This window comes from Juglans regia, chromosome 7 (genome assembly GCF_001411555.2).
Source record: "Juglans regia cultivar Chandler chromosome 7, Walnut 2.0, whole genome shotgun sequence".
NCBI lineage: Eukaryota > Viridiplantae > Streptophyta > Magnoliopsida > Fagales > Juglandaceae > Juglans > Juglans regia.
In genome coordinates this window covers 4,062,899-4,133,101 of record NC_049907.1, presented here as the reverse complement: position 1 = coordinate 4,133,101, position 70,203 = coordinate 4,062,899, and the positions used below count along the sequence as shown (strand labels likewise).

The 70,203-nt window shown below is 35.3% G+C and overlaps 9 protein-coding genes across 9 annotated transcripts in view; 3 read left to right on the top strand and 6 right to left on the bottom strand.

The window, feature by feature from the left end:
* LOC108995255 (probable LRR receptor-like serine/threonine-protein kinase At3g47570) overlaps positions 1-16,379 on the bottom strand; it is a 16,425-nt gene extending 46 nt beyond the window's left edge. The window contains exons 1-6 of the mRNA XM_035692596.1: positions 16,313-16,379; positions 15,410-15,540; positions 5,619-8,502; positions 2,981-3,333; positions 927-1,169; positions 1-293 (exon numbers count right to left, since the gene is read on the bottom strand). The exon at positions 1-293 is cut by the window's left edge and continues 46 nt beyond it. Of these exons, the coding sequence (XP_035548489.1) occupies positions 1-293; positions 927-1,169; positions 2,981-3,333; positions 5,619-8,502; positions 15,410-15,540; positions 16,313-16,379 (3,971 nt within the window). The remainder of the gene's footprint in view (positions 294-926; positions 1,170-2,980; positions 3,334-5,618; positions 8,503-15,409; positions 15,541-16,312) is intronic.
* Positions 16,380-24,282: 7,903 nt separating this feature from the next.
* Positions 24,283-25,071, bottom strand: LOC108995312 (protein RADIALIS-like 3). The gene is made up of 2 exons (XM_018970850.2): positions 24,665-25,071; positions 24,283-24,471 (listed from the first exon to the last, which is right to left on the bottom strand). The coding sequence occupies exon 1, from the start codon at positions 24,949-24,951 to the stop codon at positions 24,667-24,669; it is 285 nt and encodes a 94-aa protein (XP_018826395.1). The 5' UTR covers positions 24,952-25,071; the 3' UTR covers positions 24,283-24,471; positions 24,665-24,666.
* A 4,108-nt stretch (positions 25,072-29,179) lies between these two features.
* Positions 29,180-36,310, top strand: LOC108995379 (pyridine nucleotide-disulfide oxidoreductase domain-containing protein 2). The gene is made up of 16 exons (XM_018970953.2): positions 29,180-29,583; positions 29,717-29,878; positions 30,201-30,380; positions 30,572-30,629; positions 30,916-30,966; positions 31,128-31,210; positions 31,739-31,826; positions 32,554-32,595; positions 32,683-32,757; positions 32,909-32,977; positions 33,629-33,744; positions 34,369-34,481; positions 35,030-35,109; positions 35,301-35,421; positions 35,752-35,818; positions 35,962-36,310. Exons 1-16 carry the CDS (start codon positions 29,336-29,338, stop codon positions 36,095-36,097), a joined length of 1,689 nt encoding a protein of 562 aa, XP_018826498.1. The 5' UTR covers positions 29,180-29,335; the 3' UTR covers positions 36,098-36,310.
* A 681-nt stretch (positions 36,311-36,991) lies between these two features.
* Positions 36,992-39,916, bottom strand: LOC108995339 (AP-3 complex subunit sigma). Its single transcript, XM_018970889.2, has 7 exons — positions 39,782-39,916; positions 39,634-39,676; positions 39,351-39,412; positions 38,908-39,004; positions 38,192-38,262; positions 37,434-37,525; positions 36,992-37,293 (listed from the first exon to the last, which is right to left on the bottom strand). Exons 1-7 carry the CDS (start codon positions 39,848-39,850, stop codon positions 37,227-37,229), a joined length of 501 nt encoding a protein of 166 aa, XP_018826434.1. The 5' UTR covers positions 39,851-39,916; the 3' UTR covers positions 36,992-37,226.
* A 77-nt stretch (positions 39,917-39,993) lies between these two features.
* Positions 39,994-41,284, top strand: LOC108995338 (protein N-lysine methyltransferase METTL21A-like). Its single transcript, XM_018970888.2, has one exon. It carries the CDS (start codon positions 40,176-40,178, stop codon positions 41,007-41,009), a length of 834 nt encoding a protein of 277 aa, XP_018826433.1. The 5' UTR covers positions 39,994-40,175; the 3' UTR covers positions 41,010-41,284.
* On the bottom strand, positions 41,152-50,044 carry LOC108995337 (vacuolar sorting protein 39). Its single transcript, XM_018970887.2, has 12 exons — positions 49,504-50,044; positions 49,021-49,232; positions 48,406-48,537; positions 48,171-48,314; positions 47,359-47,471; positions 46,289-46,721; positions 45,532-45,861; positions 44,727-44,948; positions 44,245-44,487; positions 42,785-43,237; positions 42,119-42,217; positions 41,152-41,855 (listed from the first exon to the last, which is right to left on the bottom strand). The coding sequence occupies exons 1-12, from the start codon at positions 49,943-49,945 to the stop codon at positions 41,655-41,657; spliced, it is 3,024 nt and encodes a 1,007-aa protein (XP_018826432.1). The 5' UTR covers positions 49,946-50,044; the 3' UTR covers positions 41,152-41,654.
* An 8,000-nt stretch (positions 50,045-58,044) lies between these two features.
* Positions 58,045-61,155, bottom strand: LOC108995296. The gene is made up of 5 exons (XM_018970830.1): positions 61,115-61,155; positions 59,698-59,867; positions 58,721-59,018; positions 58,474-58,622; positions 58,045-58,184 (listed from the first exon to the last, which is right to left on the bottom strand). The coding sequence occupies exons 1-5, from the start codon at positions 61,153-61,155 to the stop codon at positions 58,045-58,047; spliced, it is 798 nt and encodes a 265-aa protein (XP_018826375.1).
* Positions 61,156-62,089: 934 nt separating this feature from the next.
* Positions 62,090-64,347, top strand: LOC108995375 (protein AE7-like 1). The gene is made up of 5 exons (XM_018970948.2): positions 62,090-62,295; positions 62,451-62,556; positions 62,720-62,819; positions 63,515-63,560; positions 64,017-64,347. The coding sequence occupies exons 1-5, from the start codon at positions 62,184-62,186 to the stop codon at positions 64,115-64,117; spliced, it is 465 nt and encodes a 154-aa protein (XP_018826493.1). The 5' UTR covers positions 62,090-62,183; the 3' UTR covers positions 64,118-64,347.
* Positions 64,348-64,908: 561 nt separating this feature from the next.
* Positions 64,909-68,986, bottom strand: LOC108995385 (phosphatidylinositol transfer protein 3). Its single transcript, XM_018970957.2, has 6 exons — positions 68,710-68,986; positions 67,405-67,492; positions 67,036-67,212; positions 66,326-66,424; positions 65,989-66,234; positions 64,909-65,366 (listed from the first exon to the last, which is right to left on the bottom strand). Exons 2-6 carry the CDS (start codon positions 67,468-67,470, stop codon positions 65,100-65,102), a joined length of 855 nt encoding a protein of 284 aa, XP_018826502.1. The 5' UTR covers positions 67,471-67,492; positions 68,710-68,986; the 3' UTR covers positions 64,909-65,099.
* Positions 68,987-70,203: the final 1,217 nt, after the last annotated feature.

Genomic DNA, 70,203 nt, shown 5'->3' with positions numbered 1-70,203 from the left:
GGGTTTACATAATCTATATCTAGAATTTCATAACCCAGTGAGACAGCTTCCTTAGCTAGTTGATGTGCTACCATATTTGTCTCCCTCTCTACATGTTTAATATCCCATTTAATATCTACCAAAGCAGCTTTAGCATCCTCCACCAAGCAGCTAAGTATCCCATTTTGATCTTTCTTATTTCTCATAGTTTTGACAACTGGGATTGAGTTGCCTTCAAGAATCACATTCTGCAATTCCAACCTTTTACAAAGCATGGATGCTATAACCATACCCCTTGGTTCTGCAATAGCTGCCTGAGAACAAAAAAAGAGTGGCTGCATTAGAGAAGCTAAAATATCACCATCATTGTCCCGAATCACCACTCCAATTCCAACTTTATGCTCTGCCTCTCTAATAGCAACATCCCAGTTCAGTTTAAGCCGATTTGGTGGTGGAACTTCCCATGTTGTAATGACCTAGTGATGACTTACTCTTTGAGATCCACCTTGCTCCCCTTATGCTTGTATAAAGTCTTGCTGAGCCTGCTGAGCTCTGTTGACTAAAATTGTTGGTGGTATAAAACATCCTTCAAAAATCCATTGATTTCTCCTATTCCACACAGCCTTTGCTATTGCTGCAAAAGTACAGATTTCATCTTGGTCTATTCTTTGTAGCATAGAAAGAAAAATGGATCCAAAATCCTCCTCTAAAATTGTAGCTTTTTGTATCTTCATGTTTCCTACACTCCATACATCTTGTGCAGATGGGCATGACCAGAGTATATGAGCTGGGGTTTCACTTTCATTCTGACATATGGGGCATAAAGGATCTGTTGTTATCTTCGTTTTGTACATATTAACTTTTGTAGGCAAAACATCCTTGATAGCCCGCCACATAAAGACTTTAACAGAATTTCTTGTTTTTAACTTCCATATTTGTTTCCATACCTCACTTTGATTCCCATTTGATGATGATTCCCCCATCTTACTTCTTTGTTGCTGATTATACAAGTGATATGCGCTTCTAACAAAGAATTCACCGTTTGATGTACCTTTCCACACCAATTTATCTTCACTAGCAATCTGTGAAACAGGTATATTCAAAATCTCATTTGCCTCTTCCTCATTGAAAGCCTCTTTTAGAAGTTGCATATTCCACCATCCACTTTGTTGATCAATTAAATCTGCCACCTATGCATTTTCTGATAAAACTTTCATTGGTAATTGAATTTTGCAAAGGCCAGGTCTGGGAATCCATTTATCCTTCCACACTTTTATTTTTTTTCCATCTACCACTCTCCATATGCACCCTTCCTTGACTAAATCAATTGCAAAGAATATGCTTCTTCAAGTAAAAGATGGTCTTGACCCGAGTTTAGCCTGTAGTATAGAGGAATTAGGAAAATAGTTTGCCTGCAAAATCTTTGCTGCCAGTGATGATGGAATCATTAGAATTCGCCATACTTGTTTAGCTAGAAGAGCTAACTTGAAACTTGCCAAATTCCTTAATCCCATACCTCCTTCTGCTTTGCTCATACACAGGCTGTCCCATTTCTTCCAGTGAATTTTTGAAGCTTTTTCTTGAGATCCCCACCAAAACTTTGCCATCAAAGCATTCAATTTTTTGCACAAAACCTTTGGTAGGGAAAACACACTCATAGAGGGTAAAATCCATCAATTTTCGCATAGGTAAAGTCCAACCATAGAGGGTCATTTTAGCTCGATTTTAGGGTAGATGAATTTTTATGGCATGGGTGTGGTCTGTGTGGATGCATTAGATTTTGACAAATTGAGAATCTCATCCCTCAGTAGCTAATCCTTGTTTATCTTGGCTAGATACTGTCACATGTATGTAACAGTGACAATAGGTGCAAATCCATAATGGGCTTAGGTTGGGTGATAAGAGTTTAATAGTTGGGCTCAACCCGTGGGTTAGGTGCTGGCCTGTGGCCATCTCGTTGATGTGCATGTTATTGTTGATTGGGCCATGGCCCACTTTTTGCTATGATAAACATGTTAGGTTTATGTTATCTTTCTTTTGTTTTAGTAAGTTAGCCCTTAGCTCATGAGTTAGAAGAGGTCTGTGAGTATATGTAGAGAACGCCCCTCTTGTAATGGCAAGTAGAAACTAATACAAAGCATTTCTATCTTCTTCTTCCTTCTGAAATTCTTGGAGGTTTTCTCACCCTTGAAGTGGGATATTTCATTTGATTTACCATCAATCTATTGGGCATGTTACAGATACAAATTGTATATGTTGGATGCGGAGATATCTTCTTAGTCAAAAAGTATCTTGAATAGATAATGGTTCTATTTTTTTTTTTTTTTTTCCTCTCCAAATTGTGCATGTAACAACACAATCCCTAAAAATTTCCCAATAAAAGTATATACTTTAATAAACTTTGAATAAAAGAACTATTTTCTCTCAAGTCAGTGTCCTCTCTCTCTCTCTCTCTTACATGGAAATCATGAGAAATTTATCAATAGTCATTCTCATTCAATTTGGTTGCTTTGCTTTGCTTTCTTCTCTAAAACCCTTTACGAATTCAATTCCATTTCATTGTTTGGTTCTCTAGGAATTTTGGAATTCAACAAGAAGTAGAAGGTAGCGTAAAGATTATTACTTTCAAATTTCAATCCATGTGAGGAGGGTCCTCCTGGTTAAGGAATTTCACAAGCAACTTTGTATTTTCAATGTAAAAAAGTTACTTTTTTTGTCATAAATATACTTTGCTTCTTATTTATTTGGTAATCAAGAGTAACAAAAACATAATATAAACAGAAGAATGTTGGTTGAGCACCTTCTAGGAGGGGTGGTAAAGGAAATGAACTCAAATGAAAACTGTATCGAGATGGAAGAAGAGTAGAGTCTCAAGCCATTTCTTCAAGCATGAATGTTGACACAAACATATTACATACATACCACTCAGAAGTACTTCACAATATTAAAAAGACATAAAACATGTGAAACAATTTAATTAAGGTCAAGTATGTCTAGTAACCCTGTTCCTATTCTCAAAAAAAGTTGACTTGATTTTATTAAGCTTGACCAACACGTCTTTGATATCCATTCTTGTATCTGGTAATTCTTCAGAACACCTCAAGCCTAATTCCATGATTGAAGAAAGAATACTTTGCAAGGCAATGGTGTCTCTTCCATCTTCTATTTTTAGTAAACCTTCATCCACAACTTCCATCATTCTATCTGGAATGGATGCATTTACCAACTGCCTCAAAGTAAAGTTCCCAGAGAACATGTCGTCGGTGGGTTTCTTCCTTGTGATCATCTCCAACAATGTTATGCCATAGCTGTAGACATCGGTTTTGATGGATACCTTTCCTTCAAATCCATATTCTAAAAATACTCACAAATTGTCAACAAGGCATTAAGTTAGCAACTTGTGACTTATTAAAATGACGCAATTATTAAGTACTAATAATTCACATGGCCATCCAAAAACTACGTACAAGTAAAATAGCCCTTTTGGTGGCCCATATATATCCTGGCTCATGAAATAGCGGGATTGGACCAATTTGTTGACTGCATTTCCCTATTTTTTGCCCTTTCTACTATAGATACTATTTTGTAGTCTTTGTCAGGTTCCTTTCCCTTCCCTTTCTAGACTGACTATATATATTTTTTTAATATGTTACCAGAAAATAAAGAATAGTGACTACAATTACAAGCCTAAAATTGAAAGTAATTACTATAATATACAAGGAATTCATTTATTAGCCTTGATTGGAAGATGCATATAACACAATTTACTTTGACGCAAGTATTTCTTTTCAATGTTTGTAGAATATAAATTGACACAATAATGATACTGTAAAAGTTACGTTTGGCATATTTGCTAAATCCAATTGAGTTATTATTGTTTTGAAAAGAGTTTGCTTTAATTCAAATTGAATAAAACTTTTTAAGTCATTGTGAGTTTGCAAACTCCCACAACTTGCACAGAGATCTTGCTAAAAATCTCGTGAGAGGTTCGGTCATGCAAGGACTATATTTTGCTTATCACTAGACATGCACAGCTAGGTTACATGGTCAAGCGAACTTACTCGCTAGAACCATGAGACGTCCTAGCTAGTAGTCGAGCAAACTTTCCTAACTTTATTTAAAACAGGTTTATGAATCAGAATTACTTGTCCTCCATGATTTTTTGAGGGTCTTAGGCATTATTTTCATAAATACATATTTTTTTATGAAAGAACACCTTGTGACATATTAAGCATTAAAAGCAAATTAATTAGCTGTTTTCTCTCCTTACGCACACACCATCACCTTCTTAATCTTTTGATCATCATGTTCTTAAAGAATCAGTGAGTTCATTAGTGTGTTAGGGGTGTAAGAAAAAACCAAAATATCGACCAAACTGACCGGACATGACAGAATCAGTGAGCTCATTAATCGGTTCGGTCCAGTTCAATACCGATTAATTGGTCGGTTTCGGTTCTTAAGAGCCGAAACCAATTAAAAGCCAGTTCGGTACTTATTTTTAAGATTTGGAAACTAAATTCAACCAAACCGAACTGAAGTATATATATTTCATTTTTTATATTATATATTTTAATTTTTTTTAATTTTTATGCTATATATTATAAATATTATAAAATTAATATAAGATGAAATTTTAGTCTTATTGTTTATGCTTCCTTGATATAAACTTACTCTTAAATATAAATATTAAGTTTCTAACATGTTATTATTTATCCTTATATATTAATTTACATACTTACATATATAATATGATATAAGTATAAGAGTATATATAATATGTAATTGTAATTTTTTAAGCTAAGTAGTTGGTAATTAATTATTCTGTAACTTTTTTCATATACTTTGCAGTTGGACCTTTTACTTCAGTGGTTGTATTTGCAATTATTTTAGTCTATTTTTTTTTTTAATTTGTGTTTATTTGGTTAATTAGTTATATGCATGGTGTTTCTGAAAATAAGATTTTGGACTCTATCATATTTTGGGTTAAAAAAAAATCATTTGGGTTAGAAAAACCAACTAGGCCAACGAAAAAAACCAAAACTGAATTACACTTGTAAACCAAACAAAATTGGACAGAAATCGAAAAAATCGAAAATTTAGATTTATTAGCTGAATAGGTCTATATCGATTCTTAGAATTCCAAAACCGACTTAGACACCCCTACCAGTGAATTCATTGTTAGTGCGTTAAAGTTGCAGTAGACCAAATGAGGTTTGTTCACGAAGGAATTTATAGAAGGCCAGCATGGTAGTTCTCAAGTTGCCAGAACAGAGCCATTCACATGGTGGCCAAAGTGAGCCGCAATTCACAACTCAATGATTGGGCCATGTATTTTTTGTTAATGTTCATAGACAAAAAAATTAACATAGCACATTTTTTCTAATAAAGAATTCCACATGATTATTTCTCAGTAAAAAAGTTGCACAATGCTAAACTGAAGTACTAAAAAGTCTCACCTTGTTAGATTTGTTAGACCCAAGTCGTATGAATTTGTTAGTTCATATTCATATGAGTTTATGGACTATAAGACTAGCTAAGATGAGGAAAGTTGTCATGCATGTTGTTACCAAAAATTTGTAAGATCAGCAAACTATTATTTAGCCTTTTGACAATTAGGGTAAACTCATGTACGTACGTACCTGGTGCGATGTAGCCAATGGTACCAAGAGTTTTGGTGTGTGTTGCGTCTTTATTTTCGGCTAAAATCTTTGCAATGCCAAAATCACCAACATGTGCAACCATGTTCTCATCCAAAAGGATATTTGTAGGCTTCAAATCACAATGCAATATAGATTCTGATTGGCCGTGGTGGAGATAGTCTAAGGCTGATGCAACATCAACCAAAATATTTATTCTTTGTAGAAGATCCAAGCAATAGTTATAAGAGTATAACCATCTTTCAAGGTTGCCCTTCGACATGTATTCCAGCACCAATGCTCTAAACTCGGGATTAGTGCATGTAGTTATGACCTTAACAAGATTTCTATGTCGAATTGTCCGTAACACTTTGCATTCTGCATCAAAACTTTTGAAAGCACCCGACAGTTGCAAACTTAGAACTTTTACTGCAACAATTGTCCTGTCAAAAAGTATTCCTTTGTACACGGAGCCAAAACCTCCAACTCCAAGCAAGTTGCTTTCACAAAAGTTGTTTGTCCCTTGGCAAAGCTCTTGATATGATATCATTCTATGTTCCAGTGCAGGCAATGGATTAAGTGAAGTGGGCATCTCCATATTACGTTTCCGACATCTTCTCAAGAAATAAACCAACATTATGAAAGCTATAATTGCCACAGTCGTAGGAAGAATACATTTGAGCAAAATATCTTTCATCTTTGATCGTTGGTTGGTAGGAGTCGTTGGACAAGGTGGAACTCTAAAAATTCGATTCCCACAAAGTGCACTATTTCCTGAAAATGATTCCGCCGTGAAGTTCACAAAAGGACCACCGGATGGAATCTCTCCTACAAGCTTGTTGAAAGATAAATTCAAGTATTTGAGATATGGAAGTGCCTCAAGGGATTTAGGAATTGCACCAGAAAGATTGTTGTAAGAAAGATTTAAGATATCTAATCCTTTTAAGTTCCCAAAAGATTGTGGAATGCCTCCTTGAAAGGAGTTGTTTGAAAAGTCAAGATACCTCAAGCTTTCAAATGCTCCAATGATGCTTGGAATTTCTCCAGTAATTTGATTTCTTGATAAATCCAGATATTCAAGAGTGTCCAATTTCTTCATATTCGAAGACAAATATTCACCAAGGGAATTCAATGACAGATCCAATAAAGAAAGATTTTCAAGGCTCCATATATTTGATGGTATTGATGATTCAAGTTTATTAGAACTCAAGTTTAGCTTTACTAGAAGATTGAGGTTTGAAATGCAATTTGGGATGAATCCAGAGATTCTGTTGTTTGAGAGATCCAACTCTCCCAAATTTCTTAATTGGCATAACTCTTCTCGAATCAATCCTTCAATCTTGTTATTGTAAAGATGCAATCTTTGTAATCTTTCCAAACCACCAAATGTGAAAGGGATATTTCCAATCAAATTGTTATCTCCCAAATCAAGCCAGATCAGGCCTTTCAAAAATCCCATTCCCATAGGAATATGACCCCTTATTTGACAATTGTCTGCAACAAAGATTTGAAAGGAAGTAGAAAAGTTTTGAATGGAACCTGGAATTATTATATCCAATGGATTATAGCTTAAGTATAAACTTGTCAAAAATCTACAATTGGATAAAGATGAAATGAAATTGGTCTCTTGATCTCTAGCCTCCCAGCCTATTAGCTGATTTGAACCCAAAAAAAGATGTTGGAGGTACTTCAAGTTTCCCAGACTTTTGGGAATTGGTCCAGAGAATAAGTTTCCAGCAAGGTCTACTTTGATGAGCTTGGAACAATTTGAAAGATAGGATGGGATATGGCCACTAAGTTTGTTTCTACTGAGTATAATTTCTTCAAGATTAGGGCAAGATTGCCCCATATGATCTGGTGATGGAAGATATCCAGAGAGGGAATTATGCTCAAAAGAGATACGTTGTAAAGAAGAAAGGTTGAAAATTTTTTGAGGTACTTCCCCTTTGAAGTTATTACTTCCCAAAACCAAAACAATTAGCTTCTGAAGATTCCACAAATCAGTGGGAATGCTTCCTTGGATGTGGTTATCCTCAATTCCAAATGTATGCAATGTTGACAAATTGCTTATGGTATGAGGTATGATACCAGTGAAGTTGTTACCCCCAAGAGCTAGCAATTCAAGCTTTTGTAAACTGTCAATTAGAGCTTTTGAAATACTCCCATCGAATTTATTGTATGACAAACCTAAACGTTCAAGCTCCTGACAATTATTAAATTGCGAATGAAGTTGACCACCAAATTTGTTACTCGAGAGATGAAGTATCCGAAGATTAGGACAGCGGCCACAAAGATCATTCGGAAGAGCTCCCGATATGTGATTAGCTGTAACAGCAAAAATGTTTAGAGAAGATATGTTAAAGATGACTGGAGGAAATGGACCAATGAGACTATTACGCTGCAAATTCAAGAACACCAACATTGACAAATTGCCAAATGAAGATGGAATTGCGCCAATAAGACGGTTCGAATCAAAACTTACCTTGCGAAGCTTTCGACAATTATGAATGGAAGGAGGGATGCTTCCTTCCAATTGATTGAATGACAAGATGAGTATTCTCAAGCGATGTAGACGACTGATCTCATGCGGAATAAAACCAAAGAAGCTGTTGTCAAAAAGATGAAGTGAGACTAGGAAGGAGAGGTTACCAATATGAGGAGAAATGGTGCCATGGAGACCCATGTAGGAAAGGTCTAAAGCGGTGACTCTTTGCCTACGTCGACTGCAGGAGACCCCAATCCAATTGCAGATCGAGTTTGGTGCATACCAGTTAGTAGCCAAGAGGGTTTCATTTGGACTAGAACTGATACGAGATTTGAAGGCAATGAGAGCAGATTGGTCAGTAAAATTGTTAAAAGATTGGATCAATTGAAACATGCATGAGTACTGCACAAACAGAAAACTCAATAGCATTAGAGGGAACATATTTCCTATGAGCACCATGAGTGCAGGAGATAGAACTAGGAGGAGAATGTTTAGGAAGAAGCGTGAAATGATGACAGTAGCTAGTGAGTATAATTACGGGTGTTAAGCAACTAATATAAGGGAAGTGAAGTCAACCATTTCTCATTCAAGTCAATATAGGTCCGGTTATTAGCTATCATTTGTCGTTATTAGGTTGGTCCGTCAATGTCTTTTAAACATATTAACTGGGTTTTGATTTTGTATCCTACAAAACCCCTTCTTCTAAAATGCAGAATTAAGGAAACGGTTGGATATAGAAATACTTTTAATTTATTTTATCTTATCTTATTTTATCTTATTATTATAATTTTTTTAAATTTTCATATAAAATATAATAAATAATTTAATTTTTTTAAATTTTAAAATAATAATAATATTAAAAAATAATATTCTAATAAGATTTTATTCAACTCATTTAAAACTATCTCATATCATCTCACTATCCAAATAAACCCTAAATTTTCCAAAATAGTTAATACTTCGACAGAATGTTAAAGAATTAGATTTATCCATATTTCTTTTTTCATTTTGGTCTCAAAATATAAAATAAATAAACGTCGAAAATGAGCAAATTTGATTTCAAAAATTCTACGACAAAACGCGCGTTAATTATTCTCCCTTCTTGATGCACAAATTTCTTTACATTGAAAATACTTGTTAATTTTTTTTTTCTTTTTATCATTTTTTAATTAGAGAAGTGATATATTTACAAAAAATCTTATAAAAAATAAACTTATGCGACTCAATGTAAAATTCATATCTATTTTGTTATAAAGAAACTTCACAATTTAATATACCACAGTTTGAACCAATTTATAAATTTATTTTTATAAAAAAAAAATTAGATCGAGCATTTTTTATAAAGCATTAAACATAACATAATTTGTCATGTTTCACATTTCGTGAACATGGCGTACCACTTAGGTTAGATTATTTAGAATCTCAAAACGAAATTGAAGATATAATTAAGTAATTAAATCTATCATATATTAAAGTGGTGATTTAACAGTATAGTATCATATAGTAGAGGTACTGAGTTCAAATCCTAGTTCATGTCAGCTACTGCATTGTTTAATTTAACAAAATATTTCACATGTTTGTTAACTTATTTGTTTATAGTAGTCTATTAATCCATAAGTGGGAAGAGTGTTAACGTATAAATAAAATAATTAAATTTAGCTTTACCGATCATGAAGTCAACAGTGATAACCTTAATTCAATGTAGATTCAAATGGGGTTACGAAGTATGTAAGGTTGTTTTAAAATCTTCTGATCCTAATTATTTTTATTTGAAAAATGATAGTCATATACAACATTTTATACGATTTTTTATACAACTATATTTTAAATAAGAGGTATTTTTGCAAAATAGTTTACAAAAGTAATATCACTTTATATGAATACTCTCATTTTAAAACATAAATATAAAAGAAATTGTAAAAATAAATAATATTGTACGGGTCTTACTATTTTTTATTTAATTTTTTATGAGAAAATCTATTTAGAAGTCTTCTTTTGTACCCACTCAGTATACCACTGATGCGAAAGCAGCTATGCTAAAAAATTATTGATATTTTTTTTTTATAATTATAATGATTCTCACTATAACTGATATGCTAACACATCGATTTATGTGTAGCAAAGATTTTTTTTATTTATTAAAAATATGAATAGTTGAATGTGGCTTGTTACTCCAATTTCATGATCTGCAAAAGCATCGATTACCAAGCTAGCTAACCACATGGGAATGTTTGGAAATAGTTTTGGTTTCTTATCATCCCGTCTTATTTCGTCTTATTTCATTTTCAAACATCATTAAAATAAAAGTTTTCAAACTAATTATTACAATTTTTTCAAATTTTTCATTACAAATTTTTCAAACTTTCAAACAAAAAAAAAATAAATTGAAACCTTTTCAAATCACAAAATAAAAACTATATTAAAAAATTATATTCTAATAATAATTTAATTTTATAATATTTTTTATTCAATTTTTTCTCTCTTATTTTCCAAAACTCTATAAAATCTTAGAGAAAATATACCTACAACCGTAAATTGTGTAACCACCGCGTAATCGCTTTGAAAAAAATGAATAAAACATGGGATCCACATGAAAAAAATTAATTTTTTAATAGTGGACCCCACTCTTTTTCAAAGCGATTACGGGGCGCGCGGTTACGCACTTCACGGTTGTATGTAGAATTACTCTTCTCAAATATCCCTTTAATTGAAAATTCCGGATTCAGCTTCTGAAATTTTGGTAAACGTCATTCAAATGATCCACGGGCTACGGTAAAATAAAATTATGTGCGCCGGTGAAAACAGACACTAAGGTTGCGTTTGGATGTTAAAGTGAGTTGAATTGAATTGAGTTGAAATGATAAAATATTGTTAGAATATTATTTTTTAATATTATTATTATTTTAGAATTTGAAAAAGTTGAATTGTTTATTATATTTTATGTTGAAATTTGAAAAAGTTGTAATGATGAGTTGAGATGAGTTGAGAGATATTTGTCATCCAAACGAAGCTTAATTCACTCGAAAAAGTAAATTACGGGATTAGAATTTGGAGCCATGACGTAGTCGTGGGGAATTAGATGACTGAGGCTTGAATTTCAATTTGGGAAGGATCAAGAGATTCTATTGTTTGAGAGTCTCAACACTCCCTAAGTTCCTTAATTGACATATTTCTTAAATGAATCCGTAAAATCACCACCTATCCTAAAAGTTTAAAATGATGAAAAGAGATAGATTTTATTATTTATTTTATATCTTAACATTTCCTCTCAATAGATGGCCAACATGTAGAATATTTAATTAAATGGTATAAAATGTAGAGTCAAGATTCAAACTCAGAACCTCTGTTCTAATACTATGTAAAATCATCGTTTGTTCCAAAAATTTAAACTAATGAAAATAGATAGATTTTATTATTTATTTTATATCTTAACAGAATCCTTCAATTTTATTACTATCAAGACAAAGTCTTTGTAATCTTTCCAAACCCCAAATTGTACGTGAATGGTATATGTCCACTCAAATGAAGCCTTTCACTTTTCAAAGAACCCATTCCCACATAAATATGACCCTTTATTTGGCTATTAACTGCAACAAATTAGGTTTGGAAGGAAACTTTTCGGTTTCCAACGGATTCTAGAATTGCCATATCCAATGCCGTGTACCGTAGGACAAGATGAGATGATAGCCAAACAAGATCATCTCACTTTCCAAGCAAGTGGTTATACTAACAGTAATAAATACTGCAGATTTCACTCCATTTATATAGTTATATCCCACTAACTCAAAAATCCCAATTCATGTACCAAACAAGGTTTTTTTTTTCTTTCTAGATATAATATAAATTTCGAAGAACCAATGCCTATAGAATTTTATGTCCTCTCACCAAACCAAGTTCATAACATTCATCATCAATCTGTTGGATTCATTGAAGTCAGAACTCAAAAGGTCTGGTTTGATATGATTTCCTATTTTAATATGCATTACTGCATCCTTATCTGACGGGCTGGATATTTAAGATATCCCCATTTTCTAGTATGCTGATCATGGCATCGTTTCCAGTACCCAAACGTCTACGTCAAAAGGCTTCAATTCCCTCTGCTTTCAAATGGCTTGCTTCTGTTTGAATTTCTCTCCTGGAAAATGTGGCGTCAAGAACACGAGAATGCATGCAGTACTGAATATAAAATCATAAAAAACGGCTAATTTCTTCTTGCCGTAGCAAAGCCTGCAAATTGTTTCAAATGAGAGATTTTTTTGTCAAATTTAAGATTAGGCAGGACATGATGCATATAGACAGCAAGTTGCAAGCAGTAGTGGATTACAAGTCACGTCGACCCATTAAACCTATGATAATCAAACTAGTCATCTAAAACAAGAAACTGTACGTCTGTGATTGAGAAAACGGTGCGATCGATTCTTCTTAATACCAAACAGATAAATGAGGCTAAGTTTCTCAGTACAGAAGATCAGGAGAAAGTGGACATGAGGAATTGCAAAGAGATACGGGTCTAAAATCAGAGGATACTATACAACTCATAGAAAGATGTTTTCAAATTCTTGTCAAAACTTAAAAGAATCTCAAATGGGAAAGATACGGGCCCAAATCTGTGATTTTACTCTCTCACTTGAGGTCTAGCTTAAGTTCTTACTCGAACTTAAGGGAAATCTTCCATATAATTCTGGTACTCGATCCAACGTTTACCAAAGGATATGCTTTGTCCTCTTTAGGATAGAGAATTAAAATGAGGCCATTCAATTTATGCACATTATTTCATATTAATTCTCTTCATATGGCTTCCTGTATTAATAACGAATTAACAGCCAGTTAATAGCTAGGGTTAATGTATGATAGGTATATCTAGCTAGGTTGTCAACCCCGGCCCTCTCAAAGTGGGAACTCTCGTTCTTGTAGGAGTTGAAAGTAGTCAGAAATATTTTTTTCATGATAAATGATAGTTCCAGTTGTGAATGTGCAAGTACCGTACAATCACTTTGAAAAAAGTGAATAAATATGGGACCTACATGAAAAAATAATAATTTTTTAATAGTAGACTCTACTCTTTTTCAAAGCGACTGTACGGCGCTTGCGAACTCCAAGACTGCATAGAGCATTACTCTATTATTTGTCCCAAAAGGTTAAGTAAATGATCAGAAGTGTTAGATTTAATAATTTGTATTATATTAATCATGGAACTTAATTGTAAGTAAGAAATGCACATATAGATTTGTATCTTTTTTTAAGGTTTTGTAAATTTCAATGATTTAAGTAGCTCATGTACGTATAGGTGGTGACAATACTGTTTATCAGTCCGATATTTATTATATGATGATGATTAAAACCAGCCATCCCGACTCAACCCGGTGAAATTAGCTAGGGGTCGTCCAAACTTGGGGATCACGTTTACAGCAGTCGTTCCAGTTGGCAATCCTCAAGTACCGCCTAAGACCCTAGCCAGCTTATACCACGTACATGAGAAGCGTGTTTGGCTAATTGATAATACGACTAGAGCAATCAATGCTAGGCCGAGTAAGGCGAACTTTGATTGTGAAAGAACAAATATCCAAAGCATACATATATATATATATATATATATTTGATGGATCTCCTTGAAATGGTACATGATTTAGGACATAAGAACTCTTACATGCATTTAGAAGGAAAAAAATATATATAGTACTAGTCAATGGTACTACTAATGGCTCGCTAAATTAATCACGAAAAACCAAGGCCTTAATTAGAAATTTTTGTGCTCTCACCAAATTAAGTTCTTAACATTCATCATGGTATGTTGGATTCATTCAAGTTAATTAGAAGGTCTGGACTGATATCATGATTACCTATTTTATACTACAAGAAATTTTAGTTTTAGGGATAAATTTATTTTGTCCCTAAAAGTAATTATTAGAGACGAAAAATAAATTTCGTCTCAAACAAATGATGACTTTTTAAAAACGTTCAAATGGCTTAAAAGACATTCGAACCATATCTTCTGTGACGAATTAGGTCGTTTCAAAATGTTAAAACCGTTCGAATGGTCAAAAATACGTTCAAACCAGGAATTAATGTTCGTTCGAATGTTATATAATTGGTTTGAATGGTAATATAGGCGGGGAAGTAATTTCTTTTGGTGGAGAAAGTTTAAATCTATTCAAACATAAAATTGGTTTGTTCAAACAGTAAAGATTTGGTGGTAAACGTTGGCAGGAAGGTTGCAAGCTCGTTCAAGCACAACATTTATGCATTCAAACGAAACACTTGGTGGGAAATTAAATTAAAATTGGCAGAGATTTTTTTAAACCTTGTTTGAACGGAACATAAAATCTTTACGAATTCATGATAACTTAATTTTAAGTAATTAATGAAAAAATATTTTAGTATTTTTTTATGTTAAATAAATATTACTTATAGTGTCGTTTTTTACATAAATTGCATCCCAAAAATATAATGTATGGTGGGAATATAATGTATGACTATTTGAATATTTAAATTAATTATACAAAATACAAATAGTCATGATTGTCAATACAAAAAAGCATATTTAATGCTAATAAAATATATACACTACTGGGCCATATCGTGTAGCACCGCCTCAACTCCAGCAATACGTGCCTTAATATCAATCGCTCAAGACATGAGCTTCGACTCAATCTCTGGGAGGGCCACCCAGACTACATCAATGATCTCTAATGTCTGTGCGTGCATCTTTGCGCTCACAGTATCTGCAATCTCCTCACGAGTAGCATTGTGTGATGACCCTGTGTAGATGCCTCACCAGATACGCCCTGTGCACTTCCTTGAGTGTCGACCGCCTCTATAGTGGGTGCACGAATACGAAATATGGAGTGTCTAGTGCTACGAGACAAGGTGGTCGAGTTGATTGGTCCAATCGGCTCCCGAAGATGCTCAAAGTCATCTAGCCTGACTCCTTTTTCTAAAAGCAATCGTGTGAGCATGACTCTAAATGGAAATATATTTGTTACAAATTTTTTTTGATAAGTCTGAATATTATATATACCAAAGGAGTAACCAAGTACACTAAATAAAATAATACTCTATCTGTCATAATATAGATTGTCTCTGATCGAATCCTAGCGAATATATATCCCGTTAGGTCTATAGGCACCCCGCGAGCAACCCGTAACATAAATCGTGCCAGGTCCATGCTCACATCAGTCTCGTGTAGTCGATGATCGATGTTGTTAGCTATTTTAATGTTCATGATCTTAAAAAAACTAGATAAGTCCACATGTTTGATGCTCTGTCCATCATAGGAAGGAGCATCTGGACCCACAACCAACTAACGAACCTCATGATCAGCTAAGCCATCGATCTCATCAGGCATCACAGTATCCTCTTCCTCTGCAGTCTCCCCATCGCCTGCAGGTGTAGACTCTCTAGGCACCACGTTAGGATATGCAGTGGGCAATCGAGGGATACCTAGAAAATCAGCAACTGCATCAACTGAAAAGCGTACTGTGATGCCTCAAACGAAGAAAGTGTATGTGTCATCCTCCTACCTGGCACAACCAAGTTCTCTATAGAACTCAAATACAATATTGATGTAGGAAACTATCTTGTTCGTCCCTTCGTCCTTCTGATTGATGATCGATGTCCAACCACGATCAAGAAAGACAGATGCGAGAGAATTTCTCTCCCACATTAGGGCTGTACAGAAACCGACATCACCGGCTGCCACAAACGCAAACCGACTGGCCGCGTCAGGAACCGGCCGGAACCGGTGGAGAACCGGTCGGCGTGCGGTGGAAATTTCAAGAAACCGATGTTCAGCGGTTCGGTCTCGGTTTGAAGCTGGACCAGACCGCTAAACCGACCGATATAATAAAATCCTTTTTTTTTTAATATACCCTTATCAAAACGGCATCGTTCCACTTAAGTTTAAGTTGAACGGCGCCGTTTTAGTTAATAAGTACTGCAACAGATACTGGAAACGACGCCGTTTGGCATTAAACCAAACGTCGTCGTTTTATTAAGGACGTAAGAAAGAAATAATAAGTCTGAAACGACGCCGTTCCACTTAAACTTAAGTGAAACGGCGTCGTTTCATTAAGAGTATTCTTCTTCTTCCCCGATCTTCTTCTTCCCGAACTCTCATCTGTAACTCTCTCTCTATCTCTCTCATCTGTAACTCTCTCTCTCTCCTATGCATCTCTCCCTCTCTCATTCTCTCTCATAATTATCTCACTAGAACCGTCAAAGAACCGACGCCGACCAAGAACCGGCGGAGAACTGTCTTTGATCGGTGCCCTTCTCGCCATCGACCGTTTACGGTCGGTACCTCATCCATTTTTCCAGATGTCGGTCGGTGTCGGTTTTGCCCAAAAACCGCGCCAACGACATCGGTTTTCACCCCTATCCCACATAAGATTCCTAAAATCATCTATTTTCATCTGCCTCTCTAACAAAATAGTCATCTCTCAGACTTCTTCGCTAAATGATTGCCCTGATGCAACCCCTTTTTTTTTCCCGAGAAGCCATTGAAATGACGCTAAATTTATGATATAAAATTAAGGACAATGATTACAAAATATCAAAATTATAATTAGATCAAGGTTATTATATCTATAAAAAAAAAAGTATGTACCATTTGAATGCTTAACAACATGTTCCAACGGTATATAGTGTGTTCGACTGATCATAAATATACGCTCGAACGCTCACTGATTGCCATTCAAACCGTCTAATTGTGGTTCGAATGAAAACTATTCGTATACCGTTCGAACGTCTTATGCACGTTCGAATGACAATTCTAGTTCAAAATCGTCAATGGCTAAGTCAACTCAACCATTGCCAAAACCGTAATATATGATTTAAAAACGTCGTTTTTCCTCCCACAATAACAATGAGAGGTCGGGATGACCTATATTCATCTCTTCCTCCATTTCTAGCCAACTACGATTTTGAAATGGGGTTTTTTTCAAAATCCCATTTTCAACCCTTTTAAAACATATTTTAGGAGAAATTAATCGGTAAAAACGATTGGGAGAGGACATACTTGTTGCGGGTTAGAGAGTGGTGATGGACGGTGGCTTCGACGGTAGCGTTTGGCAGCTGGAAGCACTAGAGCAACAGAGGGGCTGAAATGGGTTTGGTGTGTTCTAACGGCGCTAGGTCTGGACACGATGCCTAATATTTATTTATTTCCGTTCGAACGATTAGTAATTCCGTTCAAACTCATTCCAAAAATATATAATTCGTTCGAACGCTTACGAATACCATTCCAACGGGAAAAAATATTGTGTTGGTTATTATTATATTTGTTATATAATATAGTATATATACTTATACTACTTATATAATAATACTCATACTTAATTATTATATACTTATATTTATACTAATACTTATATACTACTTATATATACTTATATACTACAATATATTATACTTATATATACAACTATATAATTATATACTACTATAATATATAGTTATACTTACATATATAGTTATATATATTTGTTCACTTATATTATAGTTAGATATACAACTATATCTACTTATAGAGTATATACTTATCCTAATATCATATAATATACTTAAATATAATATACTTAAATATAATATACTTATATATTTAATGTACTTTTATAATATACTCTTATATAATATACTTATAATACTTATATGGGTGTACTATATAAGTATATAGTCTTGTACACTACTATATCCTTATTTTCTACTATACATTTAGACTTATATATATATATTCTTAACTTATATTATACCTATTAACTTATATATATTGAACACATAAAGATTAAGTGTTCTATATACCTATACTTTTATATATATAGTAATAAAATTATATATATATAATAAAATTAGATATATATATATATATATCACGTTCGAACTGTCTATTATTACTGTTCAAACTGGTTAATTACATGTTTGAAAGGAAACTTATAGCGTTCAAACGTATATAATATGTTGGTGCCATTCCTAAGCTGTGGCAGAATCAATTTGCGCCATATTACACTTTCAATTATCTGTTTGAACAACTATAATGGACGTTCTAATGGATGTGTGCTGAATTGATCAGGCAAGAAATTTTTTCCGCTTCCCTGTATTTGGGTTTGAACGATTAATAAATTACGTTCGAACGGGAAAATAAGAAATAAGATGTCCAAAAGCATAAACGTGCTGGCCATTTATGTTGATTCCTCTTGAGATTGAGAGAGCACGAGAGAGAACGAAAGTGAGAGATCAGACCTTGAAGTGTTCGGCCAAAATCAACCACTGATTGCTCTTTAAATTGATATGTTCTTTTACTTTAATATTCTATTTTCATGTGATTGTTTTATTAAAAAAACTCAAATTTATGTTCTCTTAAACTCAAATTAGTTATTTTCTCTTCTGTTTTTGAACAAAAGATTAAGGTTAGAAGAATGTATTTATATTTGGATGTGAGAAAAATATAAATATATTTGTGTTTGGATGTGAGAATATGAAAATATATTTGTGTTTATACAATGTTTGTGAAATATGTATCTTGGTAGTAGGTGTTTATCTAATGAATGTGTTCTCTAAAATTGTGTTTGGTTCTGTTTTGTGTCTGGATTCTCGGTTGCAACCGTTCAAACACAATGATTTCTCATTCGAACGCGTTATTATGTTCGAACAGATCTTGAAGTGTTCAAACAGGTGTGCTCCTGTGTTGTAATACTCAAATTCAAATTTAATGGTTTGGAGATAATTTATTAAAAACTATAAAGTATAATTAAAAAATAAGTAAATTATAATTATAATTAATACTTTAAAAAATAAGAAACATAAGATTTATGTATAACTTAAATTAGAATTAATACTTAATAGTTAATGGGGTTAAAAGCTAAAAGGTATAATTAAAAAATAAGTAAATTTAAATTATAATTAATACTTTAAAAATAAGAAACATATGAATTAGAGAGTGATTAAATAATTGGAGTTGGTTTACTAGTGGCTTAGTTTACTATTTAGGAGCTAGATGGATTTCAGCGTTATTTTTATATGCATGTAATTGAACCTTAGACCCGTTCGAGAGTTGTGGCCAAACATTCTCTTGGGTACAACTCTGGAATTGTCCAAAGTGGACAGTTTGTGATTCTATCATCTATATGGCATATATATTCAATTTAAACTCTGTGTTAGTCAATCAAAATTTTGGTTCAATGTTTCCTTACATTCTTTGGGTATGTCGTTCGTAAGTTGTTCGGCCCATGAATAGGGTCGACGACTTATCGTGACTAACATATTTAGAGAATTGTAGGGAAATGTTGTCGAAATTTTGACTAACATTAGAGTTAAAACTGAGTGTATATGCAATATAGATGATAATCTCTCGAATAAGATTGGACTAACTACCTTATCAATACTAAAAGCAGTATCTACTAAAAGACTCTTGTAAATGTTTATCCCATGAATTAGATTATTTTGATAGACAGATGACGAGTAACGAAAATACAAGGGAGAAGAGTTGGATGTTGTTAGGAGATAGATTTGGACGAGACTACAAGGAGTATGCACAAGGGATGACGTTTTTTATAGAGTTTGCTTACTTAAGTGTTGACAGTCGAGGATTTATAAGATGTCCGTGTAAGAAGTGCAAAAATTTTAGTTCTTATAATTTGGTGGTAGTGGAGGATCATTTATTTGTAAGTAAATGGAATCGATTCTAAATACTCACATTAGGTTTTACTTGGCGAACCATTTCCTAAAGGACTTAGATTTAGCAATCAGTCCAATCAAATAGAGGAGGGTAACGACATCGACATTCATGTGGATGCTTCTGATGACAGTGATGATAATGGAGAGGATATGACTGAGATGTTAGGCGATCTAGGTGTAGGAATATTTGGGGCGAGAGATGGAGAATGAACATTTGCACAATCATTTGAGGGAAATTGAAACTTTCGAAGACTATGGGAGGATGCATAACGAGAGTTGTACGAGGGGTGCACCCGTCATAACAAGTTGTCTTTCACGGTGAAGTTGCTTCATTTTAAGTCTATTTATCGTATTTCTACCAAGGCCATTGACATGTTGCTAGAATTATTTAAAGAGGCTCTCCCTCAGGATGACGTAGTACCCCGTAATTTTTATGAATCGAAGCAATTGAAACGAGGGTTAGGATTTGATTATAATATCATCCACGCTTGTAAAAATGATTGTGTTATCTTCTGGCAGCAATATGCAGAATTTGATTCATGTCCTGTGTGTCATGAGTCAAGATGGACATCCGATAAGCATAATGTACCCCAAAAAGTGTTAAGACATTTTTCGTTGATTCCTCAAGTTCAAAGATTGTTTACATCCTGATTGACTACTAAAGATAGCCCTGCCATTACCCTCGTTTCTGATCCTCTTACTACAGACAACTATGCCACTTGGTCTCATGCCATGTGTTGTGCCCTTCGTGCGAAAAATAAAATTGGTTTCATCAATGGTTCCCTCTTGCAACCTATTGATTCCATGGACCCTTTACTCGATCTATGGGAAAGGTGTAATGACATGGTTATTTCATGGATACAGAACTCTGTAAGTCCCTCTATTAAATCTAGTGTTGTTTTTGTGGATGATGCTAAGGAAATTTGGCAACATCTTTAGGACCGTTTCTCTCAACAAAATGGCCCACGAATTTTCCAACTCAAGAAAGCATTAGCTGGCCTTCTTCAGGAACATGATTCAGTAAGTATATATTATGGTGAGTTGAAGACTCTCTGGGATGAACTCTCCATCTATGACCCTATTCATGTTTGTAGTTGTGGCACCATGAAAACACATTTGGATCGATACCAGAGAGACTGTGTTCTTCAATTTCTAATGGGCTTACATGACTCCTACTCTCCTATTTGAGACCAGATTATGTTGATGGACCTCATTCCCCCTCTCACAAAATTCTTCTCCCTCATTCAGCAACAAGAAAGGCACCACCAAATAATCTCCACTGTCCCTTCCACTGAAACCATGGCACTGGCCATTAAGAAACATTTTTCCCCTTCAAGATTTTCCAAAACAAATCCTTCTGCCAAAGAGGAAAGGCCCTATTGCAGCCACTGCAAAATCTTTGGCCATTGATTGGAAAACGGCTTCAAACTTGGCAATGCAACTGCCCCCATTTGTTCACATTTTAATTTAACTGGCCATACAATCGACAAGTGCTACAAGTTGAATGGTTACCAACCTGGTCACAAGTTTCATGCCAAGCAGCAGACTCCTGGTTTTCTTACTAATCAGGCCACTCATTCTAATGCTACTGAATCTGAAATTGTTAGTGATGATAGGATTGGTTTGACCAAGCTTTAATACCAGTAGCTTTTGTCTTTAATTCAACCTCAGGATTCTTCAATTGCAGCAAATGTTCTTCACTCTGGCACTCAACCTCAACCCTCTCACTCTCCTGTCCATTCTTCCAAAATGTCTTGTATATATACATCTTTCTCTACACACACACAGAGTTCCCTGCATAACTCTTCTTCCAGTTGGATAATTGACACAGGTGCCACAGACCATATGGTCTGTAGCACTTCTCTTTTCACTTCAATTACCTCAGTTGTTGCTTACTCAATCAAGATTCCCAATGGAAGCTCAACCTCGATAACACATGTTAGTACCCTTCATTTGACAAGTACTATCATTTTGAGGGATGTTCTTTGTGTCCCTGCATTCTCATTTAATTTAATTTCAACAACCAAGTTAACACATTTTCTAACTTGTTGTTTGCTTTTTTTCTCAAATTGTTGTTTCATTCAGGACCTGCCTTCTTGGATATTGATTGGGAAGGGTGAGCTAAGACATGGCCTATATTACTTGGTCTGCACAGACATCTCTCCTTCAACCCTTGCACAATCCCTCTCAGATTATACTCACAACACTCACACAGATCTTATTTCTTCAACTTCTGTTGTTAACTCTGTTGCTCATGCTGATCTATGGCATTGTCGCCTGGGTCATTTATCTATTTCTAGATTAAAGTTGATTTTTGATCCTATTGTAAGCAAGCACACATATTCCATTAATGAAAAACCTTGTCATATTTGTTCATTAGCAAAATTCCATTGATTACCCTTTCCTAACAATGTTTATCTTTCATCAAGAATATTTGAACTAATCCATTGTGATTTATGGGGACCTAGTCCCACTATTGCACATGATGGTTCTAAATATTTTTTGACAATAGTGGATAACTTCTCTCGTACCACTTGGCTTTATTTACTTTCTACCAAAACTGAAACTAGAGCATGTATCAAGTCCTTTTATAATTTGGTGGAAACACAATTTAGACTCAAAATTAAAACCCTGAAAAGTGATAATGGTGTTGAGTTTTGCATGACAGATTTTTTTAATGACAAAGGCATTATTCATCACAAAAGCTATGTGGAAACCCCTCAACAAAATGGCGTTGTTGAGAGGAAACACCAGCACTTGCTTAATGTAGCTCGTGCCCTTAGTTTCCAAGCTAATTTGCCTTTAGAATATTGGAGTGACTATCTTTTGACAGCCATGTATATCATCAACAAACTTCCAACCCCACTTTTAAATAATAAAACTCCATATAAGCTTTTGTTTAACAAAAAACCTGTTTATGCTCACACGAGAGTATTTGGTTCCTTATGTTTTGCAGCCACCCTTTTAAATGGTAGAAAGAAATTTGATCCTAGATGTCGAAAATGTGTTTTTCTTGGTTATCCCTTTGAAATCAAGGGATACAAATTGTTAGACCTTACCAACCACACCATTTTCATTTCAAGGGATGTAATTTTTCATAAGTCCATTTTCCCTTTCCAAAATTCCACACTTCCCCCATCACCTTCTCCTCTAGAGTCACCCTTATCTATTTGTTCATCTTATCCACCTCCTATGTTATTTCTTGGGCCTAGAGATTGCTAGATCATCTAAAGGCATTCACATTTCTCAAAGGAAATATGCCTTAGATATCTTGGCTGATTCTGGTATGCTCGATTGCAAACCCCTCAAGCTACTTCTTGATCAAAACCTTAAAATCAGCAAAGATGAAGGCACTTCTCTTTTTGAACCAAGCACTTATAGAAAGCTTATTGGTAGACTTTTATATATTACTATCTCTCAACCAAACTTATGTTTTGCAATTCAATTGTTCAGTCAATTCATGGATAAACCATCTTCAACTCACTTGGCAGCAGTATATAAGGTTCTAAGGTAAATCAAAGCAGCTCTTGGACAAGGAATTTTTCTTTCCTCCTCATCTCAGTTTTAGCTCCAAGCTTATTGTGATTCGAATTGGGCCTCTTGCCCAGACTCTCGTCGCTCAACTACAGGTTATTGTGTATTCTTAGGCAACTCATTGATTTCTTAGAAATCCAAGAAACAAAATGTGGTTTCTCGGTCCTCAGCTGAAGTTGAGTATAGGTCCACGGCTACCACTTGCTCTGAATTAACTTGGCTTCGATATTTACTTCAAGACCTTGGCATCTCTCATCCACAAGCTGCCCTCCTCTTTTGTGATAATCAGGCAGCCGTCCATATTGCTGCAAATCCAGTGTTTCATGAGAGAACGAAACACATTGAACTTGATTGTCACTTGATTCAAGATCAAATTCAAGCAGGAACTATTACAACAGCTCATGTTTCTTCTCAAACCCAGTTGGTTGACATTTTCATTAAAGCATTACCCTCTTACCTTCTACAGTTACACCTCTCCAAGATGGGAATAGTTAATTTCTATTCTCCATCTTGCGGGGGATGTTAGAGGATACAGGACAAACTACAAGTTGTTTAGACCCTACTATCACTTGTATATAAGCTGTCATATTTCATTATTCTTTGGTTTGTTATTCTACTTTCCAGATGTCATTAGCTCATTTGGACTTATGGTTAGTTAGTTAGAATCTTCTACTGTATATATGCTTGCACCTTCTGTATTCGAGATATAGAGCAATAGAGGAATAAAGTCCTTCTTCCATCCACTCATCTCTCTGTTTTTTCATTGTTTCTGCTGTATTTGGCTACGTTGCAGCATTGTTTATTACCTTCTTACATGGTGCCAAAGCCTTTTTCTTTTTCTTTTTTTTTGGAGTTCTTTAAATTTCTACAAATTCAAGTTTCTTGCTATACTTGGTTTTCTGTATATCATGAAATGACTGATATATGTTTAAGTAATAGGCCGTGTGAGGCGCACTTTAGTTTCTGACTAATATTTGAGCGAGAAAGAACAAATACTCAAGCATAGATTTGATGGATATCCTTGGTAAAGTTAGTACATAAGAACGCTTACATAAGAAGAAAAAAAATATAGCAGTCAATGGTTACTGCCTACATTCATATCTAGATGAAAAAAGCTGGTCTCTACTGCTGGTAATACTTCCTGATTCGAGATCTTTGTTCTTCAGCCTACATGGCCAAAAGAAAACAAGGAATCAAAAGGGAGCAAAGAGTCTTTAGTCATGAGTCCTTATTTGAAACAATAGGTAAGAACACTGATCGAGTCATGCACAAAAAGAGAAAATCTTAGATGGTTGGACTTGTTTTGGATTATATACATTGAGGAAAGGGTCTAAAGTTAAGGAGAAAGTGCATGTGTTACCTCTATTCTTGATTTCTGATGTCATTTAATCCATTATTGCTTGCTTCTATTTTCCTGTAATTAGGAAAGGGCACTTTCCCTGACTCAATGCACTTGATGTCCTCCAAAAGGATCTCATATCGCCTCTTTACTTCCTCTTCTGTCGTCCCTCCAATCACTTTTGCTATATTGTGCCAACGGTCTGGTGTTTCCTTGCAATATATTGCCAAAGCATTTTCGAACAGTTTGTTTTTCTTGGCAGTCCATTGGAGATTGGAGTTAGGGGAAGAAAGGGGGCTAGATCCCATTTTTCTGAGCTGAGAGATACAGATCAAGAGCAGGACAGAGTAATAGGTAGAATGAAAGAAGAAATTGGATGGAAGCCAAAGGCAGGGAAGGTTTATGGGGAGAAGCTAGCCCTTGCTGGGTAGAAAGCGTGAAAGACGTGTAAAGAGTGAAGATAGAAAGCGTGAAGACTCAAAGTCAGACTGGAAAGGCGGGTGGTGCAAGTTGGCATATATTAAATGAGTTATGAAAAGAACACACAAAAAAAAAATAATTCTACTGTAATTTTGAGTACTATTTTCGTACATATTATTAACTATAAACCATGTGGGGGCATTTTAAGAGTTTTAAACGTTCTTGAAGACAATGAACCCGCCATTCTATGATGAGATACCTGTTGGTATAATGCATGTCTTTGATTTGTTCTTGCTTTCCCAAACATCAATATCTTTACAAATTAACTACCTTTATTAATATTAATGCAAACAGTAATGAACATAGATGAACACAAAAAGGACATGGGAAGACTAAAAATGCTCAAAAAATACAAATATATGCATTTGTAAAGATATTATTGATCACGTTAGCTTACATTCTAGGTAAGATCAAACACTGTCGTTCTCTCTCTCACCTTTGATCTGCATCTCAATTTACAAAGAGCCCTAGCTGAGATATGTTTATGCAGTTGAAGAGGGCGCTGTTTGCTTATAAATTCGAGAGAGAGGGTTTGTTTATAAATTAATTAAGCACATGCTAGCTAGCTAGCACGCACAGTTGCCCTAGTTCACGCAGGCACTTTTCTCTATTAATTGACCCAAAAGTACCATATACTAGGAATATTTCAGAACCTACACCGAATTTTTTTGGATTTGGCTTCCAATTACCAGCAGCAGTATTTAATTGCATCTATAATTTTGTCAAATAATTTTGTGATTCTGCAATTTTTTCAAATAGTTTATCTCTCCCTGTGTTGTCCCTAAAAATAAAAATAATAATAAAAAAAATAAATGACTCAGAAAAGATTCTAATTAATTTTTTGCCTCTTCGTCGTTACATTCTTGAAATAGTTAAAATAAGAATAAAATTACTTTGCTCTCTCATTTTGACCGCATGTCAATAAAAAAAAAAAAAAAAAATTTATTACTTAGTGATTAAGGAAGTGATTTTAAGTGTATTGGTTTTTTTTTTATTTTTTAAAAATATTAAAATTAAGGGTTAACCGGTCCGGTTCGGTCCGGTTTTAGATAAAATCTAGGACCGAATTGATATATACCGGTTTTGTATTTTTTAAAACCGATTACGCACTGGTTACCCTCCTAAACCGATACTTCCGATTTTACCGGTTTCCGATCCGGTTCGATCCGATTTTTCGATTTTTTTAAAATGTAAATTTCACAACTTGTCATTAAAAATTTGTTTATAAAAAAAAATTTTATTTAAAAAAAACTGTTTTATACTTTTATTAATATATTAGACTATATAATAGTATTAATATTAGACTATTGGTATAGTTATAAGTTATATATTGGTATTAGTTATAAACTTTTAGTGATTTAGTATTAACATTTTATGTAATAATTTATAAATTATAATAAAAATTATTTCATATATGAATATATATTATATATAAAACTTCACATAAAAATTTATAATTATACATTATATATAAAACTTATATATATTAATATTTAATATATAAAAAATATTTTGTATAAAACTTATATATAAAAATATTATTTTTTATTTTTTTAATTAACCGGTCCGGTCCGGTTTCAGTCTGGACCGATTTTCTAGTATTTCGGTTTGAGTTTACACCCCTAATTAAAATGTATTAAAAAATGTGAAAAAAAAAAGAAAAAAAAACACTGGGCGGTAAGCCCAGCGGTAAGAGTGGGCGGCAAAGTAGCCCCACTCTTTAAATAATAATATTTTATTAAAATTTAAAAATGAGTAAAAAAGTTAAATAAAATTATATTTTAAAATAAATATTGCATTGAAATTTTTGAAATTAAATAGATAAAGTTAAAAAATTATTTGAATATTATTTTTTAATATTTTTTTTATTTTGAAGTTGGTAAAAATTGTATAGATTTTATGTTTTGCTTGTTTTGAAAATTGTAAAATGTTTATTGATTTTTGTGTTTGAATTATTAGGTAACAGTAAAATGAAAAAAAGGTTGAAAATCTGAACGGAAAGATATTTCGTGTTCGATATTTGAAAAGGAAATTATAATTAACTTTAAAAATTTTCATGCTCCTCAAATATGGCCTTGGCATTTTTGTCGTGAAGCTAGAGGAGTATACAAAAAATCCACATTTTCTTGATGGAGGCTTCTACGCCCACCGCTCCCAGAGCTACTGCCAGCTTAGTTATAATTGGTTCTTTTTTTTTATATATATGTATTTTTTAATACTTTTAAATATTTTTTTAAAAAAATAAAAAATTATAATATTATTAAAAAATAATTTCTTAATCACTAAATAAAAATAAAAATTATAAAATAAAATAAAAAATTTCAACGATGACATCGAGCAGTAAGAACCAGTAGTAAGAGTATCGTTTTCCTTTCTTGATAGTGTGTACTTTGCACATGTTATACATGAGTAATAACAGTAACAATAATTAGGGGTGAGCACCGACTTCGTCGGAGTCGAATTTAGGGATATTCAATTTTGAATTTGTCGAAGTTCGGATTCGAACTCCGACTCCATCTTCTATAGGCTCAGATCCGACTCCAATTCCGACTTGTCAGAGCGGAATTGGATTTGAATTTTCAGCTTTAAGCTTCATTTTTTTAACTTTATATTTAACCCATTTAAAAAAATTGTGGGCTTTCAAATATTAATTTCTCAAAAAAATTAAAAATTAAAATTAAATCATTCACTACTAATTTACTTCTATACTAATATCTAACTTATTTTTATACTAACTTATACTATAGTGTCTAATTACATATTATCATACTATAGTATTACATATTATTTTTAGTGTTAAGTGGTATGCTCCCCCTAGATCTAAACTTCAAATCTCATTTGGTACAAACAATCTCTAGGGGCTATCGGACTGGGGAAATTTTTCCTTGAATTACTCAAGATGCACTTGCGAGAAACTCCATACTGAGGGCCTGTGCAATCCCGAGATTAGTCAAGAGGTTGTTCCGTACACCTGAAGCCAATAAAAAAATATATTACTTTTAGGGCAGGTTTGGGGGCTGGGATGAAACACAAAAATATCATCTCATCATTACACATTTTTCAAATCCTCATACAAAATATAATAAACAATTCAACTTTTTCAAATCTCAATTCAATTTTTTCAAATCCTAATACAATAATAATACTAAAACATAATATTTTAAACACTAAAACAAAACACAAAATTTTCATATCACCCCTCAATCTGCCCTTAGTGTATAATTACATGTTATTATACTATAGTATTCCATGTTATTATATTATATTAGTGTCTAACTTATTTATAACTTATTTTTTCACTAGACTTACATCTAGTGTCTAATTACATGTTATTATATTTTTGTAAATTGGTATTATATATGTATGTGTGTGTGTGTTTGTGTCTGTATTAGAGAAATACTACTTATCATCCTCACATTAAGCTAGACTTATTAGTGTGTTCTAACTCCAACAGAGTCGAAATACCCACCTCCGACCTCTGACTCTGACTGGGGTTAGAGGTCAAAACGCCCTCCGACTTCGATCGGAATAGCAAATAGGCTCGAGCGAACAATCTATATTCTAAAATATAGATTGTTCACTCAAGCCACACTCAAGCGTCACTCGAGCGAATGTCACCTGGAACAAAAGAATCCAATTTTTATAAAAAAAAGTCGAGGTTTGGAGCCCACATGGGCTCCAACTCTGACCCCGAATTTCAACTACTGGAATTTGATTCTGACTCTGAATTCCACAAACTCTGATTTTATTAGAGTTGAAGCTTGTCGAAACTTGAACGTTGTTTGGAACTCAAAAATTTTGCCCACCCCTATTAGTTATCCATTATGATACATTTTGTCAACTATATGAATGGTAAAAATGAAGGACAAATTCATGGGCACACAATATCATTTTCCTAAATTTATTAGTAATAACAAGTTTAAAAAACAAAATGCAGACACTTTTTGAGACATTTTTGGAAAGAAACCAAGCATTTTTCGTACAACAATTTATCAGTCAATACAGGTGTCAACTCGTGTGTTTGAAAGTGGGCATGGGTCTCCAAATGTCCTCTGTTCGTTTCAAAGTGTCAGTTATGGTGTGGACTCCAACTCACTCCACATATGATTTCTATTTTTGGAATCCTTTTTCACTTCTATCATTGGATTGATATTATACGTTCCCTGGATCTCAACAGAAGATGCTTACGGGGGTAAGGAATAAGCGTGAAGAATGTGGCGAAGGAGCTTTAGCAGCACCACGAGCGCGTTGAAGGACAAGAAATGGGACGCTCTGATCATCGGCGGTGGCCATAACGGTTTGACGGCAGCCGCTTACCTTGCACGCGCTGGCCTCTCCGTTGCTGTTCTCGAGCGCCGCCACTTGATTGGCGGTGCCGCCGTTACGGAAGAACTCATCCCGGGCTTCAAATTCTCCCGCTGCAGCTACCTCCAAAGCCTCCTCCGCCCCTCCATCATCAGGTAGTTCCCGCACTTCCATCTAATTCCCCAGCTCTGTGCCTGTGAGTCATCAGTGCGTGTGTGTTTTTCGTTTAGATCAGTAATAAATTTCGCAACTGTTTTTATTTTCTATTTTTTTTTGTTTGATGCAAAGGGAGTTAGAGCTAGGGCGTCATGGATTGAGGCTGTTGAAGAGGAGTCCATCTTCGTTTACGCCTTGTTTGGACGGACGCTATCTTCTACTGGGGCCTGATAAGGACCTTAATCGTTCAGAGATTTCCAAGTTCTCTAAACGAGATGCCGATGCCTATCCAAGGTTTATGCCATGATCTACTTCATTTTTCTTTCTCAACGAATTGAATGGCACGCTCAATTGCATGATGGTAGTTTGAAGAGGATGTAATCGTGTAAGCGATCATAAGATTTTGATGTTGATAACTTGAGTCTCAAATTGAATCCAACTGTTTGAGAGTAACAAATTAGAATTGTCTTATAAACTTCAAATAAAAGTTGTGCGCGTGTCTTTTTTTATGTTCTCCGATCTTGATTCTTACAAAAATAAATGGCTGGTGTAGTATTCGATTCAGTTACGTCAAAATTTATATTATTTCTGTGCATCTTTCTTCTTTTATTTACAGATATGAAAATCAGCTGGAGAACTTCTGTAAATTCATGGACCCACTGTTGGATTCGGCTCCTCCTGAATCTTTGCAAGGCGTTTTTTCTTTGAAGGATCAGTTGAAAAACAGAATGCACAAATCAGCTTTTTGGGCTCGTTTTCTGCGGCAGGCGATGACGTTGGGCCAAAAAGATATTGTGTAAGAGTTTTTCTTCTTGATGTGTAGTTGTTTCCTGTTGTGTTAAAGCGCTGCTTTGTTTATATTGTTGCGTTTAACTGGAGGTGGCATATTAGAGTTATTTACCCTGTCCAAGTCCATTTGAATGATGTAAAAAATCTGAATTACCTTCTCAACCTTTTTAATGGTTTGTATTTATCGACTCTTGGCAGGGAGTTCATGGACCTTTTATTGTCACCAGCTTCAAAGGTTTTGAATAACTGGTTTGAGGTTGTCATTATAATCTTGATTTCTTTTCATTTTATCCTTTGAATTTGTGGACTGTAGTTATTGAATAGATATATCATTTCCATTTGTGATGAAAGTAAAGTCAAATTTAGTTCCATTTATGTGATTTCTGCAACTTATGTTTCAGCACTATTAATCAAACCATTCTCCCAGTGATTGGAATATACTCCTCTTGGGGCTATACTTATGATAGGGTTATAATGGTGAAGGTAATGAGTTTTATGTTCAACAGTTTATTGAATTTCTATCAACGACTTGATATTTACAGACAGATGTTCTCAAAGCAACCCTTGGAACAGATGCTGTAATAGGAACTACGGTAAGTATCGTTAGATTTTTGTGGGGGAGCATTAATTTGAGTCCAGAATCATTTTATATTGGCACAAATACACACACGCACACACAACCCAAAAACTGTATGGCTCGTTTTCTACTACATTATAGGTTTCAACATTTGACTTCCTAAAATCTGTACCATAGGCTAGTGTACATACTCCCGGGAGTGGATATGTTTTACTTCATCACGTGATGGGCGAAACTGATGGCGATCGCGGAATTTGGTCGTATGTATCTCTAATGATGGCTTGATGAGTAATTTGTTCATCAAAGAAACAGCACTGTACATTGCCTCTGATCCCTTTCCTGTTTAAAAGAAATCTAGAATTCTTCAGTTTTCACTATGATATAAGGCAAGAAAATATAGCCTAGTACAGAATAGCAATGTCATCATTACTTGGAAAGCAGAAGAAAGGACGGCACATCCTTTATGACAAATCAACTTTATAAATTTGATTCCAAAAATATGTGATAATTATTAGTTCATGACTTCCATTGACTTCAGCAAACTTCAAATTTAGGGTGGAGTTTGACAAAAGACTGTAGCATTATGTTTATTTAAAGGTTTATATAATTCTAAGCTCATATGTTGATCAAGATTGGTTTAGTACCTTTAAAATCCAAATTAATACTTCCTTCTTAGCTTGGTGTTATTGAGTTAGCGATCATGCATTTAGATTTATACTAGTATGACTTATTTCTTTAACCTCCCTCCTATAGTACAGGTGGACTAAAAACACCATTATTTCTTGTAGGTATGTCGAAGGTGGGATGGGCTCAGTTTCCATGGCTATCGGTAATGCTGCTAGGGAAGCTGGGGCCCATATTGTCACAAATGCAGAGGTATATTTCTATGGAATCACTTCAACAGCTTTCGTAGTGCATCTCCCTCCTTATGAAGTAATTAGTCATAATTCTATTTATTCGATTTCATTTTGGATTCAGTTACAACTGAGATAGGCATGGAAATCTTAGATTCTAGAAACTGTTTCTAATTTTGAAAGATTTGCGTACTTGGTTCAAATCAATTGAGACAATGAAATTTTTAATGGATTGGCAGTTATGAGGTCATGAAAATACTATGCAGAACCTATTTTTTGAATTTTTGCTAGTAAATATCATCGACATGCTGACAGAGAAATAGCTCCCCCCCTAGCCCAGCCCAGCTTTCCCCCTGATGCAGAGGCACGTTACAATTGCTCTTATGACTCAGAGTGTCTACAGAGGAAAGACCTAGAGCTTGGGAGCCTTTTCTAACCATTCACCATATGAAATCAATCACTTTAGAAAGGGGAGATTTGAGCTAAGTATGTCTCTTATTGCTTCTGGTCAAAATAATGTAGACAATGGCACATCAAACACCTAAAGAATTCTGATGATAATGATGTAATAATGAGTTTAGACAACATTCTCTATTTTCTTTTAAATCCAGGGATCACCGCAAAATAGACATGGAGTAATTCATCTTATTTTTATTGTCATTGGTTTTCATTATATCCTTCAGTTGTTGCCTTTGTACTTTATTCAGTTGTCTTTTGCTACCTTTGATTTTCTTCACTTTTGACATCAGGTCTCACAATTGTTGATTGGAGACTCTGGTGCAGTGGACGGGGTTAGTGTTGCTACATGATTTCTTTAATTAAGCAGGCTTCAAAGTATGATCGAACTAACTATTCTGTACATGGCTAATATCATTTAGGTATTGCTGGCTGATGGTACAGTGGTGCATTCTTCAATTGTTTTATCAAATGCAACCCCACATAGAACTTTCATGGTATAATTTGGACACTGCTGATTTATTTTAAATTACAGAAAGCATGTGCAAGTGATGTTGCAATCATATAAATGCATTTAGGTTAGATTTCTCCACCCTCTATTCTATGTGGATTTTAATGTTGATTCTAGTATTTCCTCATGTGACACAGGATTTAGTCCCTAAAAATGTCCTTCCTGATGATTTCATCCGAGCTATTAAGTACTCTGACTACAGTTCTGTAAGCACCCTATACAACCTTATTTACTATTAGACATTCTAGTGTGTGCATCTTCTATTCTGTGTCACTTCATTTCCTATATACTGGGAGGGTTAGGCAGAATGCATATACGTGACCGGATTCTTATGTAGTGTGTAGTCTACTGAAGAAGAATACCCAACATGTGTGATAGCTGGCATTACAAAATCACATGAAACTTGGTCCAAATGTAAAACATTGCTGGTTATGACACAAAACCATGAGGTGATTGCCTTCAGCATATTGTGGCTTGATCGACCATATCAGTATGAAAGCCATTGTATTACGTTATAATAAGAAAAGAAATTGCAATTTATCGGATTGACTAAAACTATGCAAGTTTACTGAATGAATGAGGATGGATAAATAAAGATCACAAGAAACGTAAGTTGACAAAATCTTTTTGGACTCTGTGTTCTTTAGTTTTTTGCCATCCTGCATAAAATTATCTGGTAGTATCCCCCAGGTCACCTAATAATGAAAGTCAAGCTCTGTAATATTCTATAACTCTAGAAAGTATAAAAAGACACAGAAAGTTTACAGCACTTTGTAACAAGGAGCCTAGAAAATGAACTGCAAATTGTAGGATTTCTTTCTCAGCAGTTTAAGTTTTCCTCTGTATGTGGCTCTCAGGGAACTACAAAAATAAACTTAGCAGTTGATAAATTGCCCCAGTTTAAATGTTGCAAAATAGGCCATCCTGATGCTGGTCCTCAGCATGTTGGCACCATTCATATTGGTTCTGAAAGGTATGCTTTTATCTCAGTATTAGCAATATATAGGCTCTGAATCCACTAGTTTTTTCTTGGATGTTCTTCGAGACAGTTAACTAAAAGGTTGTCTAGGTGTCAAGATTGTTGATATTTAATCATAGGCATCAAGCCCAAGACCGAATAGAGTAGATGAATCGTAAAGTTTCTAGTGAAATAAAAGGTTATGGTATTCTTTGGCCATTTGTTTGAATAGAGTGAAAGGCATAGTTTAATATGAATAGCTAACCAAATTATTGATGACAATGGTATCCTTTTAGATTCTATCCCATAACAATAAACAACTTTAGGAATTGGGCTTAGGGCACATGCTGGTAGACACACTGGTTGTGGTATCAACTTTTGTTGACCAGTTTGGTTTAACTTTCTTAAACATGATTTTACCTACCTTTCCTAATAACAAACAGATTTTATGGAATTGTTTGGTATATTATCATTTCATAGTGGACGACCTTCAAAAGTTGAATAATTCTTGCAAACTATAATGGAAAAGGTTTCCAGTTTTAACTTTAGATTTCAGCTCTGCACCTTAACTTCTATTTTCAACATCTACTATTTGAAAACAATCCAATGCATTCTTCTGTGTTCTGTCACTCTTTTAAGCATGGAAGAGATTCACTCAGCGTCTCAAGATGCTACCAATGGATTACCATCACGAAGACCAATTATTGAAATGACAATCCCCTCTGTTCTTGACAAGACTATATCCCCACCTGGTACTTACTTTTTCTTAGATGCATCTGTGGTATCTTATTCGTGTGTGTGTTTTTTATATGTAGTTAAGTTGATGGGTTCTGATCACATTCAAGGTTTTCTTTTCCAAAGGCATACAAAGTGAAGTGATACTCTAATTTTTAGTCCTGTTCATATTGCTCATGGAAAGGACGTCCTTCAAACTGATTTTAGAATGCTTACTCTTCCAGCAGTTAATGCGTGCACACATGTACAACTACACACATGCGGAGATATTTCCTCTTTAACCTGTGTTACATTAATGTTCAAAATGCATATCTCACTCTTTCATACTAATCATGTTTTATGTGTTTTTGCCTTGTAATTTTCACATTAAACTTTCTGTCAGGGGTTGTCAGGTCATTATACCTTTTTTTTTCTCTGTTCAGACATTCAAAGTTAGATGTTGTCATAGAATAAACCTGGAATGTTCTTAGATGTTTCCAGACATTTCCAAATCTCTTTACCGTATCAGCTTGGAAAGCATTAATCTTTATAAGATTGGAGTTCAGTAACATGTTGTTTTTTATAGGTAAGCATGTGATCAACCTGTTTATTCAATACACACCCTATAGTCCATTGGATGGTAGCTGGGGAGATCGTGCTTATAGGGTAAGCCATGTTTTAGTAACTGATGCATTGGCATTGTATTTGCTTTTTACATAAAACTTCTGTATGATTCAGCAGTCAGTTGTTCTTTTCTTGTACCCATCAGTGAAATTTGTCTCTATTTATCTCTAATATGGCAGATCTTCATTGTTCTAATTAATCCTGGAAAAATTGGGTAATTATATTCATTGCAGGAATCATTTGCAAAAAAATGTTTCACCTTGATTGATGAATATGCCCCTGCATTCAGCTCATCAGTCATTGGCTATGACATGTTGACTCCACCTGATCTTGAAAGGGAAATTGGTCTGACAGGTACTTCATAACTCCCATCAAGGGAGTGTCCCCCACTTTGTACTAATAAATCCCACGGTCACTCACTTGAGAGGTCATTTGTTGTTACCATCAATTGAACCAAGCTAATAAGGTTTAAGTGTGATTATCAATAAATCATCAGAAATTTAGTAAGGAATAAGGACATCTTGTTCAGACAGACAAGCTTGAAAAGTTAGCTAATTCTGTGAGTCTATTCTTGTAAATTACCAAATATGCTCATCACACACTTTCACGAAGTTTCTGTTTCTTAAAAAATTCTAATATCATATAATCTCTCATGAAATACCTGACTCAAATGATTCTCAACAGGAGGGAATATCTTCCATGGTGCTATGGGATTAGATTCTCTCTTCCTCATGCGGCCGGTTAAAGGATGGTAATTCATAAAGCTCATATTGTTTACTACTGGGATCTTCATAGAAATGTGTTTTTTTTTTTCACGTTTCTTACTATCTTTATTATTATTGCATGGTTTGAGTACTAAAATCCAATGTGATTTATGTTATTTTGGGAACAAAGGTCGAATCATAGGACTCCACTCCGAGGGCTGTACTTGTGTGGAAGCGGGACCCATCCTGGGGGTGGCGTGATGGGCGCACCTGGACGTAATTCAGCTCGTTTAATTCTTGAAGATGTCAAGACACCATTGAGTTGAAACACGGTAACTCGGTCATATGTCCTAAAGGCTTTTTAAGTTCCCAATTTCCTTTTATCCTTTTGTAGGAGTTCAATTAGCATTCTATCGACTGTCAATTTTGTATGCGTATTTTAATACAACAGAATAATAAGGTCGGATCAAATTGCATTCGGCATGAGACTAACCGGTTTTCAGAAGCTATAATGGATTATTAGTTATATATTGCTAGACTCGACTGGGAAAATCCTGGAACAAGAGAGAAAAAAAATACAACCCTCTCGTGAAAGGATTCAAGCGGGTAGGATTTTAACTTCGATCAGTAGAAATATAAATACCAATCCAGCGTCACCCAGGATCGTCTTTACTTGTGAGTATGTTTTCCAAATTCACCTTGGACTTCAAATCTCAACCAACACGTTTCGGGATTTGCATGTATCTTTCTTAGTAGCATACTTGCATTTTTACGCATAAACTTTACACTCCTGCACATCACTTAAAAATATGTGAATTTATTTTTTTATCTTCATGTTTCATAAAATATGAAATATGAAATATGAGATTATTAGTTAAAATTAGATGAGACGAGACGAAGTAAGATGGTTTATCTCACTTTTGTATCCAAAAGGGCCCTCAATCTATCATCTATAAAAAAATAATAATAATAATAATAAAAATAAAAAAATAAAAATTATACTTTGCATCCTAATTCTTGGCGATCGAAACAAAAGTATTAATTTTTTATATATAATTTCAGGATGAGATGTGTTAATTTAAATAACTTAGATTTTAAAATCTCTAATAATTTGAGGGTGGAGAATGTATTTATCCAGAAAGAGAGAAATCGTTCCTAGTCAGAATCAAGGGTTGGTTAGGGATGGAAAGATGTCAGAAATTTGGTCCCAGCGTGTGGCATTTTAGAATGTACAAACTTCATCTATTTCAAGAAGTCGATCAATATGATGTTTAATAATTTGTTAGCTGCCAAATAGAAAAATGTATGGATTAAAAGAAATCCTTGGGATCGTACACTCCGGGTATCGATATTTATGAACTCATATCTGAAACATCTTTCCCCTGAATGATTTACGGTGATAATGTAACAGATCGATATCGTGATCATTTCAACAGCTCAACTGAAAACCACAAGCTATCGACCCCGCCAACCAGAAACAGATTTGGGGACAAGGGTAATAGAATTGGAGGCAGTTTCCAACCTGCATCATGTGTAAACGGCTTCCATTAATCAATATGCGTATATACAGAAATAAGCATGCAACAGCCAAACCTTAAAAACCCCAACCCCCCCAACCCCCAAAAAGAACGAGAGAGAGAGAGAGAGAGAGAGAGAGAGCACTTTGATATTTCTTCTACAGCTTTCATGACTTCTGCAGAACTTGTTTCCAGCACTTGGCCTCCAAAAAATATCTCATCCAGAATGGTATGAATCTACCCAAAACAGAGGAAAAGAAAAAAGTTTGAAGCCTAGTCTGGTGGAGATTTCGAGCGTATTTATTTACGGGAAAATATAAGACTAACAAACAAACGCAATGGTCTGCAATAATTATAAATATGCTGATTCAGTAAAACTTAAACTCAGCACAGTTCAATGAAATCCTCTTCTACTCTGAGAGATCACCATATTTCAGGCACATTGGAGAGACAGCATCTCAGTAAAACATCATTATATCAGACTGGAGGTTCAAGCATGAACCGCAGAAATCATTAAATTGGTTAACTCAGTAAGGAAATGATTGACCTCCAAGTTGACTTAAAAATATTCTGAGCAGACATTACATAATGGTAGTGCTCAGCATGACAAACTGCCAGTGGCATGTTCACTAGCTCCTGTAACAGAAATGACACCTCCCCCATAAAGAACCTTTCAACCAGATGGTGCTTTTTAAAAAATGTGGAGTGTGAAGTTGTAGATTATAAGACCTAACCAGGTTGTGTAAATTACAGATAAAAGATACTTTTAAATATCAAACAAAGGCTTTTCCGACTACATCTTCTGAAGCCCAGTGATTAAGTTAAATAACCAACTTCTCCATGGCATATTCCATATTCTAACTTCTGACACATCCATATCGAGCATTTTAAAGAGATACCCACCTTGCTATAGTTGAACACCAAGTCAAGCTCGCATACATTTTTAAAGCATTTGTCCAACGTTTCCACAAGAACTGATGGCATAAGGTTATAAGTAAGTGTATAATCCAATTAAATAAAAAATTCAAGAGAAAAAAGTAATATGAGTGTACTAAGTACATCAGTTATTTACTCATAAAAAAATCAGTTATTTACTGTTACATTCAGCTCATTTAGTATATCAATGGCATACAGCATACATGACAAACACAATCCATCAGCATAAATTTATGATAAAATTTAAACATTGCCAAGAGGCAAATGACCTTCATAATCATGGTGCTAAAGCATAAAATCAGTAAATCTAACTTTGGACAACAATACATTATTTTTAGATAAATTTTCACAAATTAACCTTTAATAATGCTCAGTTTGTCTGATGAATCATCAAGCAGCAAGTGAAGGTACAGAAAAGCTTGAAAATTAGGTAAATTCACAAAGATGGATATTGTTTCCATCATAATTGAGTACATTTTAATCAATCTGCTTCACATGTTTCAGCAATATCATTTTCTCCTATATATGGTATTGAAGTATACATTTGCAATAAGCAATTTGTAACAAAGCTACAACATTCATTTACTACTAACCCTGTCTCTCAAGCATGCCACATTGTCCGTACTAACATTCACTGCTAGAGATAGTATAGAATGGAGAGGTGAATTATTAAAAAAATGTACCTTGTATCAAGTCGAGCATGGCAAGCTCATTTTCAGAACTATCAAATACTAAAACAAAGTATAGTGTTGCAAAGTGCTTGTATACAATGCGACTATCCTGCAGGGAGAGATAAAAGTTAAAATGGAGAGTTCTACAATGGAACAGACTGGAATGCATACCTTCACAGCAACTCCTAGAAGTCTTTTGTGGATAACATGAATATTGAATACATTTAAGAGAGCTAGGAAAGTAATCGAAGAAAGCGCTTCATTTTGATGAATAATTACACAAAAGCGCCCCTTCCAGTAATGAATATTATTCGGATTATGAAAAGGAAAGAACTCTATCGCTATCAAAATATCTACGTCTTTTTTAAAAAAAGAAAAAAGAAACAAGCACTCTTTTCCACAAAGGACCAACAGTACAGGAACGAGGAAGTAAGAGCTGAGAAAAAATATATTACCGGACCGAAAATAGAGTCGGCCTCCACAAAATTGCTAACGTTCTCAGCTCTACTGCATAAGACTGCACCAAAATCAAAATTTCAAGGGGAAACAACAACAAAAACAAACGAAACCTAGAAAAGAGCTCAAGATGGTCAATTGCACCAAGAAGAACAGATAAGATTTTAGTTAGAACTGTGGTCGAACCGACGTCAGTGTGATACTGAGATCCAATTCCGAATCAATCAAGAAAAAATGTTGTGCGTATGGTACGCATGAGAGAGCGTGAGAGAGAGGGAGAACCTCCAAAAACGCTGCGGATAAGCTCCTGCTGCTTGTCGACAGGCTGAAATCAAAGAATTTAATTCAATCTGAGCCCTTACAACGAGTTGTACCATGATCTTCAAGAATTAGAATTCAAGACGAGTATAAAATGAGAGGAGAGAGAGACCTGGGAATCGTAAAATTTGGCAAGGCGAGGCTTGCCCTGCGTATTCATCACCATCACCGCCCGTATCATCTTGCTTCCCGGCTCAACTTACCCACTCGCATCGACGGGTCTCCAATTCCAAATCGACAGGCTTAATACAATATGGTAATACACATTATATTTTGCATTTAACGACTCGCCGTTTAGTGGTCTCAAACGTTTTGCACCGTTGTCGTTGCATATTTCTTTTTCAGTGGGTCTGGCCCGAGTCATTAGAAAACGTTGTCGTTTCCCATAAACCAAACGTTGACATGCGGGCCTGCGGTCCCAAACTAGCCCTAAGTCAAACTAGGCCTTTATAAGGAAAGCGAAAACTCCGCTCGATGGCGGCGGAAATATACACGAAGAAGGGAACATGGCTACTCACGACGACGATGACGAAGACGACATAAACCCCGTCACGATGATACTACCAGATGATCAAGACGATACAATGAGATTCCGTACAATACAAGAGGGTGCATCAGAGCAACATCTACAGCAGCATTACGTCCGTTCAATCGACTCAACGTTGTTGATCAGGCAGCTTCCTTCCCAAGGCCTCTCCTTCCAGCTCTGGCCCGCCGCTACCACTCTTGTCACTCTACTCGATCAACACCGCTGTCAGCCTACCAATAACCCCTTATCTTCCACCCTGCTCGGTCATGGCCACCCTCTCAACATCCTCGAGCTAGGCTCCGGAACCGGTCTCGTCGGGATCGCCGCCGCGGCCACTCTCGGCGCTAATGTCACGGTCACCGACCTCCCACACGTCATCCCGAACCTCCTGTTCAACGCGGAGGCAAACGCCGACGTTTTAACCGCGAATGGAGGGGCCATACGCGTGGAGCCGTTAAGGTGGGGAGAGGCCGATGACGTGAAGCTGATTGGGCGGGATTTCGATCTAATTCTGGCCTCGGATGTAGTGTACCATGATCACTTGTACGACCCGTTGCTCGAAACAATGCGACTGTTGCTATTGGGCAGCGCGGGTACTGAAAACGGAAGAGCAAAGGCGTTCGTGATGGCCCATTTGAGGAGGTGGAAGAAGGACTCGGCTTTCTTCAAGAAAGCCAAGAAGCGCTTTCAGGTTGAGGTTCTACACGTGGATAGTCCATCCGAGGGATGTAGGGTTGGAGTGGTTGTTTACCGTTTTGTTGAGAAGCTTATGAATTCGAATTCTGGTAGCTCGGCAAGCAATTCTGCATGATCAAGAATGTTTCGCTTGTTTGTTTGTCAAGAAAATCCTCACCTCTGCGTGTCGTCCGTCCCCATATATAGAATTTTCAAGATTTTTGAGGCAGAAATAATTAATGAATCATAGAATGGTGATACAGTTTTGAACGTGGAGATGATTCAAGAGAATGAATCTTTCAAAAATTGGATCATAATACAATAAGGCAAAAATTACGCTGAATATCACATTTTCTTATACACGCAATCAAGACCATGGGTCCTGATTAATACCCTCACAAACAAAGAAACTCAAACCAAAAGTTTACCTCACATCCACACGATCGACAAATTGATATAGATGATCATCAACCTAATAAAAGCAATCTACATGAAGGCAGAAATTGCCAGTTCAGTTTGGTTCGGTTCCGTCAGTGCGCTTGTGGCAAGAGGTGGAGAAATCACACCCTATATTTTCTTCAGTCATTTCTGGGATCTCTGTAGCAGTTTTGCACTTCACACCAGGGCCACACTTTTTTACGTCTCTATGACCATCTTTGGAGATGCTGGAAGAAGTGCCTTTAGTACCTGTTTTTACACCTCAAAGTTGTCAAACAAAAATCGTTATGTGCTATGTTTAACTGGAAAACACATCTCCTTCAAACCACCATGATACTGATTATCATCGCTTCCTTCGTGGCGCGCCTTTGGCCACAACTTTCATAGTCTGGGAGTCTCTAAAGCAAACAAAGTGCACTAGTGTCTTCCCATTTGGGAAGACAGCAAAAACACTTGTCCCTATCTTCTTATTGCAAAGAGAGCACATGCTATCGCTGGTGATCTTCACCACTGTTTGTCTTTGGTTGTAGAGTTCATCCTTCACCTGTTTCATGAAATTATTATGACTACTATTTTGAAGAAGTAGATTATGGATTCTTGTATTGCAACATAAAGTTGTTGAGATATGTGTAATTAGAGCAGATTACACACAAATATTTGATTGGGCAGTAAAATATACTTTATGTGAAAGATATTTGCCCAATAAACTAAAAGAAACATTTACGGCTAACCATTGCAGATTGGGATGGCAATAAGTTTTGGGCAAAGGTTCATGCCTTAAAATTCCCACGCACAATAAAACCATACCTGCAGGTTTTCACTGTGTCTCAAACTTTTGATCACTGAAAGATTTCTGTATGCTTCACTGGATTTCCGCAGAAGAGGTCCAAGAAATGGAAGCAAGTTCTTCAAATAACAGTTAAATAACGAACATTAGGAATGCAACTTACAGCTGATATTCTGATGGCAAACAAAGAGAAGAAAACACAATGATGTTGATGAATTAGCACGAAACCAAGAACAGGCACAAGCGTATATCTTCAATTCCCAGACACTCGCACACCAGGGAGAAGGGAAAAGTTGAAGCGAGTATATCAGAATAAGCAAATGACACAAATTATACCTTAAGTATATCAGACATCAGTTGCAAGGATATGCATAACCATGTAGCACTCAAGATACCTAGTTTGGAACTAAATATTGGGTAGTCCTGAAGTACAGATGAGGCGATACGCCTACCCTATCACATGATGCCATATCATTGAAACTGCTTATATAACCATCCGTTTTTAGTGACATGGCATCTTGATAGGGTGAGAATACAAGCATTCATTCTCCAAGACAGCCTAGTAATTACTACTAGTTTTATTTGAGTGTGATATCAATCAATATAACTACCTTTTATCTCAAAAAAAAAAAAAATACAACTAGTTCTTTTGAAGTTTGTTAGTCCCCCATCAATATAGTTGATACCTGTAGTTTGGTTTCCCTTGGTAAGAGTTTGAGAGCTTGAGCTCCATTTAATCTATCCCACCTTTGGCTCAACAAATCAAGAATCTCATCAAGCATAATAGTGGAACCTCCTTCCCCGCTAGATTCATCTGCATCACCATCACTCCGGCTACTGTCGGTGCCACTCTGACTTACTCTCATGTCCTCTGCACCCTCTATTGAAGCAATTTTCTTACTTCCACGGCCTCCTCTAGCTTTAGTTGAAGACGCTGAACCAACCTTTGGAATGCTCGTATGATAAGGTGATACTAGATTGGTGATTCGCTGTTCAAAATTCTTGGTTGTCCTCCGAGGATTAAGATAAATTTGCAAAAGAGTAAGGTATATATTGCCAGAGGATTTTATAGATGGTTGATGAACTACAGACTCATATACCCGATCACAATAGGCCAGTGCAAGCTCAGGGACGTGAAGCTACAAATGCAACAGAAATTGATATGCTCAGAGTATTCATAAGAATCAATGGACGAATAAGAAAAACATTTTTTGTTTTATAAGTAATGCAAATAATACAAACAATAAAAATAACAATAATGATGAGCATTTTTTAACACAAAACAGCAGCAGTGTTGGCACTGGCAGCATCAACAAACATCTTGTCTTACGTACTAAAATAATTACCATATAACAAGTGTACGTAATTGCATAAGGAGCACTAATAGTATTTTGGCTAATGTAAAAGAGGTGGAAAAAGTCAATCCCAAAATTCAATCAATTTGTAAAAGCCAATGTTTCAGTATACACATGCAAAAATTCACTAAGTTTATTAACTTCGTTTTTGTTTATATTTAGAATAAAAAATAGAACTATGAAACTCACTTCAGAGAACCATATATCTGTCATTCAACTATTTAACAAATAGTACAAAAACTGGTACAGATCCAAGGCCTGTAAAAATCTTTCTGATCATGTATGTAAAAAAGAATGGTGAAATTATAGTATGCCATTACAATTTTATTACAGATAACTAAACATAAATAACAAGATTAAAATCCAGTTAAAATGACTGTAAGCCAAATATAATAACCTGGAAGGATGGAAAAATGATGAGTTTATCAAGGTTTTCCAGCATTACATTTTTTTAATAAGCAAGTGAAGATTTTATTAAAAAATCTCAAAATGCATAGTCTGAGCATACAGCAAGTATACCAGCCCTGGATTTCCACCATTCCATAAGACTCTCATATTGAAATAACCTGTTCAATTGCCAATATATATTAACAACAAAACAGCCCAATTGACAGCATTTCCTGGTTACAATGCACAGCTGAATTCAATATTATCTTATTATGAATATCTTCACCAAAATGCATTTTGTGGTGGCTAGGGCTACTGAACAACTTCCCCAATCAGTTTCATGTCATCTTGCCAGCAGATTTTATGACAAAAAGGACAATATGTTGCTTTATGTAAGAAAGTACCTTATGAACATATAGAGACAAGGCAAGCTCATGTTGGTTCATTTTGCCCAACAATATTGCACGCTCTTCATATAAAGCATCCGGTGGTAGACGTTTCAACAAAGCATCTGGATTATATCCTGAGATACTTTCTAAAGCAGACAATAATTTCTTCCTTGTTGAGGAATAAGCTTTCTCATCCCATTTTTGTTGAGCAACTAAATCTGAATACCAATCAAGCACTTCCGAGAGATATATTTGTATCTAGCACGCACAAAAATGACAAGTAAAAAAGCATTTATCAGTAAAATCAGCTAAACTACCATCACCACCTACACTACCCATAACAACAACGAAGTTATTTGATTTGGCAGAACAGATCTGTTCTGTCAAGTCTTTTTAATTTTCAATCCTTTTCAGTTATGTTTACTTATTATTCGTAACTCTCAAGTGACAAATATCTGTTCCTTAACATTACAGAAAGAAATGCAAAAGATCTTCACCATTTCATTTTGCAGATTTCCTGAGATCCCATTCTCATTCATTGCAAGCATGAGCTCCAAGTACTTGGCCTGCATGCTTGGAGCATGTTGCTTCAAATAAGAGTTGACCAAGTCTGCTGGAATATTTCCAGACAAATACAGATCAATAGTTTGTGTTGGACAGCTTTCAAGAACCAGCATTGAGCACTCAAGGACAAGCATGGGATCAGTCCCACAGAGAGGCTGCAAAAGAATAGAACACATTCATCAAATCTTACTGGGTGTATAACACACCAGCTCTATTAACTCTCAACCAAAACTTCAACTTCTCAATTTTCCCACGGAATAAAGCAATTCTACACTGGATGCTAAAAAGTAGTGCTTTATCTAACCAGGGTATTCTTAAATATCATCCTGCGAGAAAATCCCTGGATCGCCTTCTTCAGTTTTAGGTAAGGTAAAGCAGGCAAAAACTTAAGTAACAAATGCCAAGAAGCACTGAACTTAGCATGGACCATGGAAGAAATTACTTTCAGAACTTAGATATTAAAGTTTTTGTCAACAAATTGAAAAGATTATGGAGGAAGGCTACTTATCAAAAAAGCTTGTCTGGAGGAAAGCACAACTTCCCTTCACAGTAATAATATATACACAGGAGACCAGTGCATAGAGCTACTATATGGTTCGTCCAGATTAGAGTATGCAGAAAAATCAGTAGTTGAATGCTTCCATGTCATCAATAAACATAATATGGATTTCTACAAAATAAGGATAACTATCTTTACAGAAATCAAGAAAATAAAAAGGCTATAGGTAAAAAACTTACCTTGAGATATTCAATAATTGACTCAGGCTTAAACTTTTGGGTAAGCTCTGCTAGTGATTGGTTTGCCTTCGACTCTTCTACCAATTGATGTAGAAGTTTAAGGGCTTCACGGTGCATTGAATTGCACTTGTAAAGTTCTAACAAAGCAGCATAATGATTTCTTTTTCGAAGAATTTCCTCACATATTTTCACATCACAATAGTTAAGACCTTTCAGTAACTCTAAAGCCACTGAAGACTGTCCAGTAAGAAGCAGAGCTTGGAGTAGTGCCGTGTCAAGTATTGCTGCCATCTCCCGAGCACCAGAGCTAATGGAGATGTTACCACGCCCCTGAGGACCAAAAAATATTGAATCAAATAAGAACACATACAAATAGACATTAACCGTCTGAGGTAACAATACATTAATCAAACTCTATCCATCCACGACACTAACATTTTCGTACACTTGTTAAATCACCCAACTAGCTTTTGAACAATATCAAATTTATTTGATCTATAAACAAAAAAATCAGCATAACTCGAAAATCTATAACATAGAGTCATATTAAATAACCAAATTTCAATAACAAGTATTTTGCAGCTTATTCGAAGTCTATAACATAGAGTCCAACAAACATAGAAAATCTACAAGTTTAAAATTCAATATTATGCACAATCCTTATGACCATGTAAACATATTAAACAAGGGTCTAAATCCCTATACATTCCATTACACCAAAATAGTTGAGACCTAGAAAAGAAAAATATCTGTTTACCTTGGTCGTTTTCTTGAACCTACTGTCATACGATGCGAAATTATCTCCAACAGCATCTAAAACAACTTCTTCTGTTCCCTCGGCAGTGGCCTTTTCAACTATACCATATCTTTTCTTCTGCAAGAACTTAATCAGAGCCATGAGAGTATTGTGGCTCATTTTCTTGGACTCAAGTGCTGCATGCTCATCAGATTCCAATAGTTGTGGTGATGGTAAGGTTTCCATATCATCTGATAAACCTGATGAACCTCTTGAGAGATATGAAGCATCCCAAGAAATGTCCACCAGCTTCTCTGGCTCAGGAATTATGGTTGTTTTAGGAAGGATGATAGAGGGATACAACGAAAGCACATAGGTTATATCTATCTGAGATGCCAAGAAATGCTCCATTGCCTCCTCATAGCTTTCATTATCAAATAGGTAGTGAGCGTATCTGAAACACGGTGAGATAAACTCATTGAAATCAATTACTTTATTAAATTATACTAATCAACAAAAATATATTAGATTAAATTATGCATACAATGCATATTGATCTATGGCCATTGAGGATTCCTTAAATATGCTGGCTGGTTAATATAACAAAAAACTTGCACAAAACAAAAATAGTAACAAAGATCATTATAAGTAAGTTTCCGACATTCTATTGTTTTGTTAAGTAACTATGAATAGCATCGCACGTATATTGTATACAGCTGGAAGTTGCAAGTCAATGCTTCATGTTGGAAGAGGGTAACATCAACAAGCCATTAGATAAATTACTTCAGCATTATCAACCTAGACCTAGATTTAACGAACCAAAATAGGCACAAGACTTTATTAGGCCTCTAGATACATCAAGCCCAGTAGGAATTTGCTTACCAAAGCGTGCCCTAAACATCCACATGAAACTTAGACTATACGCACTCTAAAGGGTATATTGAATTCATGATATAAATTCTTTAAGTAAATGAGTTCTACATAAATGCTTGCATGACAGATATATAAATTAACTCTAAAGAAGTTATGATCATAAATCAATCTGTTTAATGAATTAGTAGAGGATTAGATTATTTTATGAAAACATCCACCTTATATGAATCGACCCCTCCTTTGCAGCTCGAAGGTTTGAATCTTCCGGGGGAAGCAGCTTACACAAGGCCAAGGCTTCATCGAAATTGCCAGATGCTGTTAGTTGTACAATCTGCAATACAGTTGAAAACTCTCTCAGCACTTCCAATGCATTAAATTATCGTCTGTTTTTTAAGTTAGGCATATATCATTGCTAAAGGCATTATGCAATTAAACCTATTTGTGGGCATAATATAATGACAAACAGAAACAGGACATAATAGATTTACATGATACATCTGGAATTTTAAGAATGGATAAATTTTGTGTCAACATGTCTAACTCATGCATACACTTCAAAAGAAGGCAATGCATGTAGACTTAATGGTATTTAGAAATCAGCCTCACGGCAGATTTAGAAATTTTCCTGAGTATGACTTATTTCACAAATCTGCCCATGTATACTCATGAATGGTATTTAACATTTGTAGTTCAAGTTAGGTTAATAACTACTGTAACTTTTTAACTTGGTGGGGTAAATTTTGCAGGAACTGAGAATTAGGGCTGAATTGAAAGAGCTCCTTGACACAGGGTTTTAATAGCATGAGGGGAAAGGCTTCAATTGGAGCTGCAAAGAAGCAAGAAGGAAGCCACAATTGATCATAAAATAATAATGACCTAATTAACAAGAACTGACACTTGTTCTTGGACCAAAAAGGCATCATGCTTAGTCTTGCTCTAGTTTAGGCTTCCAAAGAGGAAGCTTCATATCTAACTTTTTTTTGTCAGTAAATACGAGGAAGCTTCATATCTAACTAAGCAGCATCAATACCTGTGCACCAAGAGGAACAGGGAAGAGCCCATAAACAGAATTGTCTAATGCTACGATTACGGAATTGTTGCTTTGGCCAAGATGACGGGCATTTCGTAGAACAACAGTCTGTATCAACGGATATGGATCTCGAAGAGACCGAATCTGAACAACACAAGTAGAAGAAACTGAATATGGCACAACTAAATTCAGACAAATAGGTAAGTTGCTCTTGCTTAGCAAATGTTCAGGTTACCTCAACATATCTTGGTAATAAAGCTATTGCATATGGCTTCTGAATGACAACTTCTAAAGGGGCCTCTGACCAACAAATTCTACCTTCCTGAAGCAGCTTCCCATTTTGGTCCACAAAGACACCAATGTTCTCCTATAGGCAGCAAGTTACATTTGCAGCATTCAAAAATCAGAGTAAGAATATGATCATCACAACCTAAATGTGGCATTCACACAAAGGAGGAAATAATTGCCCTCCATGAAAATATTTTATCTTTAGCATTTGATTTGTGTAAATGTATGATCTTTATTAATCAGAAAGTGTAATGTATGTTCTTTTAATGATGTGTAACCTCACCGAGGCAGGGCCCTTTGGACACACCCTTAGGGAGTAAACCCTGGATACACAACCCCACCCATCAGAACCATGCATCAGTGATAATCCAGGAAAACTCCTAGTGCAGAATTGAACCAAAGATGTCTGAGTTTACAGGTCATCCCAAGCCCGCCCTTTGACCACTAGGTTGTGTCCTTACGGGTCTGTTAGTGTACATGTGTAACAACTATAAAATATGCATTCAATTATCAATGCATGTCCAGGAAAGCAGAATATAAACGGCAACACAGAAAAGAATACCTTCCCAAGAAGAAGTTCTCCTGAGGGAAGAGAGATCACCAAAGGCGGGGCTAACCTCCCAGAAGGAAATACTTCAGACAACGCACCATTCGTAGCGTTCAATATCATGTATTCTTTTCTAATACCCAAACATATATTCTCACCGCACCATGACATCGACTTTACCGTATCCGGCACATTATATTCTTTCACCTCTACAAATCCTCGACCACCTAATCAACACACAAAATAAAGTTATTTCTTTTTTATCGAAAAATGTAAGTAGGTGCCGTTACAGGGGACAAATAAAGGCCATGTTTTTGTACTTTTCTATAATATGGGATCGTATTTTCCACAACAAACAGCTGACCACCTAAAATTCCATAGTATTGGCATGTTCTCACATCCTTTCTCGCACTTTCTCGGATACACAACAAAAATCAAATTCAAACATATCTTAAGCAATTAATTCGAGCAAGAGATAACATGAATTCATGGAATTACCGTCGTGTCTGAAAATACAGACCCTCTTTTGCCTCGCGAAGCACAAGAACCCTCTCCGATCGTCCCAAGAATACACATTCGCGCCCTTCGCCTTGGTGATGACAGCGTTGGTCTCCAAGTTCGGGAGCTTATGGAAGGCGATCGACTCCGAGAGCGAAAGAAGGAGCTCCCTCGACTCCAAGACCTCCATCGCGAGCAGGGGCTTCCTGGAGAACCCAGAGAAGTTTCTCTCTAGAGCGTACGGTTCCTTTCGCAGCTCATGGGCATGTAAGTGGTAATCGGACGGTGGAGAGCGGTCGGAGACGGAGTATTCGGGAACGTAGATCTTAAGGGATCCATCGGAGCAACCGAGGAGGAGCTTTGAACCATATGATTCGACGGCATCGATTTTGAAAGGGCAATTGTTGAGGAGCTCGAAGGAATCATAGGCACTGTGTACCATCTTCTCGTCGTCAATCCCCTTCGGACGTTTTCCGATCGGAATTTCCTAGTATAATTTATTAATAACGAGCAGTGACGAACGTTATTATTGAAGCAATACGACACCGCATGCTCCTTCTTTTCCTCTTTTCTCTGTCTTTTTATTTTCCAGGCTTTTTCCTTTTTTGTCTCAACGCGGTAGTGTTATATAAATATATAAATATTTATATATTTTAGTGTTAGTAATATATATATATATATAAATATAATTCAAACACTTAAAATTATATGTAAAATAATTTATTATATGAATTTATTGATTAACTTCAATAAGAATATAAGATAAATCTAGGAGTTTTAATAAACGTATAATTCATGTATTTAAAATGTTTTTTTGTTTTTTTGGCTCAACTATTCCTAATTAAAAAGAAGATAATCACAAATTTAATACAAAATAAAGTAAAGGGTTTTTCTTTAACTAAATAAAGTAAAGAGTTCCAAATTTTATCTATCAATGTTTATACCATTCTTACCGAATACGAGGGTTTACTCACTACAAGAAAAAAAAAATGTTCGTTTGTTAAATACAAATTAAAAAATAAATACAGTTTTAAATCAATGATTTGAATTAAATAGACTGGTCTAACCAATTTTATAAACGATTAAAACAACACATAAATTAAACCATACTATAAAGATATATTACTATAAATAAAGTGGCTATTTTCAAGATTATGCAAAGCCAAGTTACCTGACCTATAATTTTGTTTATATGTCATGAACAAAAGAGTTTGGGCAAATCGCATAGATAACATGATTAATAATTGTAAAATACTCTAATTGATATTGAAAAATTCTGTATAATAGATTGTTGCCCTCTAAATGTGTATCCCAAAGTGCCCCATAGTGCATTTTGATCCTTTTTTAAACATTTAAAAAAAAATGCAATAGGGACACTTTGGGGGGCACATTTAGAAGGCAACAAGCATTTTTCTTTTTTAATTGATAAATAATCTAAAAGAGTGATGAAAAGTTTCACATTTACAAAGTGAGAAGAAAGTAAAATCAGAATATAGAATATAACATACCTCATATTTATATCAATACATATCAATCAAAGACGTTTAGAACCGTGAAAGAAGAACCCACATGATGTAGGTCCTCTCTTTCTCTGAAGGGTGAGGTTTTTCTCTTTACTTAGACAAAAGTTTGTCTCTTAGACTTTTGGTCTGTAGATGTTGTTATGGAGGGAGAGTTAGAGAAAATGTGGGCAATTTTTAGTCTCATTGGCCAGGAAAAGCAGGAAGTTGTCCTATCTCCTTTAACAATTCATAAGCCTATGTCAAAAGGAAAATCTTGTCTTCTTGCTCTGGTGATTGCTGACAAAAGTGTGAATAGGGAGGCTTTTAGGTCCACCATGTTTACAGTCTGGAAACCTGATGGTTGGATTCGGTTTAAGGGAGTGGGGGATAACAAAATGCTAGTGGAGTTTCAATATGAACAAGACAAGGCAAAAGTGCTATTGGGGAGGCCTTGGACATTCGATAGGCTATTAGTGTGTTTATAAGAGTTTGATGGGAGTACTCCTCCAAAAGATATCCCTTTCTCAACTGAAGTTTTCTGGATCCAGGTACATAATATGCCTCTTGCTAGCATGACAAAAGAAGTGGAAAACCAAATTGGAAAGGGTCTAAGGAAGGTGTTGGACGTGAAGTTGATGTTAATGGATTTAGGTGGGGTAAGTTCCTGCATTTAAAGGTGGAAATAAACATTACACTACCTTTGATTCGAGGTATATTTTTGTTTATTGATGGTAAAAGAATTTGGCTACCTTTCAAATATGAAGGACTTCCAATGTTTAACTTTCACTGTGGAGTCATCAAACATGCCAAAAAAGTATGTTCTACGACTGTTCAAAAGCTAACTTCATTAGTTGGAGAAAAAACAGCAGCCTCATCACAATCGATAGCAATGGAAGTCCAGCGAGAAGGCCACTAAGACAAGTGTCATGGTGAGCACTAAATTTCAAAAGCCATCTAAGGAACCAATTAAGGAATGTGTGAAACAACGGGAGGTTCAAATCTGCATTGGCAAGTTTCCTTACTTAGCAAAGGTCTCAATTCAAAAAAGAGAGGGAATTTCAAATGAGATGTGATTCTAGATACTGAAGATCTTGCCTTAACTGACGGTATTTTAGGAAAGAAAAATCAGACTTTAGAGGGGAAAGTTGACTTAAGGGAGAGGATCTCATGGAAGATACTGAAGGTAAGGGTCAAGAGGATTCAGTTTATCCTTCTGTCACGCTTAACAAAGGCTAGTCTATCTCAAATCAGGTTAGTTCTTTGGATCACTTCATTAATACTCAAATTTAGGTGCTAGCTAAAACAAAAAATAGGCCAATTGGTAGAGAAGAGCTTGTGATAAAAAATTTCAGTCTTGTGATTCCTCTATCACCCATAATATGTTATCTACTAATATTAGAGTCACCAAGAGGGGGATGTAATCTGTTTGAAGTGGAGGAGGATTTCAAAGGATTTACCAAGAAGGCAAAAACAGTGCTCTTACTTGGAGAGAGCTTAAACCAGAAAATAATGGTGGAGGCTGCTTAGCAGACCCACCAATAGCAATGAGTTGTCTTAGCTGGAACTGTCAAGAGCTTGGGAATTTTCTAACAGTTCGAGAGCTTCACCTTTTGGTGAAGAATAAGAGTCCAAGTTTCATCTTCTTGATTGAAACTAAATGTAGTAAAGAAAAAATTGAAACAGTGAGAACAAGATTAGGCTTTGATCATAGTTTTGTGATTGACAGCAAAGGCCTCAGTGGAGGTATTGCTTTTTTGTGGAGAGGGGATAATGATGTGGAACTTGAATCATACACCAAGAGTCACATCTCTTTAAGAGTAACTCATCCGGTAGTAAGGAAGGACTAGATCTTAACTGGTTTCTATGGAAACCCTCTGACTTCTAGGAGAACTGATAGCTGGAAGCTTCTTAAAGCTATTAAACCACCTACTGGTATGGCATGACTTTACTTGAGAGACTTCAACAAGATTTTACACCAGCATGAGAAGTTTGGGGCAGCTATGAGGCCTTACAATCAGATGGAAGATTTCATATTAGTTGTGAAGGACAGTGGCTTAAGTGATTTAGGCTTTGTGGGAGATATGTTCACAAGGAGTAACAATAGAGAAGGTAGCAATTTACTAAGGAAGGCTGGATCGACTTTGGCAACTCAAGCTGAGAAGATTTGCTTTCTTTTTCTCCTGTTAATATTGAGCTAGCCAAAATCTCATATCGTAGGCCTATTATTGTCACTATGGCTTCTCAGATAAACAATTCAGATATGAAGCTAACTGGACACTAAGAGATGAATGTTTGCAATTAGGGAAAGAGAAACGGAAGAAACCTATGCTGGCTTCACACAATTTGCCAATTGCTACAGAAGGCCTCCAAAGATGTAAAGTCTGTTTAATGAACTGGAGTATGGTGACTTTTGGGAACTCTAAGAGGACTATCAACTCCAAACTTTCTCAGCTCTCGAGGCTTCAAAAGAAGAATAAATGTGAGATGGGTAAAAGAATAAAAGTGTTAACAAAGGAGGTTGACTTGCTTCTTGAAAAGGAGGATGTTAAATGGAAACAGAGAGCTAAGCAAAGATGGCTCAAAGAATGTGGCAAAAATACTAAGTTTTTCCAACAATGTGCAAATCAAAGGAGGAAAACGAATATCATTCACAAAATCCTTGATGATTTAGGATGAATGTTTAAATCTAAAAGCCATTAGTGCTCAGTTCATAAGTTTTTTCTGGATCTTTTTTCAACAGGTCATCCAGAAGGTATTGAGAGGTGTTTGAGGCATATGCAAGCTGTGGTGACTGATGATATGAATCGATTATTGACAATGAAGTTCACAGTTACAGAAGTGAATGAGGTTGTGTTCCAGGTGATCTCTCTTAGTTCACCTGGCCCAGATGGTTTTCCTCTTGCTTTTTACCAAACTCACTGGGATTCTGTTGGAAGAGAAGTCGCTGAAGTTGCCTTATATGTCCTCAACTCTGGTGGTATGGTTTTTGATATCAATGACACATTAATTGCACTTATTCCTAAGATAAAATCCCCTACTAAAGTGTCTGATTTCAGGTCTATTAGCCTCTGCAATGTCCTCTATAATGATTTCAAGTCTATTAGCCTCTACAATGTTCTCTATAAAATCATTTCAAAAACAATTGCGAATAGGCTGAAAAGGATTCTACCAGATATCATTTCACCAACTCAACCTGCTTTTGTTTCAGGGAGACTAATCTCAAATAATATCATTGTAGCTTATGAAGCCATGTATACCATGAATAGCAAATTATTAGGCAAATCAGATTATATGGCCTTAGAGGCCAACATGAGCAAGTCCTATGATCGTGTGGAATGGGCATTCTTAAGAGCTTCCATATGGTCTTTGCACAAGAGTGGATTGACTTAGTGATGAAGGGGGTTGAATTAGTTTCTTACTCTATCTTGATTAATGGTATTTCTCAGCCAATTTTCAAACATTCTCGAGGGATTAGGCAAGGTGATCCATTATTACCTTACATGTTCATCATTTGTGTTGAAGCTTTGAGTTCCTTATTGAATAATGCAAAGAAGACAGGTGCTATCAATGGAGTCCCTTTGGTGAGAGGCAAACTTCATATTAATCATCTCTTCTTCAAGACGATAGTTTACTTTTTTGCAGAGCCAATCAACTAGAATTGAGCAAGTTGATCTTCTTGCTTAACACTTATGAACATGCATCTGGACAAAAAATTAATAAGGACAAGACCTCAATACAATTCAGTAGGAATACCTAGGGAGAAACTCAAGATATTGTATTGAGCATTGCAGGGATTAGATCAAACATGTCCTATGAAAAATACCTGGGATTACCAACCCTGATTGGAAGAGCTCGATCTAAGTCTTTTGAAAGTATCTTGGATAAAGTCAGACATAGACTTAGCAACTTCAAAGTCAAGTCTCTCTCACATGCAGCCAAAGAAATTCTTCTTAAAGTTGTTGTTCAGGCCTTGCCTACTTATAGTATGACAATTTTTAAACTCCCTCATAACCTGCTTAGAGACATTAATAAGGTGATGCAAAATTCCTGGTGGGGCCAACAAGAAAAGGATAGGAGAATCCACTGGATCTCATGAAACACAATGGAAAAATCTAAGGTAGTAGGAGCGATGAGTTTCAAAGAGTTGGAAAGCTTCAATTTGGTCATGCTATCTAAACAAGGGTGGAGGTTACTCCAAGATCCTCATTCACTTGCTTCCCAAGTGTTAAAACTGAAGTATTTCCCAAGGGTTCATTTCTTTCAAGCCAAATTGGGTGGAAAGCCTTCCTATATTTGGAGAAGCATCCTTGTTGCTCTACCTCTGCTAGAGAAGGACACTTCTTGGAGAGTTGGAAATGGAAGAGAGGTTCATATCTGGAAGGACAAGTGGATTCCAAAATCCACTACTTTCAGAGTTCACAGTGCAGTTAAAGATCTAGATGAAAATGCAAAATTCCATGAGCTGATTGATCCAGATACTAATCACACGAGAGTTTCTCTAATTGTAGAGATTTTCTCAAGGGAGGAAGCTGAGAACAACATGAAGATTCCAATTAGCTATACCAATAAACCAAACAAATTGATATGGAATGGGACTTCTAGTGGTCAATTCACAGTGAGAAGTGCATACCACTTTCAAAAAGATTTGAAAGAACTATAAAAAGGTCAACCTTCAATCTCCAACAATAGAAGTGCAGCGTGGTCAATTCTATGGAAGATGAATCGGTTTGGTTTTTGCTTATATGGGTGATTTTAATTTTTGTTAGGTTCCAGGTCGAGACATCATATTCACTTCACTTTGTAGGATCTGATATCCACTTCACCTTTGTCTTATTCCTCATGTCTTTAGGGGTTCTATCGCCACTTCACCTTTGATTTTTTCTTCTTTTTTGTGGGTATTTTGGCAATCACCTCCGACTCCAATCAGAGTTGGAGTCGGAAGAGGTTTTGACCTCTGAATCCAATCAGAGTCAGAGGTTGGAGGTGAGCATTTCAACTCCGTCGGAATTGGAGCCCGCCCCTATATATGGATCAACATACGAATACATTTGCAAATCTATGATTAGAAAAACTCATCATGAATCACGGGTAATGATTTTTCCTCTTGAACAAAATTTTTTTGGTGCACTGCCAAAATCTTTCATTACATAGAAGAGATGGAAAAAAAATACAGCAAAAGAGGAAGTTGGGTGGCAAAAGGTCCATCTTTGGAGTGTAGCGAAGATTAGAGATTGTGGAACTATATGCACAGAGATGAGTATCAGAAATGTTTAGTTTCCAATTAAACAGATATGCCGCTTCAGTTATAATATCGTTCATTTCGACTCATTGATTGAATGAATATGCACATTTTCAGATAATGTTTAGAAACATGATGTGTTCTCAATATTTAGCAGTTAAGTTATAGGTTTTGGATTCCAATTGGTCCACCCTAGTGTATAGCCCATAACTACCTTAATGTGAATTTTATGTAACTGACTTTGGATGAATGAATGTCTTTGATTTATTAAATTAGATGAAAATTATGTTGGATATTTCTAAGTATAGTTTACTTTAGTAATTAATCATTAAGTGACTGACCTGAAATAAGATAAATTATGTGTTTCTAAGATAAATTAAGTGTGACAATGAAGCCCAGGCAAAAGGGTGAAGGAACAAAAATGAACCAAAGCAACTTTGTGAATAAATTTAAACTCGTTGCAATAAAGCAAATGTAACTTTAAGACATTATTAGCGGCGATTCGTGATCGCCGAAACTGACTCTATTCCGGCGATTTATATGCGCTACAAATATGCGTGACTTCCATGCACATACTATACCGACGACCAACTAAATCATCGTGATTAAGTTTTTGCGGTGACGTGCTAGTTTTTGCGACGATTTAATGTCCATTGGAAACAACTTCAACTGCTATAAAAATAAAGATCGTTGAAAAAGGTCACAAATAATTGCAGCGAATTTGGCCAATTATCGCCGCAAATAGTGATAATACCAACGATATTTTCATATCACTAGAAAAAAAAAATAATAATAACAATTGCGGCGATTTCTATTCGTATTTGCGACGATTTTTATCGTTGCTTTTGATTTTTCCCAATGATTTTGTGTCAAACGGATACCATCTTTTCTGGCATTTGTTGACCTCATTTGCAACGAACTAAAATTGCCGCTAAAAGTATACTTTTGCAGCAAGTTTTGCCTATCACTGAGGGTAATTAGAAATGGCATTTTTATTTCGTTGAGCATGTAACGATTATAAAATCGCCTGAATTGATCCAATGCAGCGATTATGCAGGGTATTTGTAATAATTTTGAGCGTTGGAAAACCTTTTTTTCTTATAGTGGATCTGTCGTAAAGTATCAACTTAATTATAAAACTTTTTTTTTCCTTTTATAAGAACTAGAGTAATTTGCAGGATTGCCAATTGAAAATGTGAATCGAAGTTGTAAAAGCACCTTATGCCATTTGCACAAGATTTAGGAGATGTTTAGAAATAATTTTTATCTCATCTTATTTAATTTTTTCCTATTTTATTTTTGTCACAAATATCACTCAAGTACAAATATAAATAATTTTAAACTAATCATTATAACTTTTTGAGTAATGTTATACATCACACCACTATTCTACTTTCATCCCATTATGTAAGATGTAACATATTTATCACCATTAGATAATAACTAATCATCTAGTAAATGATAATTTAATAGTGATAAATATGTCACATTATGTATAGTGGGATGAAAATGAGATTGTGTGGTGTATAGAATTTTCCGTTGATTAAATATTTGACTATTTTATCTTTCAACGTGAGCACAACATGCACTTTTACACAATAGCAACCAGTTCAAGCTCCTCGTAGTCAAAGATATAGGATACTTCTCCAATTTAAAGTGAAATAAAATGATATGTGCAATTTTAAACTAGCCAAGTCTCACGCACTGATAAGTACAATTTCTTGCATCATGAGTTTTAAATATGTATTGCTTTAAAAAAAGAAAAAAACTAAAGAGACTTGTGCATAGTTATAACTAATATCAGCCGAGGAGAAAATCCTTCGTTGAAGATATGAGATCAATTTTGCATTCCAGGATCAAACAATTACAATATCCCAGCTTAAAGAGAAAGTGTCGGGTGCCATTTTTTGACGTGCTGCGATCAGGGAACCAGGACACACCTGCGAGACAAAGCGAGGAAGATAATTTAGTTAGGAAGATTTGTTTGGATCTTTGAAATCACGGTAATTAACTTGGAATTTAAATATAAATCCAAATTATTCGATCCAAATGCTAACAGCTTTCAGATTTCCTCAAATATTTATACTACCATGCATGCATGCATGTGTGTATATTTATATATCGAGAGAATTTTCTTCAGAACGTTCATGCTGGAAAGAAAAGGATATCCAAGCAGATATATTAGTGAAAACAAAGAGAACAGACATGTTCGTTCGCAGTCAGGTTTGCCTTTGTCACCCTTTATGATCCTCAGCTTGAATTTTGCAAACATTCTTCTGCTAGAAAAAAGAGTATCTGAACCAGCAAGCTTGAGAGAGAGACAAGTTGATCTGAACTCTCCTACTTCGCTTGTCATGTGTTTGACGAGCGTCAGCATCCTATATATCCAAAGTATAAAAGTTTATTAGATACAGCACAACGCCACAACCTATTTAAAACTGATTTACACGCCACACAACTCCAACAATGTACGTACCATTTATGCCCCCCAACAACGAACTGATCGGAGTAGAGTAATTCCTCATCTTTCAGGCCGGCTGAAACTGAAAGTTTGCTAATCCACCATGTGAAATAAATGCATTGAGGTTCATTTATAATTGAAAAACACTCCCCCTTGAAAGTCCCTTTGATAACAAAGACTTCAACCCCAAAAACGCAAGTGTCATCAACAAGATAACCATTTGAAGGATCCTTCAGAGTATCGTGCGAAAGTAGATGTGCGAAACCCCATTCAGTCTTCAACTTATGAAAGCGTCTTACACTCCCATGTGCATCTATATATATAGGTCATCAAAATTAATCAGCACAAGTGACAGTAGTTAAATACCAAATATCAATTCAATAATATTATATATGCAGAAACCGCACGCCACAATAAAAAAATTGTTAGTTTTTTATCAATTATTTTATATAAAAATGATTATTTCTTATTAAAATGAATCAGTCTTCATTGTAAATAATCATTATCCTTACAAATATTCATTCTTTTAATAATTCGCACGAGGATCGTGCTTTAAAATTATTTATAACCAATGCAAGGCTAATAATATTTTCACAATATATAGAATAATACATTACAAATAAACATTGAGAAAGGGTACACAAGTTTCTCATACTACTTAAAAAAAAAAAAATAGAAAAATGATCATGTATGTACCTCTTTCTTAAAAACAAAATGCAGTAAATTTAAATGGTATATTTTTAAAAAATAAGTTTCTCAACCTTTTGCAGTATATACCTCATGTATGTACACATAAGCTTCACACCCTGCACACCCACTTAAAAATATGTCATTTTACATTTTTATCCTATTTTATTTACAAACATGTCTGAATCATTTTCATTACGTGGATAAAAAAATAAAATAATATATTTTTAAATGGGTGCATGTGTAAGGTGTGAGGCTTATGTATTTAAATATTCCAAAAGTGTACCATTAGTTTTGGAAGTTACCTTGGATACACAAGTACTTGTCTCTGATTTGATCAAACACAAAGAATTTTATGTACGTGTTAACCTCCCAGCCATGTGAAAGCTCATCTGTATCTTCAATTGCCAGGTACAAAGAGATATGACCCTTCTCTTCACCATTTCTATCCGGATTTGGGTGGAGTACCAATTTCCTAGAGGAAAAAAAAAAAGAATGGTGCCATGCATCTTTTTTACTCAAAAACCCAACAAAAAAAAAATGAAAACAATTAATATCAGAGAGGAGACCAGAGAATCTACAAAATTAACGCACCATTGGTAGCCGCCAACTTCAAACTGGGCCGATTCACATTTATCAATTGTCTTTACAATGGAATAATTCTTGATTTGAAATGTATAATGCGCTGGCGGAAGATTTCTGTTAGCTGTTCTTACGACTCCTAAGATAGAGAAAAAAGAATATTGGCATACAAAAATAAATATATATGCTAATTAATATTCCAATAATTCTATGTCCAGTAACATATATATTGATCATCATCTACCGGAGTCAGAGTTAGACAGCAGATGATCTGTGATTGAATCCTCAATTTAGCCAACGGTTAAAGAGGTTCCAACCAATGGAGGGAAATGTTTTGGCAGTGATTAGTATAATAATCTATATATCCCGTATTTAGCATATCGATGTAATATACATATATAGAAAATTGAGTAAGATTTTGATTTTGTGTACGTAGTTTATACATGCTGCATGCACGTAATTAATGAACACGAACAGAGGCTAAAACAAATCATTCTTGCAATTAAAAACACAATTTAAAAAAACCTGTTCCTTGAGATATACATCAAGCATGCTAAAACTTATACATTTAAATTCGCTTTACATAAATATATATTTGCATTTGTGGAGAGAGAGAAAGAGAGATCAGAGAGAGCGAGAGAGAGAGAGCAGAGAGAGAGAGAGAGTACCATTTGCATCAATATCGGCATGGCTAGTCGAATGGCAACTTTTATCTTCCATATTGTTCTGTGGGTGAACTCCTATTTTCTTTGTGGTCAGTTGAATTAATGGAGAACTCGTCTGATATATATTTGAGGAAGCTCAAAAGAAAATTATGACCCGTTATGCAATATGAAGAAAGGAGTTTATTATATATTTATATGGGTGCATGGGGGTACTCGATGGCCTTTTGTGTTATATCTCTCTCTCATAAAGCTCAAGGGGAGAAAGGAGATCAACTGATATATTAATTAACAGTACTGGAGATCGAGCTGCATGGAGTCAGAGAGGGGCGTACGTGCTTCTACGTACATTGAATAAAAATTAAAGAGACCGAGATTATTAATGGTTCTGGAATGAAGTAGTTCTGATCAGAGACTTATAATTTAAAGAGATTGAAGCTGAAAGGGTGTATTATATATAGAGATCAGAGCAGTTTACCTGCTGGCAGCCCTGGAGTAGAGTGTGATCATCGAATTCATGATCTGGAGCCTCGAAAGTTGTAACAGTAACCGCAGAACAAGGAGAAGATCATGACTTGCTTGTTTATATTGATCTCGAATCAATAGTGTAATTTAATTCATGTATTTTGCACTGATCATTTATTAGATATTAATTCATGGAAGCTCAAAGGACATGAGGAATCCTTGATTCATGCATGAAGGGGTTGCATTAATGTATCTGCATGCATGCGGCCGGGGTGATGAGTCTGATGATCATAACGCTTTATTTTTCTCAAACCAAGGTAATAATATATATAGACATACTATATTGACGTCTGGGGAAAATAAAAAGACTTAGGTCTCATTTCGATACAGAAACTGTTTTATCTCATCTCATCTTTTTATTATAATTTTTTTAAATTATTTCTCAAAATATTATAAACAATTTAATTTTTTTTTATTTAACTTTCATCTAAAATTATCTTATATCATCTTATTATCTAAATGGGGCCTTAAAATAATAATCTATTTAATCTTTCTAGTTTTATAATGGATTTATTATTGAGAAAGTAAGGACAACAAGACTTAGCAATATGGCATGATATTTATGTGACATAAATGACATTTTTTTTTTAAAGTGACATAAATGACATTAGTTATACAGATAAAGCCAAAAGTATCGTTACTTGAAGCCCATTGCTGGGTTCTATGAATCATGGGGCCAACCAAAACCATCACAATTACGCGATAACGCGCAATATTTGCAGCTAATGGAAATCCTAATCCGACAAACCACTGCCAGTCTGCCACTGGTTAAGGTGAGACGCCGCCTGTTTTTATTTTGGCACTGGCGCAAGAGACGAACTAGCAGCACGTGCTGCGTTCTCAATGGCGATCTCGAGAAGAATGTACACGTGTCGGTCTCTGACAAATCTTTAAAAAAAGTGGTGTAAAATTACGCACAATATAATTCACCGTTGGGAAACTCGAGTGACCAGACCAGTTGGTCCGAGAACACTTCAACGAAGAAATACAGACAGAAAAAGAGAGACCGTGAGAGAGAGAAGATGACGTTGGGTCTGATCAACGCCAACCCCATCGTTCACGCTAAGAAGGAACGGGTCGCTCGTACCGAAGATCCTCATGGAGACGATGCCGTTGATCCTCTTGAAATTTATGATATCCTTTTTTCTTTCTCTCTCGCTTTTTCATTTTTTTTATTGGGTTTTCTCTTGGGTTTCGATTTAAGTAGCTGAGCTTAAGGTATTGGGATCGCTTCTGTGATTTTTTTATATGGAAAAAAAAAAATTGGAATCTTTGACTCCGATTGGTAAATTTCGTGAGGGATATAAGAGATCCAGAACATCCATACTCCTTGGAACAGCTCAGTGTTCTTTCGGAGGAATCGATCACCGTCGATGAGAAGCTCGGTCGAATTCTGTAAGCATTTCTCTGAGTTCCAATTTCATTTTTTGATGGCGGAAGTCAATTTCGGCGAGGAATCGAATTCCACTGATATTATTTGTACCTTGTTGGTTTTTAAATTTTGGTGAATTTAAACTACTTTATTGTCTGAAATTTATTTATTTATTGTTTATTCAAGGATAACTTTCACACCAACCATCCAGCACTGCAGTATGGCAACCGTAATTGGTCTATGCCTGAGAGTGAAACTGCAGCATTGTTTCCCTCCGCATTATAAGGTCAGTTTGAGTATTCAATTGCCGAGGTGAACTCAAATTTCTCTGCTTCTTTTTGTTAGACCTTTACCACTTTTAAGAACATAAGAACATTTTGTTGATTTGTTATAGTCACCGTACTCTTCTCTTTACTTGTCCCTAGTTTTAATAGTACTGGGTGGTTCATGATAAATGCAATCAATACAAGTTCTTTGAATGCAAGTATGTCTTCCGACTTTACTTACAGAAGTAGAAGATCATAGCTTTAGTTAGATCATCTTTATATTATGGTATAGGTAAATGGCCTCTTATCTGATTGTGGAAAGTCCTGTCATATTTTTATTTTTTATTTTTTCCTCTGATTGCTGTTTCAAACATAATGTTGAAGCTATGGTAATTTTTGAGAGAATAGTTTGTAATTAATAATCAAGAGAACTGATGGGAGGTATCATCTGCATGTCTCAAAGCAATGCCCTTTTAGCATTGGGTTTCTTTTGAGAGAGAGTTGGAATGATAATAAAGGATCACAGTCTTTATTTCTGACTTGTGATATCACTATCTTGCGGTGCACGGGATCAGGGTTTACTCTGCAGGGATGGGTCCGAAGGACCTGCCTTGGAGAAGTTTCCCGACATAAAAAAAGAAAAAAAAAAATGTCACTATCTGATATATTATTCTTGCTATTCCCTCATCATTTGGTTGACAATAAATATTTTCAGGTAGACATCAAAGTATCTCCTGGATCTCATGCAAATGAAGAATCAGGTGATTGCTGGACATTATGTTATTCAGATTCAAATAAAATTTTGTTCTTTTTCCAAGAAGTCAGGTGCTATGGAAATCTAGCCATTCTACCTTGAAGGGCTTATTGACATGCAAACGCTCCTATATTTTATAAATCTGGCATCTTGCGTTGTATCATTGCAGGAAACTGAAAATTCCATTGAGAAACTCTCAAGGTCATAGCGGAATTTGTCAATCCATATAATCAACCTTTGTTTTTGTCAGACTACATATTGTCCCTGAAGATGTCTTTGCTCAGATGCGATTGTGACATATTCAACCTTCACTGAAAAATCATGCATTATTACTTTATTTTTTAGTATTCATGCTGCAAGAGAATTAATATTCAATCCTGGGTGTTAATAAGATTTCCTCTGTTATTTTAATCTCCAATCCCCAAAGCTAATACAGATATTGTGTAATATGTCCTTTTGGTAGTTAATAAGCAGTTAAATGATAAGGAACGAGTTGCTGCTGCCTTGGAGAATCCCAACCTTCGCCAACTTGTGGACGAGTGTCTCTACTCCAATGAACTTTGACCAAGTACGCTTTTGCACTGTACAGGGTGAACTTCACCAGTTGCCAAATGCAATAAGATCTGTTCTTTCTTTCTGTATTATGATCTACATTTACTTAATGTTAGAAGCTCTTTGCGTATGTGCTTACTATTTGTTGGGTCCGATGGATGTAACCTAGAACTGCATGCTGATTGCAGACTCCTTAATGCACAAAAAGCCCCTATCAATATAAGACTCTGATTATCACAAGTGGTTGACCATCTTCAATTGCAAATAAGATCATTCTACACTCTACACGCTGCACAAGTCTATACCTTAAGATTTCGTTTTCTCGTCAGTTTTAAGGTCGTTTGTAATTTAACAAGCAGCTAAAGCCCCAACATGATTTTACTGATACAGCTTTCTAGTAGGATTGTAAATATGAATGCCTTACGACCCGTTTGGATATAGAAACGGTTTCATGTCATCTGATGTCATATTATCATAACTTTCATTTTACAAAAACGGTTTCGATTTAATTTTTTCAAATCTCAAAACAATAATAATATTAAAAAATAATATTTTATTTAACTTTCATTTAAAATCATCTCATCTTACTATCCAAACGGAGCCTTAAAGTTTTGCAATACATAATTTGACCTTTATAAACCACCACTTGATCTATCATTCACAAGTAAAATCTCAAGGTGTCTGCCAAAAAATACATACATCAAGCGATACCCTATACATTTTGTAGCTCGTGTCAATGGCCTGTCATGAACCAATACTCGTGTCGATGAGTCGAAAATATAACCAGAAAGATCTTTCACCGAGACAATAGCAACTAATAGATTTGTATTATAGGAAATGATAAAACATTAGTTTGCTTTTTTGGAGGTTGGTAACATTAGGAACAAGATTAGAATAGAAAAAACGACATTTTTATTAACCCCAAGGGATGAACAAGAGCATCATTCCTGTTCCCGGCATAAGGTTGATACCAAAAGTCTGCATCTATAGAAACTCAACTAGCAGGAGACTCCTCAATGGGATCCATAATGTGGTTGGGCTTCTCATCGAAACCCCAGAACTTAGCAGTTTTTACATCATCCTGGGCCATCAATCGGGAGAACTCCTCGTGGTCATATTTTAGGGTGGCTTTTCCTCCAAACTCGCTCGGAAGGTTTTCTATATCAAAGAATGTCTTCATGAGCTCTATACTATCTTTAATTTTGGGGTATACAAACTTCACCTTCTGAGATGTCTTTGTATCCACGAAGTACTTGACGGCCTATAAAAATTAAAAAGCAGAAAGTTAATCAATGCAATAAGGAAAAGATTAAATTGAAGGTACAACTGCCTCTATTCATCCTGCAAGCTATGGATATCTCCTCAAAAAAGGAATTAGCAGATTCATGTCCAGAACTGCAACTAGAAAAAAGGAGAATCAAAAAGGGAAAAGAGAGAAAAATAGTGAAAAAAAAAATAAAAAAAACTGTTCCAACGGATGGAGTGGCTACTAGATTGACAAGGGGGAGATTTCTTTGTCAACACAACAATTAGGTATGGCACACTAAGTGCATAAATAGAGAAATTAAGACCGAGCTAAAGCAACATAAGTAATGCAGGTTCTAATCAATCCAAGTATGATACGAATTAGTGGATGCTTCCAAAGGGAGGAGAAGCAATGCCAAACGCAAAATGTACTTCGCCCAAGATTGAAGAGAAGTTCTCCGAGAATGACAATAGATTTATATATTGGCTTGCTTCCATGCCATGATTGAATGAGCATACCTTAGTTTTTCATGAAAGAAAGAAGCAGCAGTGATTGTCACACTTCAATCCAAAGATACCAAAAAGCAAATCGTTTATGTAATGGAAAACGAAAATGAAAACCAAGCAGGTGATCAAACCTTCCAAAATGCCTGAAAAATCCTTGGTGGACTGTACAGAAATACAACAGCAAGCCTCTCCGGATAGTGGTTTTGCAAGATGTAAATAATGTCACGGGCTGTTTTGACAGTGACACTGGTGTTCAATGAGAATCCAGTGAAATCTATCAACCACGACATTTGTTCTTGATTTTCAGGAAGGTTGAGGATAGAATTTTCCAAAAGATAGACTAGATGGCGAACATTATCTTCTCCTGATGTGGTGTTCTGACCAATAGGAAAAAAATGGTTAAGAGGCTGATTCACAAAATGCCAAGAGATAGTGGCACACCTTATGAAATAAAATTGTGGTACCAACCTGCATCCCTGGCCTCATTATAAGAACAGTCCTTCCATCTCGATCATGAAAATCTGCTCTGGACACCTTGCCAGTCTCACCTTCATGGGCTACTTCATGCTGCACAATGACATATTTGTAAGGGGAGGCTTAAACAAAATGAAAGGTCGTGAAAATATTAACATGATAACATCAACAAGCGCTACAAGTCATAGCCTCAGTCATCACATACATGTCATGCAGAAGGTGATACATGTATTAAAGGTATTAATTACAGGTTATCGCAACCAAGATTTAAATACATTTTTCATCTGAATTGTGTCATTTTGGAACTGACATGTCTACCAATGTTGAACTTGAAACAGTACTAAAATTGATTCCATCACAAAAGTTTTACACCTCAGGCAGGGAAAGGCTTATCTGCAGACTGCAGGGCAAATAATGTTTTTGAAACAAACAATACTGAGATTAATGAAAACAGTAAACAAGATTGCCGGGAGCAAACATCTGGTTTCGAAATAATTCTGTCTGTAAATTTATGATTAGAAGCGGAAGATAACAACATCTATATGCCAGGACATTCTAACATTGATTATCTATTAAACAAGAACACAAAACACACCAAGTCAAAGCAGAAGTAATTAAAATAAAAGGTCATAAAATGGCATTAGATGTTCTTCTAGTTTTTCCATGTTGTCGAAAACATTTAGTCAATAATTTATCGTTCTCACCCAACGAATTTCTTCAGGCTTATAAGTAGATCTCCACTTGAGTGTCTCTTCCAACATTTTCTTTGCCTTATCAACATTCCAGTTCCGAGCTTCTAAATATCTCCTCAGGCATGCATCAGTGCAGAACTTCAAACTACGTCCAGATAGAGGTCCAAGAGCAGCCCTGAGTTCGCTGACCTGTTCGTAAATATGCCTCAGTAAGTCGATATGTTCAACATGTTACGAGCAATCGCACTCTTATTGGATAGAAGCACCGTAATAGAGAGAAAACTTGGTCATATTCAATAAAAAGGAACAAGAAAAATCAAATATGTTTTATCTTAAAAAATTGCATTCTGCCCTAGAATGTCTGTCCAAGTAGAAGATTACTTTCACATCTTTCTGTGAGGAGTCATTCTCCTGATGAGTCTGAGAGTGCCTTCTCAGAAGATACATGCTGACTGCCAAAGGAGTTCACCTACAGGAAATAACATTTGACCAAGTCAACATAAAAAGTTCCTGTACAAAGAGTTTTACTGTCTTTGGCCAATGTAATAATTGTGTCCACAATATACAAACAATCCGTAGCAAAATTGTATTTGGGACATTGAGTTGGAGAGAGTACTGAAGCCATAAGCTTAGACAACATAAAAAAGTGTTAGCTGTAAGCAAAATGCTGCCAGATACTGAAATATCTTATCTAGCGAAATTCTATATCTCCATTAACCATGTGTACAGAGCACACTTTCTGATATCATTCATTTTCTACCATCAGCGATTCGATGTCATTTCACTCAATGTTGTCCATATAACATTATCTGGGATTAGAACAAAATTTTTGCATCTGTCCAAATATAAGTCCTCAAGTCATCAACCATGCATAAGGAAAGAAGGAAGTTGGTGAGAACACGGTCTGGCTATGAGGAGCCCCCTCTCTCGACTAGCCACATCCGAAAGCAATCCACTGGCTGTGATGCTTATTTTAAGGTCTCTTTGGTCAATCTTCTTTCTTCTTTCTAATTATTGTAATATAATAATCAGGGCTACTCCTTTTACTAATTAATTTATCAGCCTACTCGATTTGAATCCATATGGGTCACAGAATTTGGTTTTTCTTCATTGCAGCGGATCCAGTAGTGCCATTCCGGCCTCTGTCTCTCGAGAAAACAATGATCACAAAGATCCTTAAGTTAACAATCAAGAATCGCAGCGAGAACCAGAAAAGCAACTAATAATTTGTCAGATGGGCTTTCTTAAACCCCCAAAACTATCCCAAAGTTGACCCGATTAAAAAAAATACAGCCATGAAAATCACACGAAACCAAACCTTTTCGGCTTATTTATCAAATAACAAAGACGCTTTCCGACTCAACAAAGACTTTTGAAATCCAATTCTCAAAGAAATATATAGACATCCTTGAGCACCAAAAAACAGGTGCTTAAGCAACTTCCTGACAACTAAGAAAAGATTCAAAAGATCTAACCCATAAAACGTAAAACTTTCAACTCTATGCTTGATCAGAGAAACAACAAATAAATAATGATCTAGAAAAGGCAAGGACACAAGAGTAAGTGAAAGATCCATTCCGAACACAGAGACAAGAGGTGCGCATGCAGATTAACATACAGGAAAAGGCTTAAAGGATTGTGTATGTATATGCTCTTTCAATACGAAACTGTTTGCTGGTAACGTACCTGGCCTGCGAAACAGAGGAGACTGAGAGCTAGCTAGCTCCTTACGAAAACTTTACTTTAGAATAGAAGATCAGAGAAAGGAGGGGAGGGTGCGTGCCGCGCTTCTTTCTTGGATAGTTTTTTTTATTTTTATCCTCACGAGGATGACGCCGGCATTGAATTATCTCGCCGAGCTAGCTAGGGGCCAAGGCTCGTAAGAGGAGCGGAGAGGGAGAGGGAGATCATTTGCGTAGGTCTTGCTTTTGATTATATAGTGTGGGTGGGAAAGCAGGCTACATAACTCGTTCTCGGTGGACTGCAACGTAGGCTTTAAGTTTTCTGCTTTAAAGTGGGGTATAACCAACCGTATAACCTCTCCACTCGTCTCCGATTCCACACGAAAACACAAGAAAGAAAATAGATTTTTTTTTTTTTTTTTTAACGGTAGATTTTATTTTATTTTATTTTATTTCATATAAAAAATATGTTTTTTAATTGTGTTTTTCACTTTGATTGATCAGTAATTGGTCATCTTTCATTTAGCTCGGTGTCAACTACCGCATCAACGACAACCAAAATTAAATATAAATCACACATGTGTCAAGCACTAAAAATACAAAAAGGAATGGTGTTAGGAAAAAAAATATCGAAAGAATAATGCAACAACTACATTTTGAAAAAAGAAAATCAATTTAAAAGGATAGCAAATGAATGGATATGGACTTTTAACGCACAAAAACAAAGAATGGACTTTATTATAAATAGCGACTAGTCTAAGAAAAATAAATTATAACAATGAAAAGCGTTTTTTCTTGTATAAAGCTAAAGTGTTTGGCGCTCGAATAGATTCAAAAACCAGAATCTATTTTTCGTTTCGTTAAGCTGTTTGGGATTAAGATAAAATTTATGAGTAATAGTAGGCGGTTTGGATATAAGAAATGTTTTATTTTATTTTATTATTATAATTTTTTTAATTTTTTATTCAACTTTTATATTATCTCTATTCACTATCCAAATAACACTTTAGTTATAAATTTAAAGTATATAACTCTATCTTTTATGATAAAATAGATTTCACTAAAAAGGTAATTTTTTTTACACTTTTTAATTAAAAATAAATATACTATATTTAAAATGTTTACAACTCATTAATCAATGTCAACTTCTTTCATTATTTATCTTTTTAGAATATTTATTGTGATTCTAATTTCTCACTCCTCTCATATTTTCTATTTTAATTTTAATCCAAACTTGCTTAGGAAAGAAAAAGTAAATCAAACTTCACCTTTTTGTAGACTTTTTATCTGAGTGATCAATATTCAACGCGTCTAGCACCGTAGCAGGTGAGGAGTTTTCTAGACGTACTCTATTATTATTATTATTATTATTAAAAAAATACTGTTTATAGTTAAGAAAAATATATAAAAAATCTTATTATTGAGATAGAGGGTTTCACTTTCCATGAGTTGACATCTGAAGATCTCCAATATCTCCAGCGTGTCGTAGACTCCTACA

Bases quoted from the DNA above. Each gene is read 5' to 3' on its own strand.
- LOC108995375 (XM_018970948.2), top strand. From the start codon at position 62,184: ATGACGTTGGGTCTGATCAACGCCAACCCCATCGTTCACGCTAAGAAG. The intron at 62,557-62,719 runs GTAAGCATTTCT...TGTTTATTCAAG, and splicing joins GAGAAGCTCGGTCGAATTCT to GATAACTTTCACACCAACCA. The intron at 62,820-63,514 runs GTCAGTTTGAGT...AAATATTTTCAG, and splicing joins GTTTCCCTCCGCATTATAAG to GTAGACATCAAAGTATCTCC.
- LOC108995296 (XM_018970830.1), bottom strand. From the start codon at position 61,155: ATGAATTCGATGATCACACTCTACTCCAGGGCTGCCAGCAG. The intron at 59,868-61,114 runs GTAAACTGCTCT...TTTTTCCTCTAG, and splicing joins TACTCCAGGGCTGCCAGCAG to GAAATTGGTACTCCACCCAA. The intron at 59,019-59,697 runs GTAACTTCCAAA...CTATATATATAG, and splicing joins CAAGTACTTGTGTATCCAAG to ATGCACATGGGAGTGTAAGA.
- LOC108995338 (XM_018970888.2), top strand. From the start codon at position 40,176: ATGGCTACTCACGACGACGATGACGAAGACGACATAAACCCCGTCACG.
- LOC108995385 (XM_018970957.2), bottom strand. From the start codon at position 67,470: ATGTATCTTCTGAGAAGGCACTCTCAGACTCATCAGGAGAATGACTCC. The intron at 66,235-66,325 runs GTTGGTACCACA...CCTATTGGTCAG, and splicing joins TAATGAGGCCAGGGATGCAG to AACACCACATCAGGAGAAGA. The intron at 65,367-65,988 runs GTTTGATCACCT...TAATTTTTATAG, and splicing joins TTTTTCAGGCATTTTGGAAG to GCCGTCAAGTACTTCGTGGA.
- LOC108995337 (XM_018970887.2), bottom strand. From the start codon at position 49,945: ATGGTACACAGTGCCTATGATTCCTTCGAGCTCCTCAACAATTGCCCT. The intron at 42,218-42,784 runs GTATCAACTATA...TGTTATTTGAAG, and splicing joins CAAGGGAAACCAAACTACAG to AACTTGCTTCCATTTCTTGG. The intron at 41,856-42,118 runs GTATGGTTTTAT...TTCATGAAACAG, and splicing joins GACACAGTGAAAACCTGCAG to GTGAAGGATGAACTCTACAA.
- LOC108995379 (XM_018970953.2), top strand. From the start codon at position 29,336: ATGTGGCGAAGGAGCTTTAGCAGCACCACGAGCGCGTTGAAGGACAAG. The intron at 32,758-32,908 runs GTATAATTTGGA...CATGTGACACAG, and splicing joins CCCCACATAGAACTTTCATG to GATTTAGTCCCTAAAAATGT. The intron at 35,422-35,751 runs GTACTTCATAAC...GATTCTCAACAG, and splicing joins AAGGGAAATTGGTCTGACAG to GAGGGAATATCTTCCATGGT.
- LOC108995339 (XM_018970889.2), bottom strand. From the start codon at position 39,850: ATGATACGGGCGGTGATGGTGATGAATACGCAGGGCAAGCCTCGCCTT. The intron at 39,677-39,781 runs GTCTCTCTCTCC...CTTTGATTTCAG, and splicing joins CCAAATTTTACGATTCCCAG to CCTGTCGACAAGCAGCAGGA. The intron at 39,413-39,633 runs GTTCTCCCTCTC...ATTTTGGTGCAG, and splicing joins TATCCGCAGCGTTTTTGGAG to TCTTATGCAGTAGAGCTGAG.
- LOC108995312 (XM_018970850.2), bottom strand. From the start codon at position 24,951: ATGGGATCTAGCCCCCTTTCTTCCCCTAACTCCAATCTCCAATGGACT.